Raw genomic sequence first — 72,089 nt, forward strand, 5'->3', positions numbered from 1 at the left:
AGATAGATAGATATATATATGTGTGAAAACAGCTGCTTTTTTGCACTAGGCAATTGGAGGTAGATATGGGGAATATTCAGTGCAGAAGACTTCATTCAGGGCATAGTTGTTGTTTAGAACAAAGGGGTCAATTGTATAAAGCAGACGGCACATTCCTGCTTATTTTATACAGTCCGTTATAAAGGGATGAGGGAGAAGACAAAAAAAAGCACTTCATGAACAAATCTGTACTAGAACAATATACAGGTATGGGACCTATTATTCAAAATGCTCGGGACCTAAGGGTTTTCCAGATAAGGGGTTTTTCTGTAACTTGGATCGCCATACCTTACTACAGAATCATTTAATTGCTAAATAAACCCAATAGGCTGGTTTTGCTTCCATTAAGGATTAATTATATTTTAGTTGGAATCAAGTACAAGCCACTGTTTTGTGGGTCTGGGGCCCACCGGGTTTTTTCCTGGTCTTCCGCCGGCCCAATCCGACCCTGCAAGCACAAGATACACAGTAGATAACAGATAAGTTCTGATGGATCCCATTGTATACTACAGAGCTTATCCATTACCTGCTGCGTATCCTGTGCCTTTTTTTCCATTTTCAGCTTTGACTTCATTACTTTAAGTGCAGAGACACACGCTCAGATTTGGGGAGATATTTTCGCCTTTTGATAAATTGCCTCTTCTTTGGGGGGACTAATCTCCCCAAACTGCCTCCCGCCAGCGATTTCGATTCTAGTGCTTAGTTTTCCGAAGTTTCCTCATGAGGCAACTTTGGGCGACTTTGGAAAACAAATCGCTCCGAGTGCCATCCCGCCGGCGATTTCGATTCTAGTCGGCGGGAGGCAGATCGGGGAGATTAGTCGCCCCGAAGCAGAGGAGATTTGCTTCTGGGCGACTAATCTCCTCGAATCTGAGCGTGTGTCTCTGCCCTAAGGCACTTACATTTTTTGGTGTTACTGTTCCTTTAACTGCTACATGTATACACTGTTGGGTTCCAGTTTCATTAAGAACAGGTTAAAAAAACATCCATAGTCTTCCATGGCTGGGCTCTTATATATAATCTGGCAATGTTATTAAATTACCTTTAAGAAAGACAGTTCTACATATAGGAACCAATCAGTAACATTTTTATTTTATATCAAAATAATGTAAGTTTAAAAGAAAACGTTGAATAATGCAGATGTATCAATGATAAAGTGCAACAGCAAAGTCAATAGTAATGGAGGTCGTCCTCCCCATAGGACAAATAAAACGTTAGGGTAGACAGGCAGTGCCCTGATTACAGTGCATACAGCTCCTGCTACATGTTATTGCTTTTCTGGAGACGAGCCCAGATTTTTTCTCTATGCTGGGGCTCCATGCACAATCCAATAGCTGCTTCTGTCTCAGCAATACGCTTCTGGAAACGGCAACGATCCCGGGCATACTCCTCCCATGATCCTCTGCGGGCCATTCTGTGGGCATAACTCCACACCACCATGTGATGCACCGTGACTGATGAGGAGAAGCGTACCTGGAAAGAAGAGATTTGCATGCTTATTTATGTCTATTGGCTGGCGGAAAAAAAAGGTAAATAGATCAAAAGTAATCGACCAATAATTAAAGGGGTGGTTCACCTTGAAGTGAGCTTTTAGTATGTTATAGAATGGTCAATTCTAAACAACTTTTCAACTGGCCTTCATCGTTTATTTTTCATAGTCTTTTAATGATTTGCCCTTTCCAGCTTTCAAATGGGGGGGTCACTGACCCCATCTAAAAACGAAAGCTTTGTAAGGCTACGCATTTATTATGATTATTGCTACTTTTTATTACTCATCTTTCTATTCAGGCCTCTCTTATTCATATTCCAGTCTCTTGTTGAAATCAAATCATGGTTGCTAGGGTAATTTGGAGCCTAGCAACCAGATTGCCAAAATTGCACACTGGAGAGCTGCTGAATAAAAAGCTAAAAAACACAAATAATAAAAAATAAAAACCATTTGCAAATTGTCTCAGAATATCACTTTCTACATCATAATAAAGGTTAATTTAAAGGTAAACAACAAATTGATGAGCAATTGACTCACCGTCTATATTTTACTGAGAGTGAGAGTCCCAGAATTCCTCTGCACGTGTCCATGGTTACTGTAAGGTCAATGCTTAATGCCACAGCTTGATAGAGTGGCAAATATACAGTGGGCGTCACACAATAGCTAGTGCCATTTTTAATATTCAATGTGTGGCGGGAATAGCCAACCACCTGTAAAAAAGTGGTATCTACCCTTTACGCTCACTGTAATACGCAGAATATAAAGAGACACTGTCACAGGAAAGCATTTTTTTTTCAAAACACATCAGTTAATAGTGCTGCTCCAGTAGAATTCTGCACTGAAATCCATTTCTCAAAACAGATTATTGTATATTTAAATTTGAAATCTGACATGGGCTAGACATATTGTCAGTTTCCCAGCTGCTCCTAATCATGTGACTTGTGCTCTGATAAACTACAGTCACTCTTTACTGTTGTACTGCAAGTTGGAGTGATCTCACCCCCCTACCCTACCCCCCCTAGCAGCCTAACAGAACACTTGGAAGGTAACCAGATAACAGCTCCCTAACACAAGATAACAGCTGCCTGGTAGATCTAAGAACAGCACTCTAGTAAAATCCAGGTCCCACTGCGACACATTCAGTTACATTGAGTAGGAGAAACAACAGCCTGCCAGAAAGCAGTTCCATCCTAAAGTGCTGGCTCTTTCTGAAATCACATGACCAGGCAAAATGACCTGAGATGCACCTACACACCAATATTACAACTATAAAAATACACTTGTTGGTTCAGGAATGAAACTTTATATTGTACAGTGAATTATTTGCAGTGCAAACAGTGTAATTTAGAAATAACTAAATATAAAAAAACTACACCATAAAAATCATGATAGAATACCTTTAAATATACTCACGTGCTTAATATGGCTTCTTTCCTGTTCCTGTATAATATTGAAAGATTCAAGCAGCTTTTCATTTGCTGGTTCGAGCAGTACTCGGCTGTGGTATGACTGTTCAATACAATGATTTTCTCTTTGACCTGGAATGTGTTTTTTCGTCCCAGACTCCTCCAGTAACACTGAATACGTAACACTGCCCCCTGTAGCACCAGTAATGGCTTTTTGTTCATGGGTTTTCTTTGGGCTCTTGGTGGGCATGGCAAAACAGAGAGGATTGTATGGATCATCATTTTGGCAGAAAGACTCCCACAGATCTTCATCTAATTTGCTGCTCTCTGCATCACTGTCGGAGTCCCAGGAGGCCTCGTCGGACCAATCGCTTTCCTCATTGGACCAATCACTCTCCTCAGTGTTGACTTTAGAGGCAGGAGTCTGGGGTTCTTGAATGCCACTATCCATTGCTTTATTATTTTCAGTAGAACAGGGTTCCTTCTCATCCTCCCCCAGTTGATCATCTTCTTCGTCCAACTCGTTTAGCTCTGATGCTTCTGATGTGCTTGAAGCATCTTCATCGTCGGATGGCAGATAAACCATCGATAGTATAATTGGGTTTGTACAGGAGGACAGGATTGCTTCTCTGTTTGGCTCCATGGAGCCCTGACCATCACAATTCCAGTCCAGAGTCACAAGCTGAATGTCCTGAATCGGCAACATCACACTTGTTGGACTCGACACTTTTTCCTCTTGTGCAGTAGGGTTTTGTGCAGGTGATTCCATTAGATCCTTCCAGTAGTATGTCACGGACATTGAGCTCTCCATTCCTACCAGAGATCCAAGCACAACCCTGCACATCCACGTCACTGCTCTGCTTGCTCTTCCCATCCAACCAATTAAATGCCATTTCCAGTGCATTTGGGACTTGACCATTTTGGCCAATGAAAGCAACATTTGTGTGGTCCTGGCAGCCATTGTGAAGATGACCATGTCTGTGCCCATTTCCATATGAATAGCTGGCATCTTGGGCTTAGCTCTAAACATATCCAACTCAAATGCACTTCCCTTGTTCCAGTCGAAGAGAGGGGTTGTTAGATTACTCATGGACAATCCAATAGGTAGGGCAGGTCCATACTCAAAGTCACTCTTCCCTAGTGAAATAAATACATAAGTAAATCCATGATGTCATATGCAAAGAGTAGCAATAACTATACATTTTTATCCAAAAAAAGCCTTTGTTTTTTAATATGGGATCAGTGACCCATTTGAAAGCTGCAAAGAGTCCGAAGAAAAAAGCAGATAAATCAAAAACTATAGAAAATAATAATGAAGACCAATTGAAAAGTTGCTTAGAACTGACCATTCTACAACATACTAAACAACATACTAAACGTTAACTTAAAGGTGAACCACCCCATTAACTAGTCAGATGTCTCCTGCACTCTCCTATGTTATCTAGTATGTCTTTTTGAAAAGACAGACATGCGGCCGATTTATCATTCAATTCGAATTTTTTTATGGTCAAAACTGTCAAATTCGACAAGGGAGTTATTCAAATTCGAAAAAAATTTTAAGAACTTTTTAAGAACTCAAATTCAACTATTCGCCACCGAAAACCTGCCGAATTGCTGTTTAAGTCAATTGGAGAGGTCCAGGGAGTTGTTTGCAGCCTTCCTGACACTCAAGTTTTTTTCGGGGAAAAAACTTGAATCGAGTTTTTTCAATTCAAATCGAATTTGATTCAAGTTTTCAGATCGATTTAATCCATCCGAGTTTGAAAAATTCGATATTTCTAATTTATGGGAGTTTAGGGGAGTTTTTAAAAACTCACATGAATTTGAAATTCGACCTTTGATAAATGTGCCTCTTAGTGTTGTACGTGGCACAAAGTTGTACGTGGCTGTTGCCACCCACTCATGCTTACCAACTGAGTCACGTTCATTTTCAATTTAAGGCAAAGGTCTCTGATTCTGTAGAGGCCAATGACTTCCTATTGTAGACAGGGAAGTCAACCTAGCACTGATAATTCTGGAAACACCTTTAGGACAAACAAAAATCTGCATTATGCGCCCAGATACATGGCTGCTGGAAACTGCACTGTGGATAACTGACTGGCTTTGTGTCCCAGGTCTAGTATCCAAAAGCAACCAACTAGCAGATACCAAGCAATCTGTGCTTAGAAAGTAACTTTCTGATTGGTTGGCGTGTCCACTTAAGAACAGTCCAGCTATGGTTGGTTTTATTCAGCAGCTCTCCAGTTTGCAGTTTCAGCTATCTGGTTGCTAAGATCCAAATAATCCTAGCAACCATGCAGTGATTTAAATGAGTGACTGGAATATGAATAGGAGATGGCCTGAATAGAAAGATGAGTAATAAAAAGTGGCAGTGATAATATATTTGTAGCCTTTCAGAGCATTTTGTTGTTTAAATGGGGTCAGTGACCCCCCATTTGAAAGCCTGAGAGTCAGAAGAAGAAGGCAATTAATTCAAAATCTATAAAAAATATATAATGAAGACCACTGAAAAGTTGCTTAGAAGTGGTGACTCTATAACATACGAAAAGTTAACTTTAAGGTGAACCACCCCTTTAAGGTTTGAAGATCCAAATTACAGAAAGATCCATTACTCGGAAAACCAGCAGGTCCCGAGCATTCTGGATAACAGGTAACAAGGTAATGTTGAGTAAGAATTTGTTCAGTATATATTGTATAGATAGATAGATTAGATAGATAGATAGATAGATAGATAGATTAGATAGATAGACAGACAGACAGACAGACAGACAGACAGATGGATAGATAGATAGATATGTATATAGATATATACATATTTCTGGATAACAGATCTTTCCATAATTTGGATATTTATACCTTAAAGGGGAACTCCACAAAAACATAACTTAAGCTTTTTGAAAAGTAAACATAATTTCAAACAACTTTGCAATATACATCACTTAAAAAATATGCAGACTTTTCATGATTTTTAATGGTTTGCTACAGTTCACTTAGCCTAGCCCCCTGCTCTCCTGCTGATCTGTCTGACTACTTTGCTGAGCTGGCTGACTACTGTTACTTTGTATCAACAGCCATCTGTCTTTAGTCTGCATCCTCCAAACCCCACAATTCCCTGCACATGTAATTTCAATAAGGAACAGAACATCATAGTGCAATGCATTGTGGGTTATGTAGTTCCTGCATGCTGTCTGTAAGCTGTGGAGTAGTTTTTTGTAACATCAGTGTTTAGTCCCTCCTTCCCTGCCAGGATTTCAAATGATGCAGAAAGAGAAGAACTGTAAAACAGCTGGATTTCAGCATAGAAAATGGCATTTATTCATAGTTTTTGAAGAAACAGGTAACTGTGATGGGTATATTCGGGGTTTCTGTGTTATATGGGCCTAGGGTTGCCACCTGGCCGGTATTTTACAGGCCTGGCCAGTAAAAATGATAGCTGATCCCAATGTTATTAATAGGAAAAAAAGATAAATATATTGGAAGGCCTGTATTTTTTCCCAGAAACGGTGGCAACCCTATGTGGGCCTCTTTATCATATTTTAGTTTGGAAGCCGGAGTTCCCCTTTAAGTCTACTAGAAAATGTAAACATTAAATAAGTCCAATAGGCTGGTGTTGCTTCCAATAAGGATTAATTATATCTTAGTTGGGATCAAGTACAAGCTACTGTTTTATTATTACAGAGAAAAAGGAAATCTTTTTTTTAAAAAATTGGATTATTTGGATAAAATAGAGTCTATGAGAGACGACTTGTCTGTAATTCGGAGCTTTCTGGATAATGGGTTTCCAGATAACGGATCCTATACCTGTACTAGAAACAAATGTTGCCCTCCAGGTAATATTCGTTTGCCTGACCTGTAACAATGCTCTATGATATGAATGTTATTAATAGGGAAGGTATAGAAAAGATATTTTTTTTCCAGGAAAGGATTCAACCGTATTGGCCGACTACAAGAGAAGTGTCGGTTTTTGGGTATATGCAAGCCCTTACCTGGAGTGTAGGTGTCAGTCAGTTACGAGGGTTCTCCAGCAGAAATTAGTAGAAGTCTCCTGGGCCGGGTGGTCCCGAATGCGACGGTAGAAAGCGGGTTTTTCTGTCACCGGTAGAAATACTTTTCTTCGGCCTTGTGTGGGGTCACTCAGAACAAATAGCATTTTGTGTATATCCCCTAGAGAGAAGTTAGATGTCCAGGCCATGGCTCAGCATTGGTGCACTATACAATATAATCTTTAGTCTGTGGATGTGAGAAAAATAGTGAGACTGTTCCAGCACAGGGGCCTTTAGATACTTCTGTCCGGAGTAAACAATGCATCCTGACCAATCAGAGTGCAGCTGGGGCGTGGTTTTCGAATTCTTTATGAAAGTTCAGACAGAATGACAGAATGACTGTTGCCAGGGTGACGGGGCGGGGAGACCAAAGAAACGTCACAGTTATTTCTGAAAACATTCCATTGTGGGAAGTGCGGGACGGCACGTCATGGGAACAGAATTCACTGGAAAATTTGGAGAAGACTAGGAAGTGACTGATGAACAATCTCTGTAAAGCACTGTGTAACATGTTGGCACTGGGGAGTTATATAAAAATAAGTGTACAGCACAGTTAGGTAATGGACACGCGGCCTTCAACTCTCATATGCACGTGCTGATCCTGTAAGCAGCCTAGGGCTGCCACCTGCTCGGTTTTGACCCAAACTGTTCGGTTTTTCTGTGGCTTGTTCGGGTCTCAAGTTTCTGTTCGGTTTCCAGCCTTGTGGATACCGAACAATAATCTGGCCTATAAAGGAATTATCGAGTGAGGTTAATTTCTTATTACAGAAACAGAAACAAGCAAATCAATCAAAAATAAGAAATTGTTTTTCTAAATTAGTATTGATATCTTTCAGAGCTTTCTGGATAATGGATTTCTGTATAATAGATCCCATACCAATAATTACAGGATTTGGCTTACTCATCAGGCAGAATAGAGATAAGAGATAGGGTTGCCACCAGTGTGGTTTTGAACTGGCCACCAAAACTTTCTGTCCGATTTACAACATTGAAAGTCATTTGATAACCCCGTGTGTGGATTTTCCCGTCAGTTTTTGCGCCACGTCGCTCACTCGTTCAGTTTTTCAGACCGGTTAAAAGATTTATATCGGCAGCCGATAATATCTGACGATATCAATGAGTGGCTGACGCTACTATTTCATACGATTGCTGTCTTGGTCAGAACATCATCTGATTTGTTCTTTTTACTACTTCATTTAATCTGAATAGTCAGGTCTGGAGACTGCAATGTCCGATTGTTCATTGGACATAAGGATTTATCTGCACATCTATGGCCATCTTTACAAACACGTCTCATACAAGAGGTATAAAAGGCCCTGCTCAAAAGGAGAAGGGGTGTGAGACTCACAGGGTGGTGATGGGCAAGTGAAAGAGTCAGGAGAGTGAGAAGTGGCATTTAGTATGTGGCATATAGTAAATACTGAAGGAATGGTAAACTAGACGAGGATACGGTTGAAAGAAAATTGAATGGCCTATAGGAGAGAATTCCATAATGAATGTGAGTCTTTAAGTATGTGTATGTGAAGTATGTGAGTCTTGTGAGTTTGTGAGGAGGTAATCAGTAAGGAGTTGAGGCACAGACCAGGGTGAAGACACACAGAGCTACTTGTAGCAGCTACTTGTCACAGCTACAAAATAGACAACAGTGATAACTGGCTTTGCTAGGTAAGGCCAGACAAGGAGATTCGGGGAGATTTTGACGCCTGGCGACTTATCGCCACGTCTTTTGCGCGACTATCTCCCCGAACTGCCTCAGCGTCTTTCCCCAATAGGCTACAGCGCAAAATCGCCTGCGCTAATGCACACGCGGCGAAGCGTTTTCAGTGAGGCAACTTTGGGCGACTATTGAAAACGCATCGCCGCGTGTGCATTAGCGCAGGCGACTTTTTATTCTAGCCTATGGGGGAAAAACGCTGAGGCAGTTCGGGGAGATAGTCGCGCAAAAGACGTGGTGATAAGTCGCCAAGCTACAAATCCTCCCCGAATCTCCTCGTCTGGCCTTACCCTAAGGGTAAGGGGGAGATTTGGTCACCTTCCCTCACTCTGCGCTGGCTAAAATGAAAAACCGCCGGCGCTAATCACACGTGGCAGTTCTTTTTCCAAAGTCACCCAAGTCGGAAAACGAATTGCCGCGTGTGATTAGCGCCTGCGTTTTTTCATTTTAGCCAGCGCAGAGTGAGGGAAGGCATTTGGGGAGATTAGTCGCCGCAAAGACGAGGCGATTAGTCGCCAGGCGACCAAATCTCCCCAAAACGCCCAGTGTGGCCTTACCCTTAGGGTAGTGACAGACAGGGAGATTAGTCACCCAGCGACAAATCTTCTCTACTGCGGGCGACTAATCTCCCGACTAATGTAGGATTGCCAACTTTTCTAAAATTCTTTACCGGCTGGTGGGGGGCGGGGACACAAAGGGGTGGGCCGTGACGTCAAAATGGGCGGGCACACCACACTGCTGGCGATTCATATTCTAGCGACGGGAAGGCATTTGGGGAGATTAGTAGAGAAAATTTGTCGCTGGCCGACTAATCTCCCCGTCTGCCACCACCATTAGGATCATTCATTTGAATTTTATCCTGAAAGGTAGCCAAGTCCAAACTAGGATTCAAAATAAGCCCTGCCATTTTAAGTACACATAGGCCCAGACAGCCCCCCACCAGCCAGTGTGTTAAATATTGCTCCCCCCCCCCAAGGACCACCACTGCTGCACTTTTTACTCACCTTCCCATTGAGGCCGGAATAAATAAAAGATGGCTTTGCATTCCACCTGTGGAACACATGGCCATTTTTTATATCAAGTTTGAACGAGGTGGAAGAGGCAGAGAGAGAGAGAGAGAGAGAGAGAGACTTGGGAAAGAAGAAACGTTTGGTATTCAGCTTGGTGAGTTAATGCTTTGAATCTATCAGTGCAGTGCTCATTCTATCAGTGCAGTGGCCAATCTATCAGTGCAGTGCTCAATCTATCAGTGCAGTGCTCATTCTATCAGTGCAGTGCTCAATCTATCAGTGCAGTGCTCAGTCTATCAGTGCAGTGGTCAATCTATCAGTGCAGTGGTCAATCTATCAGTGCAGTGCTCAATCTATCAGTGCAGTGCTCATTCTATCAGTGCAGTGCTCAATCTATCAGTGCAGTGCTCAGTCTATCAGTGCAGTGCTCAGTCTATCCGTGCAGTGCTCAATCTATCAGTGCAGTGCTCAATCTATCAGTGCAGTGCTCAATCTATCAGTGCAGTGCTCAGTCTATCAGCGCAGTGCTCAATCTATCAGTGCATTGCTCAATCTATCAGTGCAGTGCTCAATCTATCAGTGCAGTGCTCAGTCTATCAGTGCAGTGCTCAATCTATCAGTGCAGTGGTCAATCTATCAGTGCAGTGCTCAATCTATCAGTGCAGTGCTCAGTCTATCAGTGCAGTGGTCAATCTATCAGTGCAGTGGTCAATCTATCAGTGCAGTGCTCAATCTATCAGTGCAGTGCTCATTCTATCAGTGCAGTGCTCAATCTATCAGTGCAATGCTCAGTCTATCAGTGCAGTGCTCAGTCTATCCGTGCAGTGCTCAATCTATCAGTGCAGTGCTCAATCTATCAGTGCAGTGCTCAGTCTATCAGTGCAGTGCTCAGTCTATCAGTGCAGTGCTCAATCTATCAGTGCAGTGCTCAGTCTATCAGTGCAGTGCTCAGTCTATCAGTGCAGTGCTCAGTCTATCAGTGCAGTGCTCAGTCTATCAGTGCTCAGTCTATCAGTGCAGTGCTCAGTCTATCAGTGCAGTGCTCAGTCTATCAGTGCAGTGCTCAGTCTATCAGTGCAGTGCTCAGTCTATCAGTGCAGTGCTCAGTCTATCAGTGCAGTGCTCAGTATATCAGTGCAGTGCTCAGTCTATCAGTGCAGTATCAATCTAAAAGTGCAGAGGCCATTTCTGCAGTCATTTTACTGGCAAGTCTGGAGTTAATGCAGTGATCATTGGACATATTTGTAGTGGTCTTATTGGCAAGTCTGTGGGGGGTTTTTGTAAGTTTTGCAAGGTATACATTTGCTGGCCAGCATGCGCTTCATTAATTATCTGAGGGGGAGGGAGCCCCCATGTATGTCCCCCCAAACTCTAGTTACGCCACTGTCACCAGCCCAATAAATAGTAAGTGTCTATGGCATTTTACAGCAGCCCCTCTGGCATTTGCCAGAATCCTTGGATGTACCATTCGTCAAAGGGTGCTCCAAGCCTAAAATTACGTTTGTCTAATGGCCTATCATTAGAGGGATCCCCTTGGGGGGGAAAACATAATTGGAAGTACAACAGACATGTTTTATAAGACCTATTACATAGGTATAACCTGTACCATTCCAGCTGTTCTTAAACCTTGCTGGTGGAATACAGGTATTTAGGGGCTGAGGTCAATTGCCTAGGACAGACAGCACTGGACCAAAATACAGCCCTTCCCATGTCCTTTCATTTTCCTGCAGTATTGCACTTACTAGGTAACAATATCAGGTAACACTCACCAATTTGTAGGGATTTAGGTGGGTAGGACACTTGGAAATCTTAGTACAGGTTGTCCAGAAAGCTTAGGATAACGTTTCCCTGATAACATTCTGTAATTTGGATCTTCATACCTTAAGCAGGGGTGCCCAAAAGGTAGATTGGGATCTACCAGAAGACCTTTAGCTGGTGATCAGTAGTTTTTAAGACACTGTCAACAAACAGTTTGTTTAAATCAACCTTTTGTTTCATGCTTTTCATTCAGATATTTAAGTTAAGGTTACATAAAAAAATAGTTGTTTGTTAGCAATATACATTTTGTTATATCAATATTTAAGTAATATTTTCCATGGAACAGAATTGTAACAATGCTAGTATTTACATAGGGTTGGAAATTTAAAGTTGTATGGACGTCTTTATTATAAATGTTGCTGCAAATGGTTTAATTTACCAGTTTATATAACACATGTCCAGGGAACCTTAATAAAGACAAGAGAGTTAATATAATAACCTACACATGAGCCCACTGATAAAATGAATGTTCCATATGCAGGGGCGTAACTATAGAGGAAGCAGACCCTGCGGCTGCAGGGGGGCCCAGGAGGTATAGGGGCCCCATGAGGCCCTAATTCATATATAATTTCAATAAATATTGGAGAAACAAGTCAACCTCTAAACATTTTGGGGGCCTGAAAAATAATTTGCTGTTTGGCCCAGTAATATATAGTTACGCCACTGTCCATTTGTTATAAAATGTGTTGAGAAAACTGCTTACCCAAAAAAGTAAGTTAGGACTTTTGCAGCCAATCCCGCTTAAAAAAAGGAAAGGTCGCCAGTGTTTTTAGAACGTTGATGCATTTTCGCATCACAGGATATGATGTAAGTGAAAGAAGATTGAGGAAGAACTAGCTGCTTTATAGCACTTCACCTGGTCTGAGGTGTAACTCTGGTGAAAGAGGTAACGTTCAGTAAAATCCGCCAGAGTAACGTCCATTCGCCAGAATGAAAAGTCACCTGGCCTTAGAGTGCGAATGACCACTAGCGATGGTCTGTTTCGCTAGCGAATTGCCGCCTGTGCCTGTTGTAAATTGGCAATGTCCCTGCGGGTGCTCACGCTAGCGAATTAGCTACTCAGTAAATCTGCCCCATAGAGTTCAGTGGAGTCCTACCTGTCTAGGTGTGACAGTGAGGGGTCATATATCTGTACCATCATCATTTATTTATACAGCGTCAGCAAGTTACACAGCACTTTATAAACAGGGGTCTTAGAATAACTGAACAAAAGGGCTACAGAATAAGAATAGAATCAGAGAGCCCACTCACAAGAGCTTACAGTCTAAATATAATATACCAATATGCTGAAAAAGGTTAGTAGGCCATGGGATTTGTGTAAATGAACTAAAAAAATACAAAATATTTATTAGGACGTAACCATAGGCTATAAGTAAGTGCCCCAACAGGCACAAAATGCGTCGGGTTTCTAACATGTCCTAATAAATATTTTGTATTTTTTTAATTCATTGGCCCTTTATTTTTTGGAGGCACTCACAATTATTGGAATGTTATTGTGGACTCGCACCCTGGGACTGGGGTGAACTGTGAGTATGCCCTCCTGGGCAACATAACTTATTTTTTGCTTTAATTTTCTATCATACTTTCCCCTGGTAGTACCATTATTTTGGCTTAGAGCACCATTCAACTGTTCATGGGATTTGTGTACTCTTGTATGCCCATGTAATACGTATGCACTTAAAAGCAAGTGTTAGAGGAGCGGGGGGGGAGAATTGCACCCCATACTGTTCATTTAGAGAGCAGTTGCATATGAGACATACATGCTTGTAACACTGAAATACACCTGAATGATGCAAACTGTACTTCATATACACTGTGATTCCCATGATAGTGGGTACAGTAATAAGTATGACTAAGCATCTCACCTAACTAATAGGCTTCTGCCCAACACCTACAGTGAACATGCACTTTTCTCAATATTACCTAAAATGCATGTTAAACGGAATAATAGGTTAATATAATATCTTCCAGTGTCTAATAATAGCCTGTCGATAAATGAATCAGTAGACAAAGCAAATTATTGGGTCTCCCCGAGCTGTAATCAGGATTAATTATAGCTTCCTGCATACACTGCGGGGAATTTACAGGCCTTGCTTTGGGACTGATATGCACAATGGGGCAACACAATGCAATTCTGCTTGTTACACTGAAATACTGCAAATGATGCAAGTACCTGCCAATTGTTATTGCAAAGACTGAAATCATCTCTGCTGAATCCTTTGCACCAACTATTGTTATTGTCAACGGTATAAAGATGCAGGTTGAAAGCGTGGGCCCATTAAAAATTGAATATTATGGTTAAAAGGGCTTTGATTTATTTTCCTTAGTGTGTCCCATAGAGGAGCCAGTGTTACACTGTACTAGTACAGTAGGTTTAGCACAAACATATTCTCATTGGCTGGCACAGGACTTGACATTTAAAGAAGAACTAATGCTTAACTAAAGAAGTAGCTAGAAATGTTGTACATTATGTTTTGGGCTTCTGTACCAGCCCAAGGCAACAACAGCCCTTTAGCAGTAAAGATCTGTGTCTCCAAAGATGCCCCAGTAGCTCCCCATCTTCTTCTGCTGATTCACTGCACATGCTCTGTGCTGCTGTCACTTACTGAGCTTAGGGACTGACTCAAAATATACAGAACATAAATGTCACATTATAAGGCTGATTAGTAATTAATATAAACAATTACTGCATAGCAGCAAAGAAACCAGTGCAACTAGAATCAGAATTTAATAATCAGCCCTGTAGGATCAGCTTATATTACAGGTCAACCTCATTTTCTGTTGGATAATTAGGGACGACCCCTAAGATAAGCTTCTGAACAGCTGCTCAGAGCCCACTGAGCATTTGAGTGTCACAGACACTTTCCAAGATGGTGACCCCCTGTGACAACTTTGAAGTCCTGGATCATTGCTGATATTGAGAAGCTGAAACTTTAGGCTGGTGCGATAAGGTCATTATATAAAATATGGCATTTGTAGCCATATTCATTTTTAGGATTTAGTTCTCCTTTAAGCAAAGTGAATGTGAACAAGGTTTAGGCCTGATAGAATACAGCTGTAATGATCCCTGGTGGACTAGTCCTCGTTCTTCTTCCTAGTCATGCACGTTCTGTTCCTTTTAATGCGGGCGTCCTTTTATTTGACGCATCGTGTCTGAGGTCATCGTGCTTGGCATGAAATTAAATATTTAAAGGTGCCTTGTCCATTTTTTAGATTCTAAATAGTTCCTGGGTGCGATTATTGTTGATTTACTGTTGCTTGACCTTTGCCTGTCCTTGATCACTCCTGTCGGCTGCCTGAACCGACCATTGCCTGACTATTCCGATTCTGTTCTGATTGGTTTTCCTACAGTCACCCGTTTTGGTTCTCTTGCCTGCCCAGGTCACTTTAAGACCTGGCAGCATTCGAGTATCAAATGGGCTCCTCCCAACATGAAAGCGGCTGAAGTGTGAGCTGTGACTGGAACCTTGGCGTCTGTTCTGTGTTTTAGGATACCGAACGTGACAACAGCCAACAGACCTTAGTATAGCTTGTATCTGCAACACAGCTGGGATATTCTGGACTCAAAAAATAGTCACTGCGGATTTCCTAGTTTAAAGTGGTTATAACCTTTTTATAGGAACTGAGACAATATTATGCTTTTTCTGCATCTCAGACCATCAAACTCAAATTATGCAGTGGTACATCCATTGTATTCACCTCTGCATAAAATGGATGGAGTAAGAGCCTTAAAGGAGAACTAAACTCAGCTTAATAGCTTGGCCCCTTACAAAGCCTATTCCAAACTGCACCCTCGCGAACCCCCTAAACTGCCCCATTTACTGTACCTGGGAGGAGACCTAGGTTGGATTTCCCCCCAATATATAATAAAAACCACTAAGTTTGCACAGGAGCAGTAAACATAGCAGCCAATGAGCAGGTAGCATTTACTGTCATCTGTTTAAAAACCATACCTCCCAACATTTTGGAAGTAAAAAGAGGGCCAAAAATGTTTTTCCTGCACGTAGCGCAGCAAATTTTTTTGACCACACCCCTTTCTGTGACCACACCCCCTAATTACCATGTTTGTTTTACAAAATTTGGCAGGTTATGAAAGTTTGAAAATATTTCTCCTTATCTAAACTGTGTTTTTGTGTCTCAAACTTGTTACAAAGTATCTTATTTGTACCTGTTAGCTGTTCTGGGCTCTCTGCTAAAAGCCAGTTAAGTGAGAAACTTTGTTTCTTTTTCTGGCTGTTCAGTGCAGAGAAAAGAGGGACTTTCCAGTACAAATGAGGGACTGCGGGTTGAGCTGTCAAAAGAGGGACTGTCCCTCCGAAAAAGGGACAGTTGGGAGGTATAAACAGACATCTTATTGAGTGCGCTTATTACATAACCCCCTATAATATTTATCACCCTGCCTCCTAATTGAAAGCTGACCTTTTGTTCCTGATGTAACAGGAGTTTTCTCTCCCTTTGTTGTTTTATACATTTAATGATACCATTGTTTTTCCCCATACATTATGTCCTGCTTTGTATCTGCAGCATTTGCCCCTTTCATTTTCACTTTTGCTACCGACTTGTGTCTTGGCTTTCTCTTTTCTTTTCACATTCTTTATGCCACCGCACCTTGGTTTTGCATATCTTCAGCTGCTTTTGCTTTCTCATTCTGCAGTCCCTGTCTCCCTTAATACCCTCACTCTTATGAACCATTCTATGGAGCTTTTTCATTTTCTTTTTCTACAATCCATTGTGCCCTTTGGCTGCCAAACGTACGGCTTTTTAATTTCTTGTTTTCCTGTATGTTTCCTTTTCTTATTATGTTCTCACTGCTGAATTGTCTAATATTTTCAGCTAATGTTCTTGATGTCTTCCTCTTTTCTCCCCTACTTCCCCCTCTTTCTTGTTATCTTACTTTTGGATACTTTCTGTTCTCTGTTTTTCTTTTGCCTTTGTCTTGTTGCTATTACTTTAATAGTATGTGCAAATTTAGATTGTTTTCCTCCTTTCCTAATTGAGTATAATGTATTCCTCCTGTTCTCTCTTTATTAGAGTCTAATGTCTTATGCTGGTCAATTAAGTTAACATTTCTCTGTGATTGTGTGTCTGTGTGCATAGAGAGGTGTATTCACTGACAAAACAGATGATAGGACCTGAACTTTTAAAGCTTTATAAAGTAGTTTGATTTTCTCTACTTTTTTTTAAGTTGCTATTTTTAAATATTCACATACTCCCCCGCCTAAACTGGCATGCCCATGAGATCTGAGACTGGGTTTATGTAACATAATGTGTATGTAGGAGGGATATTTACTGAGCACAGGCCTGTACATGAGTAAGGTATGTGCCAGCTGAAGAACTAGTCTGGCTGCAGTCACAGAGGTAGTAATTAGCATTGTTTTATAAGATCATGTCACATAAAAAAGAATATGAACAGCGGTGTTGCATAAAACATTGATCACACAGAATTTGTAGATGTCAATTATATAAATCTGTGTAAAGCAATATGCTTATTTATGAGGGGCACCTGGATGGCTTGGTTACGTTGAGCTAGTCATACTGTATTTGTAAAAATGTTTGATCCTTGGGGTTTCTTTGGTTAACCCGAAAATATGGATCTGTGCTTAATTTAGCCACTTATGTTTGGCCATATCAGGCTTATTCAAAGTTTCTGGTCCTAGCAAAGACTTGTGCAGTGCAGTTCATTGTGCAACACAAACACAAAGCAATGTGTCCCTAAACTGACCACAGCTAATCTGCCAGAATCAAAGTCTAGGTGTCAGACATTGAAGATTAAAAGGGGTTGTTTAGTTGTGTACTTTGGTCAAGTAGATGCCAGTTTGGGCAAAAGAAGCCGAAAAGGCAGCTTATATCTGTCATTGAATGGGCACCTTTACTGGCAATGCAGATAAATACAGGATTATGAAGCAATAGTTGAAAGAAATGAGAGGCTGGCACACGGAGCGATTGAAACCAGGGTCCTACCCCTGGTGTGTTTATTGCATCAACAACGTTTCGGAGGGCGTTCCCCCTTCGTCAGGTGAAGGGGGAAGCAATAGTTGAACAGTTGAACTGAAGAAGCTGCTCGGATGAATAGTGAAACGTCTTCATTGATTACTCAGCAAGTCCAGTTGTTTTTAGATATACCTATACTAGATATCATGTAATAAAGTGATTCCAGTGGAACAACTACATTTCCAAAAACCTATTATCCAGAAAGCTCCAAATTACCAGAAGGCCATCTCCCATTGGCTCCATTTTAATCAAATACTAAAAATGATTTTCTTTTTCTCTGTAATAATAAAACAGTAGCTTGTATTTGATCCAAACTAAGATATAATTAATCCTTAATGAAGGCAAAACTATTTTATTGGGCTTAATTAATGATTTTTTTTTTTAGTAGACTTAGGGCTCTTACTGCCGAGCGTTTTTACCTGCGCTCCCCTGCGTTCCGTTTTTCTGCGTTCAGCCGCAGGGGAGCGCAGGAATAGACGCATTACATTTTTTCCAATGGGGCTGTACTCACACAGGCCCGTGTAGGTGCCGAACGAAGGAAAAAGACAGCATGTTGCGTCTCAACCTGCGTTCAGCGCCTACATGCGCCTGTGTGAGTACAGCCCCATTGGAAAAAATGTAATGCGTTTATTCCTGTGCTCCCCTGCGGCTGAACGCAGAAAAACGGAACGCAGGGGAGCGCAGGTAAAAAACGCTCGTCAGTAAGAGCCCTTAAGGTAAGGATATCCAAATTATGGAAAGACCCAGAAAACCCCCAGGACCCAAGCATTCTGGATAACAGGTCCCATACCTGTATATATGCTAAAGTTGTGTCTGGGACCATCCACATTCAGCTGCAGACCACAATCTAGGGATCCCTTTTTTATGGAAAGAAAACAGATTTGCATCATAATTTATATAGTGTCACAAAGTAGGTCTCAGTCCTGCAGTACACTATCATTTGTTTGGGCAGTAACATTCAGGACAACAGACTCCAAAGGTGGCCATACACGGAGAGATTCGCTCGTTCAGCGATGTCGCCAAACGAGCGGATCTCCCCCCGATATGCCCACCTTAAGGTGGGCAATATCAGGCTGATCCGATCGCGGGCCCTAGGGCCCAACGATCGGATCCTAATGATGCCTAACGGGCGGTCGGACTGCGGGACCGCATCAACGAACAGATGCGGCCGCGATCCGACGGGATTTATAGTCCCTTCCGACCGAGATCTGGCCGAATTTTGGCCAGATCTCGATCGGGGAAGCCCGTCGGGGGGCCCCATACACAGGCCAATAAGCTGCCGACTCGGTCTGTCGGCAGCTTTTATCGGCCCGTGTATGACCACCTTTATTTAGTGTCCGATAGATACCTGGCAAATTTCTGGCCAAATATATGTTGTGCAGGCCATCGGAATGACCCAATGCAGAAGATAATAAGCTTCCTATCTGAAACTGAAGGCTAAGGTGTCATTAGGGTGATAATGATTCATTCTGGGCATTTTTGAGACTTTTTTTATATTTTACTATGTAGTGTGAAAAGGAATTTTGGTTTAAAAATGTTGAGGACTGGTTAATGATTGCCCTAATGACATGAGGGTCGTTCACGTATCTGCTTGAAAGCAGTTCTTGTCCTGGAAAGGCACTGCACACTGTAGCATTCCTTGCCAAGAACTGAAAGTACTGTGCGTTCAGGCAGTTCACATTACATCTAAAAGGAGGTAGAGGCGACATGCACAATTTTGGGTGCAGAAACACACCAGTGTAGAAAATGCTGTGTGCCTTCAGCCTAACATAAAAAGACATATCCCAGTGTGATATAGGACCAGCCTTTTACTTCTGTAAAAACTATTTGGATGCATAAATTACAGTATAACTGTAGATATGTTCTAATTTTATAGACAGAAACATAAACAGATTTATCAAGTGTTCCTGATAGAGCTTGCTGTTTTTCACATTATCAGAGGGTGCCAACTGCATTTTTAATTACATACATTTAGGCCAAGGGCAGATGGCGTGTTGGCTCTGCTGCTCTCGGCCTGCATATTTTTCCAGGATGAGAGAAGCAGTTCCCGCTACGTGCCCATCTCCATTGATTTGAAAAAGATCTGCTTGTGTGCAGTCACACGCAGCGGAGCAGGGGTCGGCCCAAATACGCAAAAGCAGGAATTTTCAGGCTGACATCCGCTGCGCTCCACTGCATGTGACTGCACACAAGTACAAGTGGTTGAAATGAATGGAGATCTGCTTCTCTCAGCCTGAACAAAATACACAGGCTGAGCAACACTCTGTCTACCCTTAGTCTTACTTTTTAGCTTTGGATGATTTGAAAGGGTGGGGCCCGTAGCCTTCTGCTCACAAAGACTTAATTTGCACTGCAAAGGTATCATGCACCACTTGCTGCAAATGCAATGCTCCCACAGAGTTTCTTGTATGCAGAATATGTGTTATGAACAGTTACAATGTTTTACCTACGCCCTTTTCCCTCCTATATACACAATGGCAATATACAATGGCTTATTTACATTGCAACAATGTGCAGCTCTAGTGTTCCTGTTGTAGATTTATGGCAAGTACAAATTAAGTTATGGAGTCACTGCAACATGGCTGCTTGTTTTTAATTCATTTCCCTACACATATAGCATGTGTCTTTTGTACATATAGGGCCTTATTGAGCAAAGTCCGAATTTTTCTGATTATTTTAATCAAAAAAGTCAGACCAAACTTGGACCTTATTTATTAATAAAAATCACAATCTCAGCCATCTCAGACCTGTGGAGGTTGTATATAAGTCAATGGGAGAGGTCTCTATCATATTTGGAAGTTTCTGTGGTCTACGCTTGAATTAGCACGAAAATAGACTATTTCAGATTTTTCAGACAAAAATCAAAAAAATTCAGGATTTTAGGGAAAAAAATCCCAAAGAAATGATTCTGGAAATAAAACTGGAAAAATACTACGATTCAGATTTTCACACGATTATTCATGTCTGTCCCCAAAAGCCAGACTTTTTCACAGAATCTTCCAAATAGGATAGGGACCTCTCCCATTGACTTATATACAAATTCGGCAGGTCTGAGATGCAGGATTTTTGGATTCTGACTCTTTCCATCCTCCTCAGGGTATAATAAATAAATAAAATAAAAAAACTAGAATTTTCGAGTTTTTGGCATTCAGACTTTAATAAATAACCCCCATAGTGTGGTTTTATACCTTACATAGGGCAGCCACCACACCTTTTTTTAAATCCACACCCTGCAACACTAATGAATCACTTTATTCAGACGCCCAGATGTTGCATGATAAAGGGATTCTGTCATGATTTTTATGATGTAGTTTTTATTTCTAAATTTCACTGTTTACACTGCAAATAATTCAGTCTACTATATAAAATTTCATTCCTGAACCAGCAAGTGTGTGTATTTTACTATTGAGTGCTGTTCTTAGATCTACCAGGGAACTGTTATCTTGTAAAGTTTTACTCACGGAGCGTCAATGGCGGAGCTCACCCGGACCAACATGCCTTCCTGCTTGATCGCAGCTTTCGCGATAAGCCGGTCACTCCTCACCGGCTAATACTTCCAATCCAAAAACCACAGATCGCGCCTGACAGCGATCTGTGGTTTTTGGATTGAACTGTTATCTTGTGTTAGGGAGTTGCTATCTGGTTACCCTCCCATTGTTCTGTTGTTAGGCTGCTGGGTGGAAAGCAGCCTAACAACGGTGGAAAGAGTGACTAAAGTGTATCAGAAAACAAGTCACATGACTGGGGGCAGCTGGAAAACTGACAATATGTCTAACCCCATGTCAGATTTCAAAATTAAATATAAAAAAAAATCTGTTTGCTTTTTTTGAGCAGTGAGCAGCCAGCACTTCCTGGTCAGCTGGAAGGAGGAGGAGGAGAAGAAGACCAATTGGTCAGGGAGATGAATATGAGGGGAGAACAGAGTCCATTTTGTAGGCGAACTGCATTTCCCATGAGGCCACTCGCTTCCTGATGATGACGCAACGCCTTCAAAGCCTCACAACGAAATAAAATTATTAATGACAAACTTTTATTCCATTCACCCCCCTCCCGTCACCTTGGCAACACTACCGATCTCTCTTTCTGCAGCGCAACGGGAGGCAAACGCACGTACTTTCAAGAGAAACGCGGAAACCACGCCCCTTACCGTGTTCTGATTGGTTGCAATTGCCCGGCTTGTTGTGAGTCAGCTTATATAAGGAAGGTCCGCAGTCGCGGCGGCCATTTACATTTTCTAACGCCGGAAGTAGTGTAGTGCTGTGTGTTGTGCGAGTCCGTACCAATGCCGAGGCATGGCTTGCCGCTCTAGCTTCTCTATAGGGGAGATACAGAAAATGCGCTGTGTGCTGAGGGAGAAGAAGCAAGAGAAGAGAAAGGAATTTCTGCCCGCCGTTTCCTTCCTTGGGTTCTGCTGGAATTCTCAGAAGCCTGCGGCCCAGGAAACCTCCAGCCATTTCTGTTGGAGCGCTGTGGTGACTGGCTGACAATCAGGTAAAGGGGGGGGGGGGCTGCCTGCTGTTACATCAATGCTGGGGTTAATATTCACTGCAATAGAGATGTGGCTCCTCAGAGAACTATAACCTTCTCTATGTCATTGTTATTATAGTGCTAACATATTCTGCAGTGCTGTACAATAGAAGGGTGTATATCTGCTCTTGGACTCCATTCCCAGCATGCATTGTAAGGGTAATGACAGTTTAAGTGCTGGGTATTTATTTAGTAGCACTGATACTTTAATATCATTGGTCCAATGCAATGCTGACATCAGCACAGTGTCCATTAATATCTGTGCAGGGAGGTTGCTTTGTCTGGCTGAGGCTGCTGGGAAAAGGTTAATGATAGTTCTGTGTAGTCCATATGTTAGCAGCCATATCCCAGGCGTCTGGGCGGATAATGGTGCCTCCTATTGGTCACATTATGAGCCTTGTGCTGCCACGTTTTATGTTAATCTAGGGGACGGCCCGGAGCTCGTCATTGGCTTGTACAGAGTCCCGGCTCTATCGCTGGAAATAGGATTAGGACTTGGAAGATCACACAGTTGTTTAGTGTAGATGGTGCTGGTTGCCTTTCGCTACGTCCTTTTAAAGCCGACGATAGCAGGGATTAAAAATACTTGTTGACGCTGACCTCCGTGTTGAATTCTCATATTTCACATGGCCATGCATCTGCTGGTAACCAGAGGTAATATGTATATATTTGTATCCAGGTTCGCAAGCTTGCTATTAACATTTCTAGCACCATTTTGAGCTATAGAATTGTCTCCACTTTTAACAGCTTCCTCACTTGAAGTCCCTCGCTTGCACAACACTGCTGTCAGTTTTGATATTTTTGCCCTTTATATATCTCTAGAAATAAGTCAAATCAACTGGACTTGCTGTGTTTCACAAGTCATCCAACTGGCTTTCTCAATTCAGAATAAAGGTGGCCATACACAGGCAGATGAAAGCTGCAGATATTGGTCCTTTAGACCAATTCGGCAGCCATCTGCCCGTTCCAATGGGTCCCACCGGCCGATATCGGCCCAAAAATCTTCCAGATATCAATCGGGCAGGTTTAATTTTTTTTCCTGTGATCGAGGAACGCATCGGGACCCGTCGGCGCCTATTCTTTTTGTTGTAATCCGATTGTTCGACCCTAGGGTTTGGTTTAACCTGATATCACCTTGTCATTAGAGGGCGATATCTTAGTGTATGGCCACCTTAACTTGTAAATCTTCCTTCGAGAATGTATGTCCTCTGGAATGTTGAATATATATTCTCGAAGTTATTCTGAATTCAGAAAGCCAGTCGGATGACTGGTGAAACTTATTCAAGGAAAAAACACAGCAAGTCCATTTGATTTGACTTCTTTTTATAGATATATATACCATGACCTGAATGAATCTTCACGAACAGCCGTTTATATAGATTTGGCCTAATAAGTACAGCCTTGCTTTAAACAATCTAAAGAATTTGCCCCGTGCAACAGCGGAATGTTTCTATAAAGTTTGTCCTCTTATTTATCCAGCCAATAGAAATCTCTGCTGCCCATGGCATGGAAATATTAACGATTCTTTGTATATAATCTGTGTGCATCCTTCTATTGTACTGCTCTGCACAATGTTATAAATATGTATTCATTTTAATGCACCTAGGCTGCAGTACATTTTCCTAAGTACAGCAGCTATAAGTAAACTACATGATGTATCACCCAGGTGGCTGGGTTTTGGGCTTCTTGTCTTACTGGGACCTTGTGCTTATAATGGGGCAGGCACATGTTCACAATGAGGACAGGGCAAGGTACAGGGACTAATCTTCTGCTGTAGAGATGTAAAAGAACCAGGGAAGTTTAGGGAAGGAGGATCGTATAGAAAACTTTCCTGTGATATCCTAGAATCGGTTCTGGGGGTTCCCAGAACACATCTGGGTTGCCATACAGTGTCACTTTAATCAAACACTGCTCCTCCATAAGAACTGGACACCTTCCTTGCAGTTAAATGTAAAGTTCTTTAATTACACTCTAAAGTGAAACTGACTGTCTCTCACTGTTTTGAGTTGTCGGGCTGGGCTGTGGGTGGCGCAATCCTCCTATTGGCTGGAGTACAGTGTGACTGACAGATCCCGCTCTTCTTGTACTTTTGAATGTAGCAATAAAGTGTCAGAGCCCTCTCGCATGTCGAGTTGCTATTGCGTGAATTGTTCACTGTAAATTATGTATGCAGTCTGGCGCTTCTAAACTGATCTCACCATGAGTAAACGAAAACAACTTAAAGGATATTGCTGTTTTTTTGCATATAATGAATTACTAATTTTTTCTCTATAGGGAACGGCAATGGGAATCATGGATTGGTACTACCGTACCCTTGGCCTGTACCCAAATAATCTTACAGCCCCTCTGTCTTATTGGCACAAGGGGACAGCATTCCAGTTGGACACGGTCAGGGCTAACCCTGAGATGCAAGCCGTTGATGCTGAAATGAGCACAGGCATTGTCATGGTCTCAATGGCTGCCAGAACCATGCAAATGTTGCTTTCTCTGGCCAAAGCACTCGCATACCAAAGGCACTGGTACTGGAAATGGTCTCCAGTTGCCTGGATGGGGAAAGTGGCCAGGGCAGTGATGTGGCTATGTTTTGGTTTGCTTGGATCTCTAGTAGAAATGGATAGCTCGATCTCTGTGAGATTCTTCTGGATAGGTCTGACGAAACCACCTGCACAAAACACTGCTCCGCGAGAGGAAAAAGGCTTGCGTGTGATTAAACTGATTCAGGACATGCAACTTGTGACTCTAAATTGCAGTTGTGATGATCAGGGCTTCATGGAGAAGATGCCACACAAAGAAGCAATATTGTCCTCCTGTACAAACCCAATCATACTATCTATGGTTTATCTGCCATCTGATGATGAAGATGCTTTAAGCACGTCCGAGGCATCAGAGCTAAACGAATTAGAAGTTGAAGGCGAGCAACTGTGGGAGGATGAAGAGGAATCCTGCTCTACTGAAAATAATATATCAACAGACAGTGGCATGCAAGAGCTCTGGACCCCTGGCTCTAAAAATGATACTGAGGAGAGTGATTGGTCTGACGAGGAGAGTGATTGGTCCAGCGAGGAGAGTGATTTGTCCAGTGAGGACTCCTGGGACTCTGACAGTGACACAGAGAGCTGCAAATTGAATGAAGACCTTTGGGCATCTTTCTGTCGAAATGATGATCCCTACAATCCCCTTTGTTTTGCCATGCCCACAAAAACCTCCCAGAAAACTCATGAACCAAAGGACATTACTGATGTGAAAGACTCTTCTACAGGGGGCAGTGTTGCATATTCAGTGTTACTGGGGGATTCTGGAGCAGAGGCAAAGAAAAAGAACTGTAGAAATCCCAGAGTGGGTAAAAGAAAAAGCCCCTGGGTCAAAGACTCGTCTCCCAGTTCTGTAGAGGTGGAGCAAGAAAATGCAGACTTACTTGAGCCCCAGAAACTCGAAACAGGGTTTATTAAAAGAGTAAGTATTTGCTTCATGTTGAAAAGATCTAATATTAATGGCACTTCATTTAGTGTTATGACCAATGTATTTTTATTCCCCATGTTATTCAACTTTGTAAAGAATCCCACCCCTGATTAAAGGAATTGTTCAGTGTAAAAATAAAAACTGGGTAAATAGAAAGGCTGTGCAAAATTAAAAATGTTTCTAATATAGTTAGTTAGCCAAAAATGTAATGTATAAAGGCTGGGAGTGATTTGATGTATAACATGTCAGTCAGAACACTACTTCCTGCGGTTCAGCTCTCTTGGTTTACACTGACTGGTTACCCTGGCTACCAGGCAGTAACCAATCAGAGACTTGAGGGGGGGCACATGGGTCATATCGGTTGCTTTTGAATCTGAGCTGAATGCTGAGGATCAATTACAAACTCATTGAACAGAAATGTACCATGTGGCCCTCTTTCAAGTCGCTGACTAACTCAGAGTTAGAGAGCTGAAAAGCAGGAAGTTGGATTCTGGTTGTTTTATTAGACATCTGTTCACTCCAGTCTTTATACATTACATTTTTGGCTAACTATATTAGAAACATTTTATATTTTGCACAGACTATTTACACAGTTTTTATTTTCACACTGAACTATTCCTTTAAGGCAAATGACAAACGTGAACCTTGCTCAATATAACTGTTTATTTTTGTATAGCGCCACCCCGTATAGGTAATGCATTGTGGGCTAATGACAGACATTATCTCTTGGTTACAATTTCATATTCTTGCATAAGTCACCTACTGGGACCTGATGCCACCTCCTGTAACAGAAGGAGCAGCACAGTTCATATTTCAGACACAGGCAATATGGGGACCTGGCTGATTCAGACACAGTAACTATTCCCATGACTCAGCACTGCCAATGCTATGTCTGCATCATGCATCTGCTAAACTAATTGCTAATTAGCCTTGTAGAATGAAGTGGGTAAAGTGACGGCTGTAACTGATCTTCTCTTGGAGCTCCCCACCCATTGTTTCAACACGCACCCTCCCTCTTAGTGATGGGAAAGGGCAGTCCCACAGTTTAGGATACTAAACACCCATATCCTATCTGCTGTGGCCAGGGTTATAAGGAGAACTTGTTTCACAATGTAGTAATAGCTTGGACTGTTAAAGGAGAACTAAAACTTAAAGGGGAACTATTGCGAAAACTACAATTTAATATAAGCTTCCTCTTACTGAAATAATATGCTTTCTAAATACAATCAATTAAAAATTCTGCATAGTTTCTGAAATCAAGTTCTTCACTATTCCGCTATCAGCATCTGTTTCTCTTCATTCTGTCTTCTTGCAGCAGTTGGGTGTTGGATATTCATTGACCGTTCGATCCAATATCTCTTATAGGGGGGCCTCCTTTCCTAGCAGATGTATTAGAGCTCACTCAAATAACTGATTCCAGTACAAACAAAATCTAACAAAATAACTGCCTTTTGCACAAATTCTGCATGTATAGAGACATGTCTGGTGATTTTAATAGTGAGCTCTAATACAACTAGGCAAAAGGAGCCCCCCCTATAACATTTATGGATCATTCATCTGACTAAAGAGAAAGCAAGTTAGCGTGACCGCTCGGACTCACCGCATGTGTTGGTAGAAAAAGACCTGGCGGCTTCAGATTGTGTGGATGGGTGCTGGAATCCTTCTGCGTCCCACGCCACACAATGTGAAGGACAAGGAAAAGAGGTGGTTCCGCACTCCAAATAGTTTAAAAATTTTGAACTATTAGGAGTGCGGAACCACCTTTTCCTTGTCCTTCTCATTCATCTCCTGAATGAAGACAGAATGAAGAGAAACAGATGCTGAGATAGGAATAGTGAAGATGAACTTAATTATTTCAGAAACGATGAAGAATATTTAATTGATTGTATTTAGTTTCTCATTTCAGTATGCTGAGGCTTATATTAAATTTTCATTTTCACAATAGTTTCCCTTTAACAAAGAAGTAGCTACAAATGTTGCAAATTATCTTTTGGGGTATTGTACCATCCCAAGCCAATCACAGCTTTTTAGCAGAGATGATCTTTGGCTCTGAAGATGCCCCCAGTAGCTCAGGGAGCCACTCACAATATACAGTAAATATAGAATATAAATGTCACAATTCAAGGCTGAAGTTAATTCATATACTCATTACATGGCAGCAATTTGCATCGAAATGAAATAATCAGACCTGTAACATCAGCTTACCGTATGATGATTTGCGACAACCCCTAAGCTTATCTTCTCAGCAGCAACTAAGAACTAGGGGTGCACCGAATCCACTGTTTGAGATTCTGCCAAATCCTTCATAAAAGATTTGGCCGGATACTAATTTGCATATGCAAATTAGGGAACGGAAAAAATGGAAACCATTTTTTGTACTTATTTTGTAACAAAAAAGTTTGATTTGCCTTCCCACCCCTAATTTGTATATGCAGATTAGGTTTGGCCAGGCACAAGCATTCGGAAGAATCTGAATCCTGCTAAAAAGGCCGAATCCTGGATTCAGTGCATGCCTACTAAGAACACACTGAGCATGTGCAGTGTCACTGGCACTCTTAATAAAATCCAAAATGGAGACCCTCCTGTGCACAACTATGAATCATTATTGTTTGAGATTTTGGACCTTTAGGCTAGTGCAGTAAGCTCAGTACATGAAATACAGTGCTTCATCCCGCATTAGTTTTTAGGGTTTAGTTCTACAAGTTCATTAGAATGAACAAAGTTGGATCCAGTAGAACTGACAGTCAACAAATAGATGGGTTCAACGTATATATCTCTTCTTTGCAGGTCCATTTCTCACCCACAGTCAATGTGCATCACATGGTGGTTTGGAGCTATGCCTATAGAATGGCCCGCAAAGGACCATGGGAGGAATATGCAAGAGATCGCTGTCGTTTCCAGAGGCGTATTGCTGAGGCAGAAGGTGTCATCAGAAATTTTTTGCAACCTCAGCACAGAGAGAAAATCTGGACTAGTCTCCAAGGGAACAATAAGGAGTAGTGAAGGATTTGTGGCACCTTTAAATTGTAATCCTATAGTAGTTGGTGGTTGAGGGAATGTAACCCTGACTTTATTTATTGCATCATTGAGTAGAACAAAACTGCATAGAGGAGGTTATTTAATTAACTTTATTTTAACATATCATATTCCATAGGGCTAATACACGATGCATAGTTTCTGCCAGTTCATAATAGCCAATGAGCAGGCAGTATTTGTCTGCTGTTCAACAACAAAAAATCAGATGATGTGGGGGAACTATTGTCTATCACTGATACCACTGTATTAAGCAGAATTTTAAATGCCAAGACTTGCAGTGCATTGCTGTTTTACCATTGTATGTATGTATATGCATATATATATGTGTGTGTGTGTGTATATATATATATATATATATATATATATATATATATATATATATATATATATATATATATATATATATATATATATATATATATATTCATTCATTCACATACACGTACAGTCCAGGTGTTTACAAAATGCAAAGATATTTTCCAATATATATTTTAATACAAATGTGCCAAAGTCTCCGTGTGAAACCCGCTTCCTTTTATAACTTGTTTTGTTTCTCAGGCTGCGTCATTTTTTTTAAAAAAAATTCTTTGGAATAATTTATTTGAATCCTATGATTGTGAATAGGAAGTTTTTATTGGGTGGGGGGGTTGGACTGGGATTAGTATAGGTTTTCAGGTCACTGCTTCTGATATCTGTTTTGAGTGGGCTGATGGCAATTCCACTGCAGGGCCTGATTTGGAGGAAGGGGAACCCCACAATTAGAGATGCACCGAATCCATCCCAAAAGATTTGGCCGAATACCGAATCCGAATTCTAATTTGCATATGCAAATTAGGGGTGGGAAGGGGAAATATTTTTTACTTCCTTGTTTTGTGACAGTCACACAATTTCCCTCCCCGCCCCTAATTTGTATATGCAAATTAGGATTTGGGTTCGGCCTGGCAGGATTCCTGGATTCGGTGCATCCCTACCCACAATATAACCCCATGATACAACAATGTTAGGGGTTGAATCATTAAAGGGTGGTTCACGTCTATAACTTTTAGTATATTATAGAATGGTCAATTCTTAGCAACTTTTCAATTGGTTTTCATTATTCATTTTTTATAGTTATTTGACTTTTTATTTTGACTCTTTGCAGCTTTCAAATGGGCATCACTGACCCCTTCTAAAAAGCAAATGCTCTGTAAGGCTACAAATGTATTGTTATTGCTGTGTTTTATTACTCAGTTTTTCTATTCAGGCCTCTCCTGTTCATATTTGCAGTCTGATATTCAAATCCATGCATGATTGCTGGGTACTTTGGACCCTAACTACAAGATTGCTTAAAATGCTAATTAAAGAACAGCTGAATAGAAAAGCTAAATAACTCAAAAACCCACGAATAATAAAAAATGAAAACCGATTACAAATTGTCTCAGAATATCACTCTCTACATTATACTAAAAGTTCTCAAAGGTGAACCACCCCTTTAATGAGGGATGAGCAGCCTGCGGCCCTTTGACATTTGTTAAATTACAGCTGATGGTTTTCTCCCTTAAATCAACTGTTTGATTTTCATTTACTGGAGAGCCGCAGGCTGGACATCCCTGATGTGTGTATGTATATATTGATATGTTCTAACAGTTGTTACACATTATGTTCTATGTTTTTATCTACTTTTTTTCAGCCCCAAAAGCTGGGGGCCCTGATTGAATACTCTACCCTAAAACCAGCCCTGTGCTCTGTTACTATGTATATATTTGTGATAAATCAGTTTATTATAGTTAATATTTATCCTGAAGTACATCGCTACTTGATCTCTTAGGCTAAATCCATATAGAATGATTTTCTGGCAATTAAAATGTACCCACAGTTAACCGCATAAGCAGACCCCAGCTGTGGCACTTCTTTTTGGAAACCTGTTTGGTGACCCTCTAATGCCGCCTGTAAGACACTGGCCAGTGTATAGTATCTTGAGTGAGTGTGTGCTTTAGTGGTATGTGGGGAGAAGGGGACAAGTTAACTGTATAACTCCTGTGAAAGATATCTGCTGTAGACTGAAGTGGAATACCAAGTAGCTCTGCATTATGAATATTTTATAGGTGCTTAGTTTACTGTCATGGGAAAAAGCATTTTTTCAAAATGAATCAGTTAATAGTGCTGCTCCAGCAGAATTCTGCACTGAAATCCATTTCTCAAAAGAGCAAACAGATTTTTTTATATTCAATTTTGAAATCTGACATGGGGCTAGACATATTGTCAATTTCCCAGCTGCCCCAAGTCATGTGACTTGTTCTCTGATAAACTTCAATCACTCTTTACTGCTGTACTGCAAGTTGGAGTGATATCACCCCCTCCCTTCCCCCCCCAGCAGCCAAACAAAAGAACAATGGGAAGGTAACCAGATAGCAGCTCCCTAACACAAGATAACAGCTGCCTGGTAGATCTAAGAACAACGCTCAATAGTAAAATCCCATGTCTCACTGAGACACATTCAGTTACATTGAGAAGAAAAAACAGCAGCCTGCCAGAAAGCATTTCTATCCATAAGTGCAGGCACACGTCACATGACCAGGGGTAGCTGGGAAATTGACAATATGTCTAGCCCCATGTCAGATTTCAAAATTGAATATAAAAAAATCAGTTTGCTCTTTTAGGAAATGGATTTCAGTGCAGAATTCTGCTGGAGCAGCACTTTTAACCGATGCGTTTTGAAAAAAACATGTTTTCCGATGGCAGTATCCCTTTTAAATAGGATGAGATGAGGCAGCAAGTAGACTCTAAGAAGAACTGCAGATTATACTAATGTCTCTTGCACTGAATATCCCCCACTTGTATTATTGGCTACTGGAGGCATTATGGTTTTTTCCAACATACAGTTATACATATGCTTATAGAAGCAATATAAATTACACTTAATCCAATGTACTTTCAGTCAGGGGGCTTAAAACACCATGAACATGTGGGTGCTTGCTCTAGAATGCATTTGTTACTTTCTCTCGTCGTGTTGACAATTTGCTGTGAATTAAATTTTAAGCCACTTAATAAAAACTCAAATAAACCCACTGGTCTGATTATAGGGCTCATGGGAGCTGAAGAATTCGGCAAGTATTGACCAGGAGTAATTAAAACAGATTGTGGTGCATCTGGGTGATTGGCACAGGAACCTATGTTTGATGCATGGCAGCATCCCTGCCCACTGGGGAAGAATGTAAAACAAATAACATTTTTTTTTAATTTGAAGGGTTAACAGAACAATTGGATTAGTCCCTGGATCTGCTTAGTTGTCACTTGGCAACCTTTTATTTTCCTTGCTTAAAATACATGTAACCCCTTTCTTGAATTATCTAATGCAGTGCTGTTCAACTTCTATGGCACCGAGGGCTGGAATTTTGCCTACATGGTGGAGGGCCAATAATGGAAACCAGTGTTGACCAGTTTTAAACCACACACAGGAAGCATAGGGAAGGCAGTGTATGACACACACATGGGGAGCATAGGGCAGGTAGAGTATGGCACACACATGCAGAATAGGGCAGGCAGAGTATGGCACACACATGCAGAATAGGGCAGGCAGAGTATGGCACACACATGCAGAATAGGGCAGGCAGAGTATGGCACACACAAGGAGCACAGGGCAGGCAGAGTTTGGCACACGGGGAGCATAGGGCAGGCAGAGTTTGGCACGCACAGCACAAAAGGGGAGCATAGGGCAGGCAGTGTATGGCACACACAGGGAGGATGTGGAAGACAGAATGAGACAGGGAAACCTATCAGGACTGGAACAGTTCATACTGTGCTACATACAGTGACACAGTGCTGGTGCCCCTCCAGCAGTTTGTATGAGTGTGAACAATGCGGGCAGTTTCAGTCTGGGTCTCAGATGTGAACAGTACAGATCTTTAGGGTGGGAACAGTAGAGGTGTCACAAGTGTGAACAGTGCAGGGGGATTCAAGGTGTGAAGGATGTTACTGTCTAAATTTGAGGTGTAAATAATGCAGGAGCCAGTTAATCTCAGTAGTGATACGTTTTAAATGTTACGCATGGTAAGCAGACACAGCAGGAAGACTTTCATCTACTGCAACTGCATCCGCCAGCTGGACAGCACTGATCTAATGTTTCCAGCAGTAAAGCAATTTCAGGGAAAGAATTGCACAGCTCACTGTAAAATCGTTTTACATATTAAGATGGAATCTCCTTTATTCCTAGTGCCCTTGTGTCAGCTGGAAGGACCTACTGGTAAATAAAGTAGAGTGTTAGTTATATGATCCTCTTATTTGTATACATAGTTGTAATATATCCCTTAACTTACCCTTTGTTGAAGACTGTTCATGTCCTTTATACCACAACATTTCTGCTTATTATGGCCAGAAGGAAAATAAGGATAGTTACAAATATACCCATTATTTGCATAGTAAAATATTTTATTGTTTATTGTGCAAAGTAGAATTATTCTATTAATGTAAAAAATAAATGGTACAAATAGCAATTGCTGTCTACCAAATTATCCTCAATCTGCCACCTGTATTCAAATTTAAGTATAGCTCTGCAAAAGCAATGAGGAAATAATACTTTATTTTAGAGACCCAAAACCTAAGGTCCATAGAAGTACAGAAATTTACACCATACAGTAAGCCTGACCTGCCCAAAGATAACACGTTAGATCAGTGTTTCCTAACCAGTGGCTTATGAGCCACATGCTGCCCACCAACCCCTTGGATGTTACTCCAAGTGGCAAGAAAGCAGGTGATTATTATTTTAATTCCAGGTTTGGAGGCAAGTTTTGGTTGCATAAAAACCATGTGTACTGCCAAACAGTCTCCTGTAGACTGCCAGTCCATATAGGGGCTGCCAATAGCCAATCAGCCCATAATTGGCACCCCAGGAACTTTTCTCATGCCAGTGTTGCTTTCCAACTTTTTTTTTTTTTACATTTAAATGTAAACACAGTTGGGGGAAACCTGTGCTAGGCAGAAACAGTAGGTATTATAACCAATGGGTTGGTGCACCACGCCATTGCTTAAGGAATGTTGACAATAAATATAGGTTCTGTCAGTCCCTGTGCTTTGATCATGATGTGATTGGTTTCATCCAGAAAATATAGGTGATCATCAATGTCTCCCAGTGGATAGCTGTGCTCAGATACATCTTAAACATCACATGACTCCTTGACATTTTTGTATTCTGGAAAATAATGTACCTACTTCAAACAATGATGATCTAAGAATTTATCCTATAATTTCATGATCTGCAGAAAAGTCTTTGGCATGTGGCCTCAAATCCTTGGGTGGGATATAGTAGCTGTGGGAATCAACCTCTGTGAAAGGGGCTGAAGGATAGCAGGTATAATAGGGAGAGATGGTGTCTATAGTAACAGTGGATAATAGTCTCTGGGAAGGGAGTGTGACTGTGGGATAGCAGGTATAGTATGGAGAGATGGTGCCTATAGTAACAGTGGATAATAGTCTCTGGGAAGGGAGTGTGACTGTGGGATAGCAGGTATAGTAGGGAGAGATGGTGCCTATAGTAACAGTGGATAATAGTCTCTGGGAAGGGAGTGTGACTGTGGGATAGCAGGTATAGTAGGGAGAGATGGTGCCTATAGTAACAGTGGATAATAGTCTCTGGGAAGGGAGTGTGACTGTGGGATAGCAGGTATAGTAGGGAGAGATGGGGCCTATAGTAACAGTGGAGATAATAGTCTCTGGGAAGGGAGTGTGACTGTGGGATAGCAGGTATAGTAGGGAGAGATGGTGCCTATAGTAACAGTGGGATAATAGTCTCTGGGAAGGGAGTGTGACTGAGGTATAGTAGGGAGAGACGGTGCCTATAGTAACAGTGGGATAATAGTCTCTGGGAAGGGAGTGTGACTGAGGTATAGTAGGGAGAGATAATGCCTATAGTAGCAGTGGGATAATAGTCTCTGGGAAGGGAGTGTGACTGTGGGATAGCAGGTATAGTAGGGAGAGATGGTGTCTATAGTAACAGTGGGATAATAGTCTCTGGGAAGGGAGTGTGACTGTGGGATAGCAGGTATAGTAAGGAGAGATGGTGCCTATAGTAACAGTGGATAATAGTCTCTGGGAAGGGAGTGTGACTGTGGGATAGCAGGTATAGTATAGAGAGATGGTCCCTATAGTAACAGTGGTATAATAGTCTCTGGGAAGGGAGTGTGACTGTGGGATAGCAGGTATAGTAGGGAGAGATGGTGCCTATAGTAACAGTGGATAATAGTCTCTGGGAAGGGAGTGTGACTGTGGGATAGCAGGTATAGTAGGGAGAGATGGTGTCTATAGTAACAGTGGGATAATAGTCTCTGGGAAGGGCGTGTGACTGTGGAATAGCAGGTAAAGTCTGGGAGATAGTAACAGTGGAGATAATCGTCTCTGGGAAGGGACTGTGGCTGTTGTATAACATACCTCCAAGTTGTCCTCTTAATTCAATTAGTGGTGCAGGGCTATGGGCTATGAGTTTTGATTTCAGAAATGTTGAGAGGAATGGGATATAGATATAGTCAGGCGAGATGGTAACACTTCATATATCAATGTTTCCCCCCTGCAGCCTTTAAGCTGATGTTGAACTGCACCTGCCACACCCAATGTCAGTGAAGGGAGACTTTTTAATAGATAAAATACAATGGGTTGTATAGTCCTGGTTTCTATTAATAATATTGAGCAGTAAAGTCAATTTATCTCTAAGGATATCCCTGGATTTCTTTCCATTGTATGAGAGTGAGCAATCACAAATCAGCGTGGGTAATTTCTATCTTTACACCTTGTTGCATCACTTCAGTGTATTTGAGTGGAACAAAGAGAAGCACATTGCAGTGTCGCCCCGTTGTGTATAGAGTCCCTGTGGGCTGAGACCCGTGAATTCCCTGGGGTTTATGCAGGAAACTATAATTACTCCAGATAACAGTTCAGGGGAGACCCAATAATGCGCTTCACTGGTGATTGGGATCAGTGTGTAATTACGGGATTATCTTGGCAAAGGGGTTTTATTCAATTATTGATACAGGTAAAATGTAGGGTTATAAATGTTCAGTTGTATTGTAACATATTACTCTGAAACATATCATCTTGGCACAGGGGGATATTTGTAAACTTTCGTGCAGGTAGGGAACCTGTTCGCTGTATTAGCTGCCTCGTCATTCTCCGTTACGTTGTTATGCTCGCTACGCTGCTATGGAAATGTGTGTGTACAGATTAGCAAGGGGAATTGCTTGCCCGTGGAGCAAATATTACTCAGTTCTTGCATCATTTCAGTGAAGTTTGGTGTAACCCGCTGAAATCCGTATTTCTTTCACTGTTGGAGAAAAATATAAAATGTGTAAAATTCAGATTTCTCCATACATTTACGTATAACTGAGTGGATTATTTACCCAGGTTTATTTGCAGAAGTTTCAGCTGTAAGTAGGGATGCGCCGAATTCGGGATTCGGCCAGGATTCTGCCTTTTTCAGCAGGATACGGATTCGGCCAAATCCTTGTGTCTGGCCGAACCGAATTCGAATCCTAATTTGCATGTGTAAATTAGTGGCAGGTAAGGAAATCACGTGAGGAATTTTTACACTTTTTCCTTTCCTGCCCCTAATTTGCATATACGGTTCCGTATTCCGCCGAATCTTTCACAAAGGATTCAGGGATTCCGCCGAAATCCAGGATTCGGTTCAGGATTCGGCCTTTTTCAGCAGGATTCGTCCGAATCCTTCTGCCTGGCCAATCCGAATCCTAATTTGCATATGTAAATTAGGGGCGGGTAGTGAAATCACGTGACTTTGTCACAAAAGAAGATTTTTTTTTCCACTTTTTCCTTTCCTGAAACTAATTTGCATATGCAAATTAGGATTCGGTTCGGTATTCGGCCAAATCTTTCACCAAGGATTCGGGGATTCGGCCGAATCCCAAATAATGGAATCGGTGCATCCCTAGCTGTAAGTAAATGGCATGAGGATCCTGTAAGTTGTATGGCATCAGGCCTGGACTGGAAATCTGGAGATCCTGGTCAATGCCACTAGGGGTGCTGTAGGCTACTAGAGATAAGGACTTTTTATTGGGAGTTTAAGTGGCTATTTAGGCCTCCCATATTTTGAATCTCAGTCTAGACATGCTGTGTATTTTGCCCTGTAAATGTACCAACAACCATTTTGCATGTTTTATTCTTAAAGGGGTTGTTCACCTTTGATGTACAGTGCGATATCCTGAAACAATTTGCAATTGGTTGTAATGTTTTATTGTTTTGGTTTTTGAGTTATTTAGCTTTTTATTCAGCAGCTCTTCTGTACTAGAAATCTGGTTGCTAGGGTCCAAATTACCCTAGCAACCATGCACTGATTTTAATAAGAGACTGGAATATGAATAGGAGAGGGTCTGAATAGAAAGATGAGTAATAAAATGTAGCAATAACAATACATTTATAGCCTTACAGAGCATTTGCTTTTTAGATGGGGTCAGCAACGCCGATTTGAAAAACGGTAAAGAGTCAGAAGAAAAAGGCAACTAATTATAAAAAAAAAAAGAAATAATGAAGACCAATTGAAAAGTTGCATATAATGAGCCATTCTATAACATACTAAAAGTTAAACCACCCCTTTAAAAAGTAGCAATCAGGGCAGGCATGAAGTGGGGAATAGAGGTACTCCCCTCCAGCAGACCCATGGAATAGGGGGCACCAATAGGTGCCAAGTTGTGAATCACAAGTCACAAAGTAGGTGGTGTATTAGGGAGTGGGTGGGGTTTGAGTGGGCAGCATTTTTGACATAATGGAGTATAGTTACTGTGGATCAGTATCATGACTTCTTTGCATCCGCAGGGCAATTGTTTTGCTCATGCATCCTAACAGTCCATAGGCACTAGCAGGCTAATATTTTGGGGACTTTGAGGGAGGGCCTACTAACATAGTAGCATGGGACCCATGATTACTGATGACAGCAGCATAACAAGCGCACGCCAGGCCTAGTGCCCATATTTGCTCCTGCTCATAGCTGCTCTTGCCTGTACCTGCTCCTGCCCATAGTTGCTCCTGCCCACAGCTGCTCTTGCCCTTATCTGCTCCTGCCCATAGTTGCTCCTGCCCACAGCTGCTCTTGCCCTTATCTGCTCCTGCCCATATTTGCTCCTGCCCACCGCTGCTCTTGCCCAGCTCTGCTCCTGCCCACAGTTGCTTCTGCCCATAGTTGCTCCTGCCCACAGCTGCTCCTGCCAATAGCTGCTCTTACCCATAGCTGCTCTTGCCTGTACCTGCTCCTGCCCATCGCTGCTTCTGCCTACAGCTGCTCTTGCCCGTACCTGCTCCTGCCCATAGTTGCTCCTGCCCATAGCTGCTCTTGCCCGTACCTGCTCCTGCCCATTGTTGCTCCTGCCCATAGTTGCTCCTGCCCATAGTTGCTCCTGCCCATAGTTGTTCCTGCCCACAGCTGCACTTGCCCACAGCTGCACTTGCCCACAGCTGCACTTGCCCACAGCTGCACTTGCCCATAGCTGCTCTTGCCCACAGTTGCTCCTGCCCACATCTGCTCTTGCCCATAGCTGCTCTTTTCCAGCTCTGCTCCTGCCCGTACCTGCTCCTGCCCATAGCTGCTCTTGCCCATCACTGCTCTTGCCCATCACTGCTCCTGTCCATAGCTGCCCGCAACCCCCCTCCCCTGCTGCATGGTCAAGCTGGATGAGCACAATTTAAAAAAGAAGAGTATTGGGAAGGGGGGGTTATAATGCTATAGAGCCCTGGGCCCCACTTCCTCTTTATTTTATTTTAGATTTGCATTCAAAATAAAGTTTGTATACACAAACAAACAAATAAATAACTATGTACCTCTAACATTTCACCAATGGGGAACTATTTATCGACTTTATAGGTATCGGAACCACCGTGTCCATATTTCTGCATATTGTACATATTTATTATTAACTAATGCCGTAAGTTCCTCCATCTGGCTATTCTCTGTGACTGCGGATACCCACATTTTTCCTCCACCGTAGGTGGATTTTTATCTCTCCAATATATAGTGAATAAAGTACCCCCTCTTGGAAAGTATAAGGATATTATAAGTTACCGAGGAGTTTCATGACCATATAAAAACACGAGGCCGAAGGCACAAGGAAATTGTCCCCTATTTGACATTGTTCTCTAAAAGGAGTACAGACATCAACACAGACTGTTCAAGTCACTTTATTTTGCCCTTCACCTGGTCAGTCACAGCTACAACTGAGTCTTCCACTGCCTATAGTTTTCACCTGAATTAATGATAACCCCCTTCAACGTTTAAAGGTGGCCATAGATGTAGAGATTCACTTGGCAATTTTGCCAAATGAGCGGATCTCTCCCTGATATGCCACATTGAAATGGCCGATATCGGGCTGATTGATCGGATCATAATGCATCCGAAACGGGCAGTCGGATCACGGGACCACATAAAAGCACAGATGCGGCCGACAGATATCGATCGGGGAAGCCAAACGGATGGCCGCACACATGGGCCAATAAGCTGCCGACTTAGTCTGTCGGCAGGTTTTAACGCCCCGTGTATGGGGGCCTTTAGTCCTAGACCTCAGTCCAAAGTAGCTCAGATACAGGCAATTTTGTACAGAGCTGGGAGCGTGACCCGGGGGTCTGGACAGAGACATAAATGAAGAGCATAAAATTGTTTGGTCAAAACACTTCCAAATAAAGGGGGCCTCCAGGTTGCACTCTATGGGGTATATTTATCAAAGAGTGAAGTTGCAGATCGACACAGTCCTCCAGAGTGAAATTACGCCACTACATTAATTTTTTTAAATTTTTTTTTAAAAGATTATCAATGGGTGAAAGTGAAAGTTTATCCTTTGATAAATACGCCTTTAAAAACCCCATAGAAATGAATAGAATGTGGCGTAATTTCACTCTTGAGGACTTGGCGATCTCTAACTTCACTCTTTGATAAATGTACCCCTATGGGTGTCAGCACCAGCAAAGACAGTCAGAATGCTCAGGACCTGGAGTTTTCCAGATAAAGGATCTTTTTATAAGTTAGATCTTTATACCTTAAGTCTAGTAGAAGATCATGTAAGCAGTAAATAACCCCAATAGGCTGGTTTTGCTGCCAGTAAGGATTCATTATATCTTAGTTTGGATCAAGTACAAGCTACTGTTTTATTATTACAGAGAAAAAGGAAATCATTTTTAAAAATTCTGCTAAAATGAAGTCTATGGTAGACGACCTTTCCTAAATTCTAAGCTTTCTGGATAACGGGTTTCCAGATAATGGATCCCATACCTGTAGTAATAAATGCCCTTACAAGAAACTCACATCTGTAACAATAATACATAAACATTTTGGAAACAGAAATAGGGAGAAAAAGATTTAGATTTTTTTGACCATGCCCATTTTTGTGACCACAAACCCCTAATTACCATGTCCATTTTACAAAATTGGGCAGGTTATGAAAGTTTGAACACATTTCTGTGGTTTTTATGTGTTATTACAGTTTTGCTAATGAAAGTGAATTGCCCTTTAAGTTGTTTAAGTTCTTATTGTATCTAAAATCATTATAAAAGTATTCTGTGCTCTCTGCCTAGAGCCAATTAAGTTAGAAACTTTGTATGTCAAAGAGAAACTCTGGACATATCAGTACATATCCGAGACTGCGGGTTGAGCTGTCTGTCCTGGACTGTCCCGCTCAAAATGGGACGGTTGGGAGTTATGCTTAGATAGTGACCAAATAAACCAAATAAATTGATGCTACTTTCCATGTATAGAAGAGATATATATAAATTCCATGGGATGCCAGCACTCACGAAAAAATGTGATATGCATGCCTGGGTGCACGACCAGCCAATGAATTATTCAAAACAGAATTAAAAATATCAAACTTGTATTTGCAGAGAATATCCTTCCCTTGCTTATTTGTATTGATATGCATGTAGGAGGCAGGTGCTAGTTAACAGCACACACTTTACCCATGGCAAGTAACATGACATCTCTTATGGGTGTACATAAGATTTGGGGCATGTTTCATGGGCTCTTTAAAGGGATACTGTCACAGGAAAATAGTTTTTTTTTCAAAACGCATCAGTTAATAATGCTGCTCCAGCAGAATTATGCACTGAAATCTTTTTTTTTTTTTTTTTTTTTTTTTTTTATAAGAGTAAACTGATTTTTTTATATTAATTTTTGAAATTTGGCATAGGGCTAGACATATTGTCAATTTAACAGGTGCCTTAAGTCATGTGACTTGTGCTCTGATATCACCATCCCTTCCCTCTCCAGCAGCCTAACAAAAGAACAATGGGAAGGTAACCAGATAACAGCTCACTGACACAAGATAACAGCTGCCTGGTAGATCTAAGAACAGCACTCAATAGTAAAATCCAGGTCCCACTGCGACACATTCAGTTACATTGAGTAGGAGAAACAACAGCCTGCCAGAAAGCAGTTCCATCCTAAAGTGTTGGCTCTTTCTGAGAGCACATGATCAGGCAAAATAACCTGAGATGCACCTACTACACCTATTACAACTAAAAAAATACCCTTATTGGTTCATGGATACAATTTTATATGGTAGAGTCAATTATTTGCAGTGTAATTTAGAAATAAAAAATAAACCATAAAAATCATGATGCACTGGTTCTGTAGCAGTTAATGATCTGATCTACTTTGGGACCATTTAATTTCTGTCAAACAACCACACAAGGTCCAAAGGCTAATGCTGAAAATCCTTTATTGATAATCTGTAAACAACACACAATGGACACAAAGCTTCCCCCTATAACACAGGGACACACAATGGGCTGTTAGATGGACTCTCTCCCGCTGTTCTTATACAGGTCGGCTCATTGCGAGATGTTACATTCCATCTGTGTCCTTGCTGAGGTTCTTTAGCTCACACTGTGTTTGTCAAACAGGTACTCGCCCATGCCATTCTGGGGTACCCCCAAACGCTTCAGGTTGGTGATGTAGTCTCCGAATTTCTTCATGTGCTTGACTTGCTTATCAAGGTGTTCCGACTCCAGGAAGTCACAGATCTAATTGAAGGACAAGGCTGGGGTGAATATCATGCAGTTAAACTAGTAACACCTTTGTGTATGGTCTTGCTCTGAACCCACTTACAGGGTAAGCAAAAATATTTTTCATTAGGTGCCATTTGTTAGGCACCCCCCCATTGACCCCTAGTCTAAGCATTTTTGCAATGTACATTCATTCATTATTTATTTTTTTAATTCCAAGATATTAAGGGATACATGTACTGTTAACATGAATTAATTTAGTTACAACAGCACCACCTGCTGGTCATTTTCCAACCAGTCTGACCACCAAGTAGTCAAGGAAGTTGTCAGGAGAAAGAAAGAGGCTGCTCTGATGTTCTTCTGCTTAGGAAAAAAAATAGAAATCTTTCCTAACCAGAAAAACATCAAACCAGCAATCTTTCTTTCTCCTGACAACTTCCTTGACTACTTGGTGGTCAGACTAGTCAGAAAATGACCAGCAGGTGGCGCTGTTGTAACAAAATTCATTCATATTAACAGTACATCTATCCCTTAATATCTTGGAATTAAAAATAAATAAATAATGAACATACATTGCAAAAGTGCTTAGAAAAGCACCCCATCAATTTTACATTCACTTATTTTAGCAGAAGGGACGCCTGGGACCAGAGAAGACATGTTGGCATGGTATCTGGGCCGATTTATTTTTAAAGAAGAGGTCTTCAGGATTGGGATAAATATTTTTGTTATAATATTTTTTTTAACTAATAAGGAGAGAAACTAGGCAGAAACAGAGGAAATTGGGTGCAGCAATTTAGCATTCCACGGCAAGTGCACTTGATCCAATCTAGTATAATGTAGGGAACTAGGAGTGTAGAGGGTAGATGGCTAATGCCTTGTAAAGTTAATCAGCTTCCCTCAGGTCTGGGAGAACTCTACAACATCTAGCTGGTGTCAACTTTCTCAAAAAAAAAGCTTAAAGGGGAACTATCACGAAAATGAAACTTTAAAATAAGCTTCTTCATACTGAAGTAAGAAACTTTCTAAATACAATCAATTAAAATGTCTGCATTGTTTCTGAAATAATCAAGTTTATATTCACTATCCATCTCTCAGCATCTGTTTCTCTTCATTCTCTCTTCATGCAGCAGTTGAGTTTCAGATGAATGATCCAATATGTATTAGAGCTCACTCAAATAACTGATTCCAGTACAAACAAAATCTAACAAAACCTTTTGCACAAATTCTGCATGTAGAGAGACATGATGTCTGGTGATTTTAATAGAGTGAGCTCTAATACATCTTCTAGGTAAAAGGAGCCCCCCTATAAGATACATTGGATCATTCATCTGACACCCAACTCCTGAATAAAGACAGAATGAGGAGAAACAGATGCTGAGTGAGGAATAGTGAACATAAACTTGATTATTTCAGAAACAGTACAGAATTTTTAATTGATTGTATTTAGAAAATTCCTTAGAAGTTTATATTAAATTTTCATTTTCAAGATAGTTCCCCTTTAACCTCAAGAATATGAAATGAGAATGTTGCTTATTGCCTTGAGCCTGCCAATCCATACACTGCCAACTACCATACTATAGGAGATCATTCCTCGTTGAAACATTGGAACACCCATGATGCGAGAGATGTGTATTTTTGTTACTCACGTGTGGGTCCTTTCTTTCTGTTGCCAGGTTGTGCAGTTCCAATAAGGCCTGGTTCACCTGCTTCTCCAGATCCAAAGCTGTTTGCATGGCATCCAGGGTGCTTCCCCATTCATCTCTCTCTGGTTTCTAGGGTATGATTGGAAGATGAAACTGTTACCGTTCCAAGTATTGAGCATGTGCAGAGACGGAGACAGGGCTACTGCACACAATAACTTAAAACGTATACTGTACCTAGACAATGGATGCACTGAACCCTGCTAATCAGGGTTTCGACCAATCCTAAATCCTCTCCGGCCAAATACTAAACTAAAGCTGAATCCTGGTCATGTCTGGAAATTGATGGTGTGCAAGAAATTGCCAATATGCATACAACTTTTTTGCTTTTTTTTAGGGTTTGGATTCGGTTAGACCAGGTTCTTGGATTCGGCATAATCCAAATCCTGCTGAAAAAGGCTCGGATTTGGCTGAAACCCAAAGCAAATCTTAGATTTGGTGCATGCCTAGAAGATAGAGTTCTATTCATTACACAGACACAGGGAGCAGACTAGAAGTAGAAAGATCTGAACGGCACCAACTAGTCAGCAAATTGGATCTCTGCCCAAAAACTGGGGTCTTAATCAATGAAAATATAACTCTAAGCAACCAATACACTTTAATTAAAAACCTCTGGTCGGCTAGTTCTGACTCTGGCAACAATGTAGCAGAATCCAGGACCAAGCAGGAGAATTAAATTCTGCTATATTGTTTGTGCCAGAACTGCTTTCCATTGCAAATGAATCTACAAATAATGTTTAAACCATTGAAACTTTGTAATGAAGGTATATTGGGAAGTTGATTAGAATTATATTTTTTTTTCATTAAGCAAAAACAGTTGTTTGGGTGGAGATCATTTTTCATTTACACATCCTTCCTGGCAGGGAAAGTGAACAATATGACTAAACTACTTCCAGTTAGAAACGAATGAGTAATTGTGTTCCGAGTAATAGATATTGGTTCTACTCAGCAATTCTCATCATTCTCACCTTAATATCCTGCAGGACAATGCGACCCCCCCGCTTATTCTGGCATTTCATCAGCTTCTCAGCACATTCCCTCTCTTCTTTGCTGTGTTCCTTAAAAAGCTCGGCCACGTGGTGAAGAGCCACATCATCACGGTCAAAGTAATAGGACTATAAACCAAAAAAAAGGAATTAGTTCTGCACTAAAGCGGCATCGTATTTGCAATATTCAGATCTGGCAAAACAAAATCCATATTCTGATGAGAGTTTATGGCTAGGGGCAACTACGGGCAGAAACAATTTATGAAGCATATTAGGAAGGTTGCCTTTTGGATTTCAGTGGGATGCTGGCTCAACAACAGCCCAGCCATTCCAGGCCTCTTCCATTGACCTGGGTTTTGTCTTCTCTAACGGCCACCCTTCTCTGGAAATGCAATATGGCCAGTATTTGGTCAATGCTGTCTATCTGCCAACTGCTAGTTGAGAACTGCACAAACCAGGTGATAATCTTACCAGATTGGCCTCCTATCATATTAATCCCATCACTGTCCTAGAGGCCAAACTATTATATTAGGTCAATATGGCCCACCACATTGACCAGCTCTTATGTATGACTAGCTACAGCTGTGTCCCTGGTTTGATAACTAAAAGTTTGAATAATGTCATAATAGGAAATTTAAGGAAGTGAACCAAATCAAACACCGTTTAGAATTGGCACCCCTGAAACTTTTTGCATGCTTGCGTTGCTCTCTTACTTTTGAATGTGGCTCATGGGTAAAAAAGGTTGGGGATCCCTGGTCTAGACCCTAAGAAACCCTCTTGTGATGGGGACTGACCCAACGTGGCCCATTATGCTGCCCAAACCCTACACTGTTGGTGCAAGACTAAGCAGTGGAGCTGAAGAGCACTGTAGAAGTCCAGCATGAAGCTAGTCAGGACTTACCATGGACTGGTAGGTGTAGGAAGCATACAGTTCCAGGTTCACCATGCGGTTCACTGCTGCCTCGCAGTCATGGCTGTAGTTCTGACGCACCTGTGAGTTCATGTTGATGCCGCTATAAGTGCCCTTTAGAGGTAGAGAAAAATCAGGTTTAATCTGAAGGACAGAGCAGGTTCCGTTCAATCACTGTTGAAGCAAGAACTACTTCTGACTGTGAGGCTACACAATGCTGCCCGGGCTTTTATACTCTACTAGACCCAGTCACACGTCATTGTTTGGAAGGCACCGAAGCAATTAAATGTTCCTGTATGTTGAGTCACCTGCACCCCATGGGTAGGATTTCTGCAGAGTCACGCTACATGTGCAACTGTGTAACAGCACTTCTGTGATGAGCTGGTGTCAGGTTTAGTATCACCTTTCCATACCTGACGCATGGTTTAATGACTGCCATTTTCCACTGCACTTACACATTCGCTCTTATTTACTGAATCTTACCTGTCCAACCATGGGATTCAAGGCAGCAGCTTATCAGTTGTATTCCATTATGTATACTGTGTGCAACCTGTGGGTCAGGACCCTCTTTTGGGCCCAGCCTGGATGAGGTCCATCAGACATGCAGAATTTGGATTTAATATACGTCTGTTTGTAAAGGGGCGAAGACACAATACCACAAGTAAGCCTCAGTGCTGAATAGGCTCTAATAGAAAGGATCAAAATAATAGCACTCCTGGGGGCTGAAATAGGGCAAATATCCTGCAGATCTCTAGGGGTTACTAAATTGATATCATGCAAATACAGGTATGAGACCTGTTATGCAGAGTGCTTGGGACCTGGGTATTCTGGATAAAAGATTTTTCCGTAAGTTGGATCTTCTTACATTAATGGGGATATTTATGAAAGGTCGAGTGTTAGAGGGTTTTTTTTTACCTCGAATGCACTCGAAACTCGAACGGTATATTTTTTAAGAAAAATCTCATTTGGCAAAAACATGAATCTGCGAGTTCAAGTCATGCAACTTGATAACTCGAATTAATCAAGTTTTCAGTAAAGTTTTGCTAGAATCTTTTGAGTTTTCGGGAAAAACTCTCCAACAAAAACTCAAATATATACAAAACTGCATATGCAAATGGGCACAGTTTGTACATAGGAGGTAAGCGGCAGCATGCGGGCAGGACATGGATACACATTAACACGCACTGCAATTGTCCATGATGCAACTGGCACATTGTGTAGAGGTGGCCCTGTACTTACTAACTGCTTAATGCATGTATTGGTTTCAGTGCTTCTTTGTGCCAATGAACTCTGTGTTGATTTTAGCTCGCAAATTAGGGCACAATGCTAGCACAGATGAGTGGAATAGGAGCAGCACTTCAATATATGTGTTAGTTGATGCAATTCTAAACCCATTTTGTGCATTCTTACAGCGCTAGACTGGGCCTGCGGGCCCTGGGAAAAAAAATGGGGGCCCAGCAGACTCTCTCCCTGCTGCTCCCTCTTGCTGGATCCAAGCACTGAGTGACTTCAGGAGTGTGGAACGAGATGCGGCTGCAGTTGTGAATGGGGTTCCACGGGAGAGGGATGTCGCAGTGAGGGGCCTTCTGGTTAGAGCCCCAGTGGCCCTAGACAGCCCAATCAGACACTGCATACTTCTAAAAAATATTACTCATTTGCAAAGTGCTGGAACGGCTGCATGTAGTGAAAATGAGGCATGCGTCTTCCCCATGAATACAGTGCCACCTGCATTTTGCAGCACTGTATTCATGAGAGGCACATATGTGCCCCTCATCCCAAACCCCATACCTCCCAACAGTTTGGAAACAGAAAGAGGGACAAAAAGATTTGCCGTGCGGATTGACATTTTGACCATGCCTATTTTGGTGACCACACCCCTAATTACCACGTCCATTTTAAAAAACTTGGCAGGTTATGAACGTTTGAACATATCTGTGTGGTTTTTACGTGTTATTACAGTTTTGCTAGTGAAAGTGAATTGCCCTTTAAGCTGTGAGTCTAAATTCTACTAAGAGACCTTCTTATCTTAATTAGTTACCTAAGTATCTATTCTGGGCTCCCTGCCAAACGCCAATTAAGTTAGAAACTTTGTATCTTTTTCTGGCTGTTCAGTGCAGAAGATCAAAGAGAAACTGAGGACATTTCAGTAACAATCCGGGACTGCGGGCTGAGCTGTCAAAATCGGGACTGTCCCGCGAAAAAACGTGTCAGTTGGGAGGTACGCATACCTTTATTTGCACATCAGACAGACACGCACTTTAGGGAGCACATTGTGGGTGCAAAATGCAAAGAATCCCTCTATGTAGTGCCCTGTGCAGCATTGCCTGCCACAAGTCCAAAGTGAATAAACATTAATGGGCACAATGCTGATTTTCTTATTGCTCCTACAGTTGCAGTAGGGACAGTTGTAAATGAGGGGCCGTGTGTGCAGCAATTACAAAATTCTATGTGTGCTTATTACATAGCTTTCTAATGCTCCGCAACTGACTGTGTATGATAAGCACAAAGTCTGGAGAGAACCTTGTTTAAAACGATTACACCTCACCTTAAACGTTGCTAATCATGAAGCAGATTGACTGGTGCTTCTCTACCGTCTGCTATTCATAGAGAATTTTCACTTCACTTAAATATAGCCATATGGCAACTCTTGGAAACAGAAGTAGATTAATACAGAATATTAGCTGATCATGATAAAATACTGCTGTATGAGCAGTTTAACATTTTATTCATATTTATATTTAGAATATTTACAAGCCCAGGTCCTATATGATATAATGTGTCACTATGTGGGATACATAGCTTCTCTCTCAGGGCTGAAGTAGATTTTGTTTTTCCACATTTCAAATGCTCAGTCTGAGAAATACTTCTCTACACCACTAGGTGGCATAATTAGAAAAATTATAGAGACGCCAGTTACTTTTCAAAGAGAAAGGCTGTAGACCATTATACACGAATATACATTCTGTATTCTGTACCTTATAGATATGCCATTAAAGGGGTTGTTCACCTTTAAATTCATTTTTAGTATGATGGAGAGAGTGATCTCCTGAGACAATTGGTGTTCATTTTTTATTATTCATGATTTTTGAGTTATTTCGTTTTTTTATTCAGCAGCTCTCCAGTTTGCAATTTCAGCAATCTGGTTCCTAGGGTCCAAATTACCCTAGCGACCAGGCATGGATTTGAATAAGAGACTGGAATATGAATAGGAGAGAACCAGAATAGAAAGATGAGTAATACAAAGTAGCAATAACAATAAAGGTGTAGCCTTGCAGAGGGGGTCAGTGAGACCCCCATTTGAAAGCTGGACAAAGTTAGAGAAGGCAAATAATTAAAAAAAACTATTAAAAGAAAAAATGAAGGCCAATTGCAAAGTTGCTTATAATTAGCCATTCTATAACATACTAAAAGTTAACTTTAAGTTGAATTACCACTTTAAAATATTTACAGTCTAAAATGAAATAGAACATAACATGAGGTACCTGGTACAACTGAATGATATACATCACAAGGCACTTGAAAGAAGAAATAACAATCTGGTTCGGTTTCTTATGGTTTGGGCTAATGGCCCTTGGTTCCACTGAAAGCAAACTGCAGCACTACAATGATATTTGGATCATTTTTAGGGATGCACCGAATCCAGGATTTGGTTCGGGATTCGTCCAGGATTTGGCCTTTTTCAGCAGGATTCAGATTCGGCCAAACCGAATCCAAATTTGTATATGCAAATTAGAGATGGGGAGGGAAATTGCGTGACTTTTTGTCACAAAACAAGGAAGTAAAAAGTGTTTTCCCCTTCCCATCCCTAATTTGCATATGCAAATTCAGATTCAGTCGAATCTTTTGCGAAGGATTCGGGGGTTCGGCCGAATCCAAAATAGTGGATTCGGTGCATCCCTAATCATTTTATGCTTCCTGTTTTATGGTAAGTTTGAGGAAGACTCTTTTCTGATTTTAGGCACCAACTTAAGTCTGTAAATAATGGGTTACAGAGATGAGAGAGGTAGAACCTGTGCAGAGGCGTTTCGGGAGTAAATCCCTTAATCATAGGCCTAAGATTAAGGGATATACTCCCGAAACACGTTAGGTTTTACAGCAGCAACCCCAATAAACCTATTCCAGAAGTGCCGTCTGCCTGTTCTGAGTCTATTGGATGTTAGCAGTGGGGACACTGTTTGACAGAGCACCTGGTTAGGAATATATGGTGAGCAGTAGCGATCCCTTTCCTTTGTTTTCTATCTTCAGAACCTGTGCAGAGCCCTGAACTCAACCCAACTAAACCCCTGTATAAACTGGAATAGCGACCTTGACCCAGGCTTGATCCCCACCATCAGTGCCCAATTTCACTATTCTTGTACAAGTATGGGATCTGTTATATGGAAGTTGGTCATCTATAAAGATCCAAATTACAGGAAGGCTGTTTCCTTTATTTCTGTAATAATAAAACAGTAGTACAACAGTACTTGATCCAAACTAAGATATAATCAATCCTTATTGGAGGCAAAACAACCCTAGTTTATTTTGTATCAGGTTTGTTTTTCATTAGAAGCCTATGATTAAGTGTCTTAGGGACATGAAACACGTAAGGCTCAAGATGATTCTTTAAATAAAGATTTTTTTCTACTTTTTAACTACTTTCACACACACACACACGCACACACACACGCACACACACACACACGCATACTTTTGGCTATATAGTTAGACCCAGATTTTGGGCTTGAGAGCCCCTAGGCTGCTGGGTCCTGGGCAAAGTGGAATAAATATAGTGTGTATATATATATGGCTATAGAGAAATTTTCTATACATATATTTTACTCCTCTCCCTTCTATTTTGCACAGAAAGTTGCATTACTTGCATAATGTCTTATCTTACTTGGTGTGGTTGTCACAGCATGGCTCAGCATTAAGCATCTCATTCGGGCAGAAGTCCATATCATGTGCAAACAGTGCCATTCATACAGCCTTGTGCCTGGCCCTGTGGGGAACGATAGCCTTCACATGAACTCAAGCTAAAATATTACATGCTGAATTTATGTTAAAAAAAAACAGATGTATTCTTGATTGGAAAACTATTTCATGGTGGCACAATGGTTAGACTAGGGAGCAGTGGTTGTTTGTCCCCAGTCATGTACCTCTTCTGCATCCCTAGTGTGGTGCAGTGTCGGACTGGGCCTGCAGGAAACCGGGAAAAAACCTGGTGGGCCCCCGCCAGCCCAGCCATGTTTCCCGATCGGGCTCCCCCTTGAAAAAAAGTCTCTGCTGCGCTAATGCAGCGCAGGCATGCAGTGCGAGGGAGTTCACGCTGGCACGCACTGCACAGACATTTCGTGCAGGTGCACGCCGCACCAGAATTCACGCAGGAGCGCACAGATGGAGACAGAGGCCCGAGAGCGAGGTGCGCAGAGGTAAGCCAGGAGGGGGCCCCCGGTGACTGCCTGGAGGAGCCTTCATGTGGCAGTCCCGGTGGGCTCCATTACTCCAGTCTGACACTGGTGTGGTATGAGATACAGTATGTCCCTGCCCTGTAGAACTTACATTCTAAGCCGTACAGTTTTGGTCTCCATCACACAAACAGGACATTATTATATTAGAGAGGGTACAGAGAAGGACAACTAAGCTGGTAAAAGGTATTAAAAATCTTAACTATGAGGAAAGACTGGCCAAATTGGGGATGTTCACGCTGGAGAAGAGGCGCTTAAGGGGTGATATGATAACTATGTATAAATATATAAGGGGATCATATAATAATCTCTCTAATGCTTTATTTACCAGTAGGTTTTTCCAGCTGACACAAGGTCACCCATTCCGATTAGAAGAAAAGAGGTTCCGCCTAAATATTGGGATAAGGGGTTTGTTACAGTGAGAGCTGTGAAGATGTGGAATTCTCTCCCTGAATCAGTGGTACAGGCTGATACATTCGATAGCTTTAAAAAGGGGTTGGATGGCTTTTTAGCAAGTGAGGGAATACAAGGTTATGGGAAATAGCTCATAGTACAAGTGGATCCAGGGACTGGTCCGATTGCCATTTTGGAGTCAGGAAAGAATTTTTCCCCCTCTGAGGCAAATTGGAGAGGCTTCAGATGTTTGTTTTTTTTGCCTTCCTCTGGATCAACTAGCAGTTAGGCAGGTTAAAATAGAGTTAAAAGGTTGAACTTGATGGACGTGTGTGTTTTTTCAACCTTATGTTACTTTGCACTGTGGCCCTACATTTGCTCCAGACCCCGCTCTCTCATATTCCATTGGTTTGTAGCTGTGAACTCTGCAGGGCTTCAGTGTTTTTTTTTCGGTGGAGTGATTCAGGTCTCCCAATCCAGTTGCATGCCCTTATAGGGTTGCCATGTGGCCGGTAATTCACCGGCTTTGCCAGTAAGTCACCAGCTAGGGCCGGGGCAATTAGTTTTGGCTGAAGGTGGGAGGTCTGCCCTGTTTAGAAACTTGATGCTCTTTCATTTACTTTCCCATAAAGAGACTAAAATGAATGAGGCTATAACATATTGAGGCTCAGTTATGAGTACATTGCTAGGTGTGCTATTCTGATCGACACCATATTTTTACTCCACAGTGCAAACTTTTGCCTGTGAAATAAACCGCTGTAGTTAATTTCACAGGCTTGATAAAGGGTCCTGCGAGGCCTGAAACATTGCCACTTAGTTGTCTGCTCAAAAACTATGAGCCAATAAATTCACTTATTTAAAAAATCATTTACTCTACAGTGTGCTGCAGTGTATTGGACTATTACACAGAATTCCAGGATGGTCACGGCAAACAGAGCGGGATGGCGTCACTTCCGGGGCACCAATATACACCCTTGTTAGTTGCAGATATTGAGAGAACATGCCAGACGGGGGACCCTGGAATCATCACACTGGAATTACCACTTTGATGGTGGATATTACAGAGCAAATTTTGAATGCAAATTGCCACGTTTTTAACCACAACGCAGTATTATTTCCATAATTTTAGTGTCTCTGTGAGCGCCTCATAAATAGTGCACCACAATCTGCAATGATTTATCTCAGGCAACTGAAGGGAGAGCGTTATTCATCGTTCTTTGAATAGAAGTAATCTTAGCACAATATTGACTGATGCCCATATGTGAGTGTCTCCCCATGGCCTGTAGTAGTCAGATTAGTGCAGCTTCAGCTGTTAAATTGTCACCCTGACAGGGAACCCGCAGATGTGTGACAGTAACTTTTCTTTAATTCTTTGCTTGGTAACAGAGATGTCCTGCTATGTCCACTAGCAGAATTAAGCTGGCCATACATCAGATCAGATCTTTTACCAATATGCCCACCAACGGCTATATCGGGGTCATCTGAACATTCGGCCCCAGGGCCGAACGATCAGATTACAACGCGGAGCAATGGGCTAAGATGGGTCAGTCAGCGGAAAAATTAAACCTTTTCCGATCGATATTGTGGCCAGATATCGATCTGGAAGACCTGTGGGAAGCGAGCAGATACATTTTCGAATTGATCTAAAGGACCGATATCGGCAGCTTTATCTGCCCGTGTATGGCCACCTTTACCCCAGGCACCTAGAGGAGAGTGCAGAGAAATCACGTGCACACTCAGGCCCTTCAACAGAATACCGCTGGTGCCCAAAGCCTAAGGGAGACGGCACTCCCAATGGTCCAATGTGAAGAAGCAAGAGGCTGGCACACGGAGCGAATTCAACCGGGGTCCTACCCCTGGTGTGTTTATTGCGTCAAACAATGTTTCGGAGGGCTTTCCCCCTTCGTCAGGTGAGGAGAGTGATCTGCTCCCCTGCTCAGATTTCTACGGGTAATATTTCCAGTTTAAAACCAGACATTCTGCTCCTAGAATAGAAGTTAAATTAACATTGACTTCTGCCCCTGTGTGAAAGTCACCTCAGCACACAGCTGAAAGCCCTCTAGTAGACTATTACAGCCCTAGCTGGGTGCTTGGAGTTGTTACCTTGACTGGGAAACCTTCCACCTAGATTGTCAGCCTTTCATTCAAAGGGACAAAGATGGTCCACAGGAACATTTCTCTACTAGTTTGCCTGGAAAACAGTGATATTTGGCTATGTCCACTATTGTTAGGAAAACTATACACCCCAAACAATGTTGGTCTCTATAAAAAAATATTGCATAAAACAGCTCATGTGTAAAACCCTGCTTCATGCAAATAAATAATATACTTTTTTAGTAGAGGTAGGATGTGTCATTGGGTAAAATAGAAATAGAAAACTGCCATTTTAAAAAATAAGGGCCACCCCTGGGATCGTATGATTCACGGTGCACACAAACAAACCAAACATGTTAGGTCACATGAGCCAATTAACAGACAGAGTTGTGTCTTTTGCTTCCTCACTTCTTCCTGTTACAGTTACAGTTGCAGTATTTCTGGTCAGGTGATCTCTGAGGCAGCACACAGACCATCACAAAAAGGTGGTTCAAGGCAAGAGATGTAAAAGGACAATATTTACTTAAATATATATTCCAGTTTGGTAAGATTCTTTAATATGCCACTTAAAGGGGTGGTTTACCTTTAACTTTTAGTATGTTATAGAATGGCTAATTCTAAGCAATTGCTTTTCCAAATCTATAAAACAAATGCTCTGCACTGCAAGGCTACACATTTTTTATTACTCCTCTTTCTATTCAGGCCTACTCTATTCCTATTCCAGTCTCTTACTCAAATCCATGCATGGTTGCTATGGGAATTTGGGACCTAGCAGGCACGTTTCAGGGGCTGCTGCCGCCTGAGGCAGCAGCCCCAATGCTGCCCCTCCTCCTGCTCCGCTCTTCTAACTACCAGCGTCGGAGTGGGTGGAGGAGGGGCCGCATCGCTAGTGCAGTGAGCGCTATTGCGCTCGCTGCGCTAGAAGAGCGAATTTCCGTTTTAAAAAATAATATAATAATAATATTCCGTTACAGACGAGCGTTTTACCTGCGCTCCGTTTTTCTGCGTTCAGCCGCAGGGGATCGCAGAAATAGACGCATTGCATTTTTTCCAATGGGGCTGTACTCACACAGGCGCGTGTAGGTCGCTGAACGCAGGAAAAATGCAGCATGTTGCGTCTCAACCTGCGTTCGGCGCCTACACGCGCCTGTGTGAGTACAGCCCCATTGGAAAAATTGTAATGCGTCTATTCCTGCGCTCCCCTGCGGCTGAACGCAGAAAAACGGAACACAGGGGAGCGCAGGTAAAAACGCTCGTCTGTAAGAGCCCTAAGAGTCCCCCAGTTAAAGGGCTGATCTGGTCAGTAAACATTTGGTATCACTTGGGAGCACCAGAAATTGGGTTGCTGTTCATTATTCCATATGTTCCATAATAAGCCTGTTCTGTATTTGGGACTGGTGTAGCATTAGCTAGAAATTTGATACAGGGGTTTCAGTATCAGCAACAATGATCAACCAGCAGAGGCATGTGATGTTGCACCTTGCAGCTAGGAAATTATACATAGTTAATACATTATAAATTATTAAGGTTGAGGGCACATGGTTGAGTTGACTTTTTATTATAGTGGATGGGAAGACATGCGAAAGGCAGTTCGGGGAGATTGTCGCCAGGCGACTTAATCTCCCCGAATCTGCTCATGTGGCCTGGCAACTAATCGACTCGTCTTCTGGGCGACAATCTGCCCGAACTGCCTCAGCGTGTTTTCCCATAGGCTATAATGAAAAATCGCCTGCGCTCATGCACACGCGGCAATGCGTTTTCCTAAATGCCTGGTTCACGGTTTCAGGCCTGACCCCCACCCTGTGTACCTGCACTCTAATGGAAGCTGCAGATCAATGGAGCTGGGGAAGTGACTTTACTTCTACACTTTTTGTGTTTTTACTGACTCTTTTAAGCTTTCAAATGGAGGTCACCGAGAAAAACAAATGCTCTGTAATACTACAAATGTATTGTTATTGCTACTTTTTATTACTCATCTTTCTATTCAGTCCCTCTCCTATTCATATTCCAGTCTCTTATTCAAATCAATGCATGGTTGCTAGGTTAATTTGTACCCTAGCAACCAGGTGGCTGAAATTGCAAAGTGGAGAGCTGCTGAATAAAAAGCTAAATAACTCAAAAACCACAAATATTAAAAACAGAAAACCAATTGCAAATTGTCTCAGAAAATCACTCTCTACATCAAACTAGGTGAATAACCCCTTTGAGGGATTTTATTTAGTAGCTGCACCTTTTACTGTTTCTTTGTTGCTCAGTAATGAGGTACATTCGGGGGCTGTTTGAATGATTCCTGTCAGCGTGTGTCTGTGTGTTTGTGTCTGTGTGGTTATCAGAGGGAGGGACAGCTGGGGGGTAGGGTGGAGGAGACAGGGTTTTAGAAGTAGGAGGGGCTTCTTATGACTGCCATGCTGAGGGGAGGAATTTATTCATTCGGTGGGTTTGCATAACAGAGGTCGTAATGGAGTCTCTGGTCCGACACAATTTCCACCAGGACTGCGAGGCCGGGCTCAATCGCTTGGTGAACCTGAAACACCACAGCTCCTATGTGTACCTGTCCCTGGTGAGCCAGTCCGTGTCCCCCCTGCTTGTTGCACGTGTCCTAACCCTGTCTCACTCCCTGCACACTACATTCCCTCTGCTTGTAATTGTGTATAATAATAATAATAATATAATCCCTGCTCTGTTTAATGACAGGGAGAATGTCTGTGTTTATGTAACACCTGCTGTATAAACCAATAGGCGTCCGTGCCATGTATCTTCCTCTATTCCTTACACTAAAACTCATCATTTGCTCTATTGTCAGGCCTAGCTTTATAGTTTATCACATATTTAATGTTATTCCCCTGCTTTTTGCTTCTTTATAAATGTCTGGGAGATGTTCATTAAGATTAGATGGGTCAGTAGTTACTCAGCAATGGGATGAGAGGGCTCCCCTGTTGTTTCTCTGTGTCCACTTACAATATGTAACCTGGGACTTTTTGAAAGGACACGTTAAAGGAACAGTAACACCAAAAACTGAAAGTGTTTTAAAGTAATGAAAATATCATGTAGTGTTGCCCTGCACTAGTAATACTGATCTATTCACTTCAGAAACACTACTATAGTTCATATAAACAAGGTTTTGAGTAGCAATGGCGGAAATTGAAAAAACGGCTATATGTCACAGGATAAGTAATGGATAACAGATAACATTATGTTCTACAGAGCTTATCTGCTGTGTAACTTGAGCCTTTTCTCCTTTGAATGGCTGCCCCCATTGCTACACAGCAGCTTATTTATATAAACAATAGTAGTGTTTCTGAAGCAAACACAGCAGTTTTACTAGTGCAGGGCAACACTGCATTATATTTTTATTACTTTAAAACAATTACATTTTTTGATGTTACTGGTCCTTTAAGTATGGGCATGCAGGGCCCTGCAGGGTTAAGTGTGGGAATGCAGGAGCCGGCAGGGTTAAGTGCGGGCATGCAGGGCTGGGCAGGGTTAAGTACTGGCATGCAGGCCCAGACTGGCAATCTGTGGGTTCTGAAAAATGCCAGAGGGGCTGCTATAAGTTGCCATATTAAGTGGTATGTTGGGGCTGTTTGGGTCTCTGTGCACTTGGCATGCCAGGGCCTATTTGAATTCCAGTCCAGACCTGCTGGCAGAAGTTTGAATCATTTTTCTGTGCTTACACTAGGGCAATAAACATTTCCTCTCTATACAATTGAACTGAAATAATGATACCACCAGGGCCTCCATCATGGGGATACTCCTGGCCCTGGCCTTAAAGGAGAAGGAAACCCTGTAGAAAAACAACTTCACAGCATCCATCTTCTGGCTCCTCTGTAAGCTGACTGGGAGATCGACAATCTCCGTCAATTTCGGCGCATGCGCAGTTGGCAAAAACCGTCAAATTGCTCCAACTGCGCATTCGCCGACATGCCGATCTCCCAGTCCGCTTACCAAGGACCCGGGAAGATGGATGCTGTGAAGTCTGCTGCCTGAATCTGCGACAAGGGGTAACAATAAAGTATGGGGCATTTCCCCGGGGGGGCAGTTGGCCTGGGGGGGAGGGGGGTACGGGGTTATTTTTCTACAGGGTTTCCTTCTCCTTTAAGGGGGCTCGGCTGTGCTGCATTTCACGAAAGAGCCGGGCCCCTCTTGACAGCGCTGAAGCCTTTAGGCCTCTTCTGAAGTCCCGAACAGCCGAAGTCCTGAAGCGGCAAAAAGACCCGAAGCCACGAAAATAGTAAAAGTTGAAGTCCTGTAGCCACGAGTTCAATTCTACCGAACACCAATGTGTATTTTTTTTATTTTATTAAACCCCTGGCCACCAATGTATTATTTAATACTCTATAGGCCCCTGCCACCAATGTTTTTTTGAAACTTGTAGGGGGTCCTGACCACCAATGTTTTTTAAAAAACTTTTATGGTGGCCCTGGCGCAATAGTTTTTTTTTTTTTTTTTAAACTTATAGGGGGGTCTGACCACCAATAACTTTTAACCGGCTTGGGGTGGGATCTGGGGTGGGCGGGGACCAGGGGCCCCAGAAAAATGTTGCTGTACGGGGCCCCGTGATTTCTGATGGCGACCCTGGATACAACAGTCACACTAACCAGGCTGTTTTCTGCATGATACCCCATTGAAACAAACCTGTAGCTCCCCCTTAAATTTTCATTCAGTAAAAATGCTCATGGGCAGAAGAACATGCCAGTGTGGTATAGGATTCTGTTGTTTGTATGTGCATGTTGGGGGTAGGGTTGCCACCTCACCCCTTTAAAACCGAACACTTATGGAATCCACAGCCTGCATTGCTAATTAGCAATTCATTAAGATGCCTGATGCAGACTGAACTGATTTATGTGCAGCCATGCATCTAAATGAATTGCCAGTTAGCCATGGAGGCTCTGGATTTCATATGTGTTCGGTTTTAAAGGGGTGAGGTGGCAACCTTATGTTTGGGTCAGCCAGGCCTGGACTGGTGTTTCAAATAAACAGAGACCCAAACAACCCCCACCAGCCCACCAAATAGGGTTGCCACCTTTTCTGGAAAAAAATACCGGCCTTCCTATATAGTTATCTTTTTTTTTTCCCTATTAATAACATTGGGATCAACCATCATTTTTACCGGCCAGGCCAGTAAAATACCGGCCAGGTGGCAACCCTACCACCAAATAGTGATTTGTCTATGGGACTGGCAATTGCCAGAATCCACACATTGCCAGACGGGGCCTGGGTTTAGCTTTCTTATACGAGGCTCAATACCGTGTGTACTATGAGCAATGAATATAGATTGGAAAGCCACTACAATAAAGGTGGCAGTAAGTATACAGGTTCAGTTGGCCATATTTGGCCAGCTTGCTAGCTGCCTGTTAGGTCAATACTGGGTGCGGTTTCATCACTCCTGCAGGTCTCTCAGGTTGCATCTTGCCATTACACTGACTTATTGCTGAGGAGGAGCCACTGCTCTACCACATTTGGGTTCCCATACGTTTATTTGAGCTGCAGGTCAGATTGGACAATATGCAGCCATTCTGCTAGCATGCTATAATAATGCCGTATAATATAGTTTTGCTATACCTGATATCTGCTGCCTTCATTCTACCTATATGTCTACCTTGTAAGCTGGTTATACCTTCTTCAGTGTACAAAATATACAGTGAGAAAAACTGGGTTTTGAAGGCCAGTTACAGCCAGTGGCCCTATGTATTTGCATTTTATTCTCATAGATATTCTCCAACTGCCGTTTATATGTAGCCATGTTCTAAGAAATGAGTCCCGATGTGCCTGTCCATGGCTGAAGTAATGACTGCCTTCCCTCCTTCTCTCCCTGCTCATTTAGTCCTCCTATTTTAACCGTGACGACGTTGCCCTGGCCAACTTTGCCAAATACTTCCGGGAACGTTCTGAAGAGGAAAAGGAGCACGCGGAGAAACTTATCAAGTACCAGAATGAGAGGGGCGGCCGGCTTTACCTGCAGAATGTAGACGTAAGTGCCCCTTTTAGTAGGACTTATTTACACTAACATAAGAGAAATATCTGAGGCATATCCAATCAACTGTCATACAAATGTAGTTTTGTAAGTCTCTCTAGGATAGGGACATGCCCATCCCAATACTCATGAGATTCTGGACAACAGTGCAGCGTTGCTTTATGGCGGGTTACATCCACAGTGCAATAATCAGCAAAGACCCTTGGCAAGTTGAAATGGGAAAAAAAAAAAAAAAAATTACTGCTGGGGGCCAATTTGTTAGTTACTCCCCAGTAACTGTAATAGTTAACATGTGACCTCAACTGGTGCTCGTCTAAATAATGACCCAGCTTGGGGTACTTTCTATTGGAGCACAACATCATCATCATCTCTGATTTTCCAAGGGATATTTTGCGCTATCCTCACATAATTTTCTCAACTTAGCAATACTGTGCATGTGTAGGGCCTTTTATTTAACTTTTAGGATGTTATAGAATGGCCGGTTTAAAACAACTTTCCTATTGGTCTTCATTATTTAATTTTTTATTTATTTATTTTTTTAATTTGCCTTCATCTTCTTCCAGCTTTAAAATCAAATCTTTTTATTGCTTATCTTTCTATTCAGTTCCCTCTTCTATTCATATCCCAGTCTCTTATTCAAATCAGTGCATGGTTGCTAGGGTAATTTGGACCCTAGCAACCAGACTGCTTAATTGCAAACTGGGAAGCTGCTGAATAAATAACTTAACGCAACAACTGCAAAAAATAAAAACTGAAACCCTATTGCAAATTGTCTCAGAATATCACTCTCTACATCTGACGAAAAGTTAGTTTAAAGGTGAACAACCCCTTATATATGTGCATTTGACAATGTAAAACGTTGATCTGTGATAGTTGATGGAACAATGATGAAGTGTGAACCATATTATTCAAGTTTGGTGATGATCTCTATTTTGGCTGATCAGCTATAGTGTGATCTTACCAGAGTATCAGCAGCTACATGGGACTTTACATTCCCTTGCCCAAAGGCCGTTGTTAGGTTGCTGGTGCAAGGAGTATACTGCTTATTTGGCGGGTCGGAGTGCTTGCATAGGGTCGGTGCCTGCATTTAGAGGAAAAACACACAGGTGGCACCACTGCTATAGGTAACCCATTTATCCTGCAGCAGGCCAAGCAATATTACTAATGAAAATATATCCCAATGGGGCATTCCAGCTTGTAGGGGCTGCTTTCCTTTTATCTGCTAGTCTACAATAAAACACCGCCAAGCCCTTAAATATACAAAAATACTTATCACGGAGAAAAATGTGTTGGTTTGTCTCCCCCTCCCTTCTAGCAAGCCCTGCACCTTTGTTACTGATAAAAGCACATGGGTAAGAGCGAGAAGCCTGCTAAGTCATTGCGTTTCTCTTAGATTGTAGGGAAGAACTAAAGGAGTTTAAAAAAAAAAAATAAAAAAAAAAAAAAAAAGGTCTCATTGTCACCCTGTAGTGTGTTTATATTTCTCTATTGTTTTTTTCATCTGTATGTGGTTTTTGTGCCTGGCGTCCATACTTGCACATCGGAGGCACCATCCCTTGCCTTGAAGCCATTAACCATCCCAATTGGTAGTACTAGGTCCCCAAAGAGTTGCACCATCATAAAATCTACCACTTTTCTGATTGCAAAGACACATTACAAACACCCCCAGGGCCTGATTTCAATCTGAAGTCACTCCTTGGCAGCTCATACCTCTCACTTCCCCACATACCCTTACTGGGGACTGAATGGACAGGAGATTCAAACAACTCTCAAATTCTCCCACCCAGTCCCCAGTTTGGATTTGACCAGCAGGTGCCGTGTCGCCCTAGGAGTGGGCCTTTGTGAACATCCCAAATTCTGTGATACAGTTGTGTTCAGAAGGTAGGAGACCTGGTCCATCATTCTACAGACATGTGCTTGTGTAAATTGAAACATTCACCATTTTAATGACCTCCAATCTCTAATAGAAACCAGAGCGAGACGACTGGACCAGTGGCTTGGAGGCCCTCCAGGTAGCCCTGAAACTGGAGAAGCATGTCAATCAAGCGCTGCTGGATCTGCACGGTGTCGCTGGAAGCAAGAATGACCCTCATGTTAGTAACGTGTATATATCCTTGAGGCCCTAATGTTGGCCGAAACACATTCATACAGTACATAGGTGGGCAGATTTATCAATGGTCGAATTTCGAATCCAACTCAAATTTGACCAATAGAAATGTATTAAAACAAAAAAATTGAATTTTCAAAACCCTGGTGAATGGGATCGACACACAAACTCGAATGAAATTCGTTTCATGGTTTAAAAACTCAAATCGAGTTTCCAAATAGATCCCAGGACGTCTCCCATTGAACACCAATTCAGCAGGTTTTAGGTGTGAATAGTCGAATTAGAGTTCTTAAAGGGCCAGAGTATGATAAATATCGAAAATCGGATTTTAACAATTCCCTAGTTGAATTTGCCAATTTTGGCCATAAAGAAACCTGGTAAATTAGAATTTTCATTTTGACACTTAATAAATCTGCCCCATAGTGTGTGTAACTTCTCATTGTAATGCAGACATTTGTATGTGCAATGAGGGTAGGTGGTTGCCTATTCGCCAGGTTTCTTTCATGGCATTCCGTGAGAAGTCTGACTTAACCCATTACTGTTCCTCACAGATGTGCGATTTCCTGGAATCTCCGTTTCTATCCGAGAGCACCGAGGTGATCAAGAAACTTGGAGACCACGTCACCAGCCTGAGAAAGCTCTGTGGGAGCCAGCCGGGAATGGGAGAGTATCTCTTCGATAAGCACACGCTCAAATGAATGCCGTATTGCTACAAACCGCTACCTCAACTTGCGTGGGAACAAATCCAACTGGAGACGCATAGAAGATGTTGCGTTTTGTTGTTTTTTTTTAAAAAAATAAGCATTCCAACTTTCTAAGAGATTGAAAAAATGTGTTCTTTTTCAATAAAATGTGCCATGTGACCTATCTGTTGACTGATGTCTTGTCCTTTTTAATATGTTCATTTGTGTGCAGGGCTGCCATCAGAAATCACGGGGCCCCACACAGCAACATTTTCTGGGACCCCCTCGCCACCCGTCTCTTACCCATTAGTATAAAGGCCACACAAGATGCAAACGTTAAAACATTAAGTGCCCCCTACAAGTTTAAAAAAAAAAAAAGGAACTTTGTGCCCAGGGCCCCCCTACAAGTTTTGGTGGTCAGGGCCCTCTACAAATTAAAGAAAAAAAATATTGGTGGCCAAGGACCCCCTACAAGTTTAAAGAATAACATTGGAGGCAAGGGCCCCTACAAGTTAGATAGATTTAGATTCAGGACAGGACTGTTATTCCTTAAAGGAATAGTTCAGTGTGAAAATAAAAACTGTGTAAATAGATAGGCAGTGCAAAATAAAAAATGTTTCTAATATAGTTAGTTAGCCAAAAATGTAATATATAAAGGCTGGAGTGAACAGATGTCTAATAAAACAGCCAGAATCCAACTTCCTGCTTTTCAGCTCTATAACTCTGACTTAGTCAGCGACTTGAAGGGGGGCCACATGGTACATTTCTATTCAGTGAGTTTGTAATTGACCCTCCGCATTCAGCTCAGATTCAAAAGCAACAGATATGACCCATGTGGCCCCCCCCCTCAAGTCTCTGATTGGTTACTGCCTGGTAGCCAGGGTAACCAGTCAGTGTAAACCAAGAGAGCTGAAAAGCAGGAAGTAGTGTCCTGACTGACATGTTATACGTCAAATCACTCCAGCTTTTATACATTACATTTTTGGCTAACTAACTATATTAGAAACATTTTTTATTTTGCACTGCCTATCTATTTACCCAGTTTTTATTTTTACACTGAACAATTCCTTTAAACTGCTTCGCTTTTGAATATCAGAATAAGCCCCCCCCCCTACATTCTACTGATCGCATTGGAATAAAAGAAGGGTCTTTCAGTTCCGTATACAACCTCATAGTGTAAAGTTTGCTTGAAACTGTATTAACTTTGAAAGTCAAGTCATGTGTAAATGTGTGACTGCAAAGTAGCAAGAGGTTAAAAGATTCACATTAGAGAAGGAGAACTAACCTAATAAATAATGGCTAAAAATGCCATATTTTATATAGTGAACTTATTGCACCAGCCTAAAGTTTCAGCTTGTCAATAGCAGCAATGATCCAGGACTTCAAACTTGTCACAGGGGGTCACCATCTTGGAAAGTGTCTGTGACACTCACATGCTCAGTGGGCTCTGATTGGCTGTTGAGAAGCTAAGCTTAGGGCTCGTCACTAATTATCCAGCAGAAAATGAGGTTGGTCTGTAATATAAGCTGATGCTACAGGGCTGATTATTACATTCTGATGTTAATTGCACTGGTTTCTGTGCTGCCATGTAGTAATTATCTGTATTAATTACTAATCAGCCTTATATTGTGACATTTCTATTTTATGTGTACTGTATATTGTGAGTGGGTCCCTAAGCTCAGTAAGTGACAGCAGCACAGAGCATGTGCAGTGAATCAGCAGAAAAGAAGATGGGGAGCTACTGGGGCATCTTTGGAGATACAGATCTTTACTGCTAAAAGGCTGTGGTTGCCTTGGGCTGGTACAGAAGCCCAAAACATAATGCACAATATTTTTAGCTACTTCTTTAGTTAGGCTTTAGTTCTCCTTTAAAGTTTATATGGTTCTGAGAAGATTCTATTATTTATGGAGGTTTCTTTGTCTCACTACAGCCCCCAGTCTAATTGCAGTTGTACTCCTGAGTTATAGGTTGCATTAGTAATGTTACAGTCACCCATTGATTTCTAATGAAGTAAGATGTGAGTCCCAAGTATGTAGTGACACCTGTTAAGTCCAACTTTAATTCAACCAGGGTAGAAATATAATGTGCTGCAAATATATATGCTGAAAGTATTTGTGCTCTGTTTTGGAGCACAGAGGACTCTGACAATTCTTTAAAGGGTTGAGTGTAAATGGATAAATGTCCCCCATTGACATACCAGATATTCCCCTTTACAAAATACACTTATCAAAGATAAATGTGGCTGATCAGTAAGATGTTCTGGGACACCCTGCATTAGTTTTTGTGGTGTTTGATTTCTAGAACTTGCCTTTTCTCCATTCAGACTTTGTCTTGTGCCCACATTTAATACCAAGGTGGCAAATTCAGTCTGGAATTTTTTTCCTAATGTAGATGCTGCTTTTGGGCTAAACTCCAGGCAATGTTCACCCTAGCTACATACCATCAATTATATGCCTAAAGGGGTTGTTCACCTTTGAGTTAACTTTTAGGGGCAGATTTATCATGGGTCGAAGTCAATTCGAGGGAATTTTCGAAGTAAAAAAATTCGAAATTCAAAGTCTTTTTTTGAATCCTTCGACCATCGAATAGGATACTACGACTTTGAATTTACTTCGACTTTGATTCAAAGTAAAAATCGTCCGACCATTCGATAATCGAAGTACTTCAATACTTCGCCAACTTAAACCTGCCAAAGTGCTATGTTAGCCTATGGGGACCTTCCAGAGCAAGTTTTTTGTCTTCAAAGGAAAATCGCATAATCGTACGATAAAATCATTCAAATCGTACGATTCGGATCGTACTACAATCGGAATATGATCATACGATGAATAAAATCCTTCGAATTCGAATGCCGGAGGATTCTTTTTAGATGGTCGAATTCCGAAGTATTTTCTACTTCGAAATTCGACCCTTGATAAATTTGCCCCTTAGTATAGCTCTGAATCCAGGATTCGGTATGGGATTCTGCCAAAATTCTGCCTTTCAGCAGGATTCGGCTAAATCCAAGTGCTTGACCGAACTAAATACATTTTTTCACCCAAGCACTGCACACGTGGTTCTCTTTCTCTTTTTCCCCTAATTTACCTATGCAAATATGGGTACAGGTTCGGTATTCGGCTGAATCTTTCACAAAGGATTCGGTCAAATCTTAAAATAGTAAAAGTGTCTGGAACCTCTCAGCGCCATTTTGTGAAACAACCCGTTTACTATTTAGTGATAACTTTCCTGATGTTTTAACCCTAAGTATTGGTGGAAGATTATTCTATAACATTTAAATGGAAATATTGGCACATCAGAAACCAACACCTTCTCCTGGATCAGTTTCTTTTGTTATGTTTTTCTCTTTTAAGTACATTTTTATTTGCCAGGTGCACCTCTTTCCAATATGGCCGTACAGGGATATAATTGTGTGTAATGCACCGATTCCACTATTTTGGATTTGGCCGAAACCTTCCTTGAGAGATTCGGCCGAATACCAAACCAAATCTGAATCCTAATTTGCATATGCAAATTAGAGGTGCCAAAGGAAAAAGTGGGAAAATAATGTTTTACTGCCTTGTTTTGAGATGAAAAGTTATGTGATTTACATTCCCACACCTAATTTACATATCCAAATTAGGTTTCGGATTCAGTTCTGCCACACACAAGGATTCGGCCGAATCCTGCAGAAAAAGACTGGCTGAATCCCGATCCGAATCCTGGATTGCATGCCTAGTACCCAGTGCCTTTCCTTTCTGGGTCAGATGGGTCAATTATAGTAATTGGGTAACTGAGTATACATTGCACCATTTGCTACATAACTCCATTAATGGGTTGTTCACCTATAACTTTTAGTATGATGTAGAGAGTAGTGATGTGCGGGTCGAGTTTCCCCCAACACGAACCTGGCCCTCCCAAACTGAACCCAGCCCAGCATGCTTCGTCCCCCTCTATTTATAGACCCACACGCGGTGATGTCACCAAAGGGGTGGGGCAGGTGCGAGTCTAAAAATTCAGGGAACGGAAGCCAGCAGTGTGAGGTCACAGGTGATTGCTAGGGTCAAAATTACCCTAGCAACCATGCATTCATTTGAATCAGAGACTGGAATATGAATAGGGGAGGGCTTGAAAAGAAAGATAAGTAATACAAAGTAGCAATAACAATAAGTTTGTAGCCTTACAGAGCATTTGTAAAATAATTCAAAAACTATAAAAAATAAAGGCCAATTGAAAAGTTGCTTAGAATTAGCCATTCTATAACACACTAAGCTAGCTAAAAGATGAGCCACCCCTTTATATAGATTTCCAGTGGGCATGTGGGTAAGTAAAGCAAATAAAATAATTCAGAAATGCTTGGCTAGTTTTAAAAAACACACAAATGGAAAACAAGGGGTAGCTTAGGCATGCAAGAAATGGAAATCTGGTCTTGGCCATCATACTGAAAGGTCATACAGGTATGGGATACGTTATCCTGAAACCCATTATCCAGAAAGCTCTGAATAACGGAAAGACTGTATCCCATTGACTCCTTTTTATCCAAATATGTTTAAAAACGATTTCCTTTTTCTCTGTAATAATAAAACAGTAACTTTTACTTGATCCCAACTATAATTAATCCTTATTGGAAGCAAAATCAACCAATTGGGTTTATTTATTGTTTACACATTTTTCAAGAAGACTTCTATGAAGATACAAATTATGGAAAGATCCATTCAGTGTCGGACTGGCCCACTGGGATACCAGGAAAACTCCCGGTGGGCCCAGGTGTCAGTGGGCCCTCTTGCCTCTAACCATTTGGTCTATTTCATGGTCATTCCATATTTATTAATGGGAAAAAAGAGGCCTAATAATGGAAGAATAGAGTATAGTATGTAGAGATAAAAGAAGAGAATAAAGAGGTTGAGTGAGGAGAGGAGGATTAATAGTTTGGAAAGTGGACCCTCAGCCTAAGGTTTTCTGGTGGGCCCCTGGCATCCCAGTCCGACACTGGATCCATTATCCGGAAAACCTCAAGTCCTGAGCATTCTGAATAATAGGTCCCATACTTATATTAAGATCATCTTTTCGAATCTGGACATTAGTTGATCCAAACGCACAAGCAAATGTATTGTATCTGACAACAATATCTGTATGCAGAGCCGTGCCAACCTGGCCAGGCACCCTAGGCAACCTGGCAGGCCACGACGCTGGCTGATAACGCGATCGATTGCACATGCGCAAAACTACGCGCATCAGAAGGACATTTCTGCACAGAAATTTCAACATGGCTGGGGAGAGACGGAAACTGCGCAGAAGCGCATTTACACACTGTAATTCCAGCAGCGGCCGGGGAGAGACAGGACCGGACATGGGCTGGGTGACAGAGCAGGTACGTGCCTGGCGCCCCCCCAGCTTTGCTCCCTAGGCATGTGCCTACTCTGTCTACCCCCGGCCCTGTCTGTATGTGTATGGCTACCTTAACTCTATGAGGGGAATTCACAAAAGTGGTGATATTGAGACAAATAAAAGTGGAGATAAAAATGTTGGATTCCCCACCAAATTTACAACCTCCATCTCCACTTTTGTGAATTTGTCTTCAGTTTTCAGATCTCGTCTTTTGCGCAACATTTTAGAGACATTTTTTCTGAATTTGTCTTTTAGCTTTTACTAAACCTGTCAGTCAGCCATCAAATTGGAATTTCTGGGGGAGGGGTTTATTTTACCTAGGAACATTATACATCAGTTTTTTCAGGATAACCAGGGCTTTTTAAATCTGCCTACATGTCTGTGTAATTTCACTTCTGTAACAAGATATAAGGGTCGAAATACAATAAATGCTATTTTGCATAATATAGGGATTTGTATCAGAAATATGTTTTATTATCTTAGGTCAATTGTCTGCTGAAAGTAAAAAAATTGCCTGGGAGACTTTACTTTTCCTTTAGATAATATATTCACTTAAATTGCTAATATTGCCTTATTCATTAAGCTAAAACTAGTAAAATAAAGTGTGAGTTGAAAAATTTTACATATCAAATACACTTTTTTTTGTTTAATCAGGTTTAATCAAGTATTTTACTCCAGTTTACCACCACTTTTACTCCAAAAATTGGCACTTCTGTGAATTCTCCCCTATATGTTTATGTTGCTAGTCATGATGGGACTTATTTTACATTTCTTTAACCTAAACAAAGCTAGATATAAAGTGCCATCATGGGCAATGTAGATGCCAGTATAATCCTGACCTAAGAGCTTAGTATAAAGAGTCTGGTGGTGCACTTAAGATTGGGTTGGCAGAATAAGTTACTCAACTGAAAGTTTAGTCAAAAGGCAAGCTAAGGGTCCCCTTGTCCCCTAAAGCAGAAGGGCTTATGGCTTTTTTCACCCTAACTCACGATGATCAGTACTATGATATTGCTGGTTGGTTGTTTGGTTGTTTTAGATGTTCTATTGATGGCATTTTTTACATTTTTTTTACACTTAAAGGGGTGGATCACCTTTAATTTAACTGCAAGTGTGTTATAGAATGACTAATTCTAACCAGCTTTTCAATTGGTCTTCATTATTTATTTTTTATAGTTTTTGCATGATTTACATCTTTCAAATGGGGGTCACTGACCCCATCTAAAACCAAATGCTCTGTAAGGCTACAAATGTATTGTTATTGCTACTTTATATTATTCATCTTTCTATTCAGGCCTCTCCTGTTCATATTCCAGTCTCTTATTCAAATCAATGCATGGTTGCTAGGGTAAGTTGGACCCTAGCAACCAGATGAAATTGCAAACTGGAGAGCTGCTGAATAAAAAGCTAAATAACTTAAAAACCATAAATAATAAAAAATGAAAACCAAATGCAGATTGTCTCACAATATTACTCTCTACATCATACTAAAAGTTCATTTAAAAGAACAACCCCTTTAAAAAACAACATCCAAATCACCCCCTTCGAGACCAATGGGAGTAGCACTTTGACCGTGACCTCAAAAAGGAGGTATATTTTTCCTTTAAGCACGTACAAAATAATAACTGGTTTGTCAACAAGATTAATAATTACCAATCCCAATAGTTGGCTGTCATGGAAATAAATTGCTTTTCTCCTGTGCCACAGCTCTTTATTCTTACAGACCTAAAGGTCATTAAATCTGCGTATCTTGACAGCGCTATATAAATAAATGATGATGATGTACAATGTACCTGAACTCGTTACACTATCAGTCACATGGATTTAAAGGTGTGGCGGTGTTAAGGTGCTACATCGTACTTCACTTTTGATTAATGTAGTGTATTCATTCAACCTAATGTATTAACTAGTGAGCTGATGTAATGCTGATACCGAACCTGTGGCAATCGGATATATCAGACCAGATAACTGGAGTCACTGAGGCAAAGCTGAGCATTAGCAGCCTGTAGGCAGAAAGCTTTGTATATGTTTTAATTTTAATTCTGCCCTTAGTTCCCCTTTTTATTGACCTTGTTGTGTGATATTCTGCAGAAAGAGTGGTTCATCTGTCAAATAAATCTAATACCCATTTATCAAACAAGAGAAACCTCTACCTGCTGGGTTATTAAATAGCCGCTGTGATGCATACACCCACATACCTAAAAATTCAAACCATATCTCTTCTCTGTTATAGGGCTGCTGTACCTCTGAGCTGCTAAAGTAATCTCTATGTTTAGGTTAAATAACATTTATAGTGCAATTTGACTTAATTTCACTACCTCAACTATGATGTTAGTACAGCACTTGTAAATTTGAAGCACTTATGGATGAACCTGGCTAAGCAGAGTCAGACTGGGTCTTTTTCGGCCCATCAGTAAACCCAAAAACCAGGACCCACTCTCACAACAGTTGCATGGAGACAGTATCAAATACACCTATGGTAGAAATAGAAAGGGCTACTGGGAGCTGGCCAAGGTTGGGGCCCACTAAGAGATCCTCTGGGGCTCTGGCAGGCCAGTCCGACCTTGTGGGTATCCGTATAAAAACTGAGGGTTGAGCAACAATTTGCCGTGTTTCATTGTTGTGAGTATGTTGCTACTTCGACTACGACGATTCTAACTAAAAATCGACTATTCGACCATTCGATAGTCGAAGTACTGTCTCTTTAAAAAAAACTTCGACCACCTACTTTGCCACCTAAAACCTACCGAGCACCAATGTTAGCCTATGGGGACCTTCCCCATAGGTCTTCTAAGTAATTTCTGATCAAAGGAAAATCATTCGATCGATCGATTAAAATCCTTCGAATCGTTCAATTCGAAAGGATTTACCGAATTGCGGTAAATCCTTTGATTTCGATATTCGAAGTCGAAGGATTTAACTTCGATGGTCAAATATCCCTCGACGTTTGACCCATAGTAAATGTGCCCCTTAGAGTATGATAATCCAAATTATGGAAGATCCGTTATCCGGAAAACCCTAGGTCCCAAGATTCAGGATAACAGGTTCCATACTTGTACTTGTTGAACTGCAACAGTTCATGTATTATATAAGCAAATATATATTCCCCCCAGTTTTCTAACTGACATTCAGGTTAGGCTTCCTTGAGTATCTACCACAGCATTCTACTAAAACCCCATGTTTATTGACTCTCAGTATGTGCCCCTTTACCCCCCCCCCCTTTTTGGACCCAAATGGTTCCTCCCAACGAGTGTCTATTGTTACTTTCCTGCAGGCCATGTGATGCAAAGGGCTTGCTGTTTTATATGCCAAGTATTTACCAAGTTCACCACAGATTGCCAGAGGAGAGTCCTGTTTACTATAATGAAGTAAATCAGTTTTTCACAAATTGACCCTGTTTTACTAAGTATTACATACTGTGTTCAATCATATGTATAACATGCAATTTTTGATTTTGATGTTTCTTATTTAATATACATATAGTCCCACCCAAATCATTGGTTCATTTTGCAGCTCAACTGGTGCCTTCAAAGAGCCACCGTGGAGAATTCACAGCAGTGCTGAACTGTTCATGATAGGCCATTGGTAAGTGAGTCCGAGGTGTAGCCTCTTGACCTTCACTGGATGATCTTCTTTCAAACAGATCATTCTAAGGAACACTGGTTGTTGAAGATAAAGCCCTGTGAAACTTGTTCTGCTATATAAATAAATGATGATGATAATGTACGCTCTCTAGTCATTATTTCCTAAACATGTCCCCTTGGCCTTACAAATACAATAAAAATAATACAAAAAAAAACATTTTACACACACACACACACACCCCCTGCACTCAACCCATTATCAATATATTTAGGACATTGAGACATTTTGTGCTACTAAAAAATGCCTTCCCCTTTAAACAAAACAGGGATTGTTTGTCCATTTATTGCAATATATTTAAACTATATATAGTCACATTCACAGGTCTTAGCAGAAAAATAATGAAGAAAATTTTATTGTGAACACCTTATACTGCTTTTTCGAGAGTGCTTTTGCTTTTTTCAGAATAGCCAAAGTTAAGACCAGAAAATTGTCTCTTAAGGGTGGTGGCAGACGGGGAGATTAGTCAGCAACAAATCTTTTCTACTGCAGGCGACTAATCTCCCCGAAATGCCTTCCCTCCAGCAAGAATGCGAATCGCTGGCGGGATGGCATACATATTAAGGATGCACTTTTGGATTTGGCCAAACCCCAGAATCCTTCGCAAATGATTTGGCCGAATACCAAACCGAATCCGAACCCTAATTTGCATATGCACAAATCCACTTGCATACGCAAATTCACGTGCATATGCAAATTAGGGGTGGGAAGGGGAAAACATTTTTTACTTCCTTGTTTTCTGACAAAAAGTCACGCAATTTCCCTCCCCGCATATGCAAATTAGGATTCGGTTCGGTCGGGCAGAAGGATTCTTTCGAATCCAAATCCTGCTGAAAAAGGCCAAATCCTGGCCGAATCCCGAACCGAATCCTGTATTCGGTGCATCCCTAATACGTATCGCTTCGGAATTCCGAAGTCGCTCGAAGTTTCCTCTCACTCACCTTCAGGATCTTTAACTTAGACAGGGCACGCAGACTCAGGGCAGCAGAAGTGGCATGTACAATGCAATAATTTTTTGGGGGGGGATATTGCCACAATAATCCCTCATTAATGCCACTAAAACCAGCCACTTGCAATCTTCTAAAGTCAGGCATATAGATCCTATACATGTGTAACTGAGCAGTGATACTACCACTAGCAGTAGTACTCGTTATTACTCAATGACAGAATTAAGTCATAAGAGCATGACATTGCCTTTGTGGTTTGTGAATGTGTCCTGGACTGTCAGCATTATATATATGGGCATCTGTAGATGTGTTATAGATACTGTATACTGGGTACTGGCTAAATATTACAAAA

The 72,089-nt window shown here is 41.5% G+C and overlaps 4 protein-coding genes across 5 annotated transcripts; 2 read left to right on the top strand and 2 right to left on the bottom strand.

Moving 5' to 3' along the window:
* Positions 1-1,105: 1,105 nt before the first annotated feature.
* LOC108695908 (protein phosphatase 1 regulatory subunit 15A) lies at positions 1,106-21,964 on the bottom strand. The gene is made up of 3 exons (XM_018224857.1): positions 21,658-21,964; positions 2,942-4,071; positions 1,106-1,512 (listed from the first exon to the last, which is right to left on the bottom strand). The coding sequence occupies exons 1-3, from the start codon at positions 21,962-21,964 to the stop codon at positions 1,300-1,302; spliced, it is 1,650 nt and encodes a 549-aa protein (XP_018080346.1). The 3' UTR covers positions 1,106-1,299.
* Positions 21,549-30,078, top strand: ppp1r15b.L (protein phosphatase 1 regulatory subunit 15B L homeolog). Of its 2 annotated transcripts, NM_001095179.1 has the most exon segments (4): positions 21,760-22,001; positions 24,312-25,490; positions 28,284-28,870; positions 28,915-29,037. In NM_001095179.1, coding segments are annotated over 2 exon segments (1,383 nt in total). In that variant the 5' UTR covers positions 21,760-22,001; positions 24,312-24,320; the 3' UTR covers positions 28,497-28,870; positions 28,915-29,037.
* An 11,114-nt stretch (positions 30,079-41,192) lies between these two features.
* LOC100036818 (uncharacterized) lies at positions 41,193-45,284 on the bottom strand. Its single transcript, NM_001097109.1, is given in 4 exon segments — positions 41,193-41,513; positions 43,142-43,267; positions 44,164-44,310; positions 45,083-45,284. Coding segments are annotated over 4 exon segments (522 nt in total). The 5' UTR covers positions 45,185-45,284; the 3' UTR covers positions 41,193-41,366.
* Positions 45,285-55,466: 10,182 nt separating this feature from the next.
* On the top strand, positions 55,467-61,970 carry MGC76132.L (Ferritin, lower subunit (Ferritin L) L homeolog; the record flags this gene model as incomplete). The annotated part of the gene is given in 4 exon segments (NM_001092147.1): positions 55,467-55,582; positions 58,847-58,993; positions 60,964-61,089; positions 61,655-61,970. Coding segments are annotated over 4 exon segments (522 nt in total). The 3' UTR covers positions 61,802-61,970.
* Between the last annotated feature and the right edge of the window lie 10,119 nt (positions 61,971-72,089).

This window comes from Xenopus laevis, chromosome 7L, assembly GCF_017654675.1.
Source record: "Xenopus laevis strain J_2021 chromosome 7L, Xenopus_laevis_v10.1, whole genome shotgun sequence".
In the NCBI taxonomy this organism is placed as follows: Eukaryota; Metazoa; Chordata; class Amphibia; order Anura; family Pipidae; genus Xenopus; species Xenopus laevis.

Excerpts from the sequence above, each read along its gene's own strand:
- LOC108695908 (XM_018224857.1), bottom strand. The coding sequence starts at position 21,964 with ATGGCTGGAGGTTTCCTGGGCCGCAGGCTTCTGAGAATTCCAGCAGAA. Across the intron at positions 4,072-21,657 it reads TTGCAACCAATCAGAACACG|GGAAGAGTGACTTTGAGTAT; the intron begins GTAAGGGGCGTG and ends TTATTTCACTAG. Across the intron at positions 1,513-2,941 it reads AAAGAAGCCATATTAAGCAC|GTACGCTTCTCCTCATCAGT; the intron begins GTGAGTATATTT and ends TCTTCTTTCCAG.
- ppp1r15b.L (XM_041568557.1), top strand. The coding sequence starts at position 24,321 with ATGGGAATCATGGATTGGTACTACCGTACCCTTGGCCTGTACCCAAAT. Across the intron at positions 25,491-28,283 it reads AAACAGGGTTTATTAAAAGA|GTCCATTTCTCACCCACAGT; the intron begins GTAAGTATTTGC and ends TCTTCTTTGCAG.